This window comes from Culex pipiens, chromosome 2 (assembly GCF_016801865.2).
Source record: "Culex pipiens pallens isolate TS chromosome 2, TS_CPP_V2, whole genome shotgun sequence".
NCBI lineage: Eukaryota > Metazoa > Arthropoda > Insecta > Diptera > Culicidae > Culex > Culex pipiens.
In genome coordinates, this window is record NC_068938.1 from 21,895,988 (window position 1) to 21,958,404 (window position 62,417).

General features: G+C 37.6%; 21 protein-coding genes across 21 annotated transcripts in view; 12 read left to right on the forward strand and 9 right to left on the reverse strand.

The window, feature by feature from the left end:
• LOC120421140 (uncharacterized) overlaps positions 1–1,131 on the reverse strand; it is a 2,033-nt gene extending 902 nt beyond the window's left edge. The window contains exons 1-3 of the mRNA XM_039584321.2: positions 997–1,131; positions 695–930; positions 1–638 (exon numbers count right to left, since the gene is read on the reverse strand). The exon at positions 1–638 is cut by the window's left edge and continues 902 nt beyond it. Of these exons, the coding sequence (XP_039440255.1) occupies positions 571–638; positions 695–930; positions 997–1,034 (342 nt within the window). The 5' untranslated portion in view covers positions 1,035–1,131 and the 3' untranslated portion in view covers positions 1–570. The remainder of the gene's footprint in view (positions 639–694; positions 931–996) is intronic.
• Positions 1,132–3,900: 2,769 nt separating this feature from the next.
• Positions 3,901–5,988, reverse strand: LOC120421137 (putative neutral sphingomyelinase). Its single transcript, XM_039584318.2, has 4 exons — positions 5,792–5,988; positions 5,558–5,731; positions 5,301–5,484; positions 3,901–5,017 (listed from the first exon to the last, which is right to left on the reverse strand). Exons 1-4 carry the CDS (start codon positions 5,827–5,829, stop codon positions 4,142–4,144), a joined length of 1,272 nt encoding a protein of 423 aa, XP_039440252.1. The 5' UTR covers positions 5,830–5,988; the 3' UTR covers positions 3,901–4,141.
• Positions 5,989–6,455: 467 nt separating this feature from the next.
• Positions 6,456–7,131, reverse strand: LOC120421138 (ejaculatory bulb-specific protein 3-like). The gene is made up of 2 exons (XM_039584319.2): positions 6,988–7,131; positions 6,456–6,929 (listed from the first exon to the last, which is right to left on the reverse strand). Exon 2 carries the CDS (start codon positions 6,908–6,910, stop codon positions 6,521–6,523), a length of 390 nt encoding a protein of 129 aa, XP_039440253.1. The 5' UTR covers positions 6,911–6,929; positions 6,988–7,131; the 3' UTR covers positions 6,456–6,520.
• A 662-nt stretch (positions 7,132–7,793) lies between these two features.
• On the forward strand, positions 7,794–8,327 carry LOC120421139 (ejaculatory bulb-specific protein 3-like). Its single transcript, XM_039584320.2, has one exon. The coding sequence runs from the start codon at positions 7,864–7,866 to the stop codon at positions 8,251–8,253; it is 390 nt and encodes a 129-aa protein (XP_039440254.1). The 5' UTR covers positions 7,794–7,863; the 3' UTR covers positions 8,254–8,327.
• A 3,551-nt stretch (positions 8,328–11,878) lies between these two features.
• Positions 11,879–12,855, reverse strand: LOC120421124 (ejaculatory bulb-specific protein 3-like). Its single transcript, XM_039584280.2, has 2 exons — positions 12,428–12,855; positions 11,879–12,363 (listed from the first exon to the last, which is right to left on the reverse strand). The coding sequence occupies exon 2, from the start codon at positions 12,337–12,339 to the stop codon at positions 11,950–11,952; it is 390 nt and encodes a 129-aa protein (XP_039440214.1). The 5' UTR covers positions 12,340–12,363; positions 12,428–12,855; the 3' UTR covers positions 11,879–11,949.
• A 259-nt stretch (positions 12,856–13,114) lies between these two features.
• On the forward strand, positions 13,115–13,871 carry LOC120421125 (ejaculatory bulb-specific protein 3-like). Its single transcript, XM_039584281.2, has one exon. It carries the CDS (start codon positions 13,397–13,399, stop codon positions 13,784–13,786), a length of 390 nt encoding a protein of 129 aa, XP_039440215.1. The 5' UTR covers positions 13,115–13,396; the 3' UTR covers positions 13,787–13,871.
• Positions 13,872–18,009: 4,138 nt separating this feature from the next.
• Positions 18,010–18,421, forward strand: LOC120421160 (ejaculatory bulb-specific protein 3-like). The gene has a single exon (XM_039584352.2). It carries the CDS (start codon positions 18,016–18,018, stop codon positions 18,403–18,405), a length of 390 nt encoding a protein of 129 aa, XP_039440286.1. The 5' UTR covers positions 18,010–18,015; the 3' UTR covers positions 18,406–18,421.
• Positions 18,422–19,786: 1,365 nt separating this feature from the next.
• On the forward strand, positions 19,787–20,508 carry LOC120421157 (ejaculatory bulb-specific protein 3-like). Its single transcript, XM_039584349.2, has 2 exons — positions 19,787–19,848; positions 19,928–20,508. Exon 2 carries the CDS (start codon positions 19,950–19,952, stop codon positions 20,358–20,360), a length of 411 nt encoding a protein of 136 aa, XP_039440283.1. The 5' UTR covers positions 19,787–19,848; positions 19,928–19,949; the 3' UTR covers positions 20,361–20,508.
• A 34-nt stretch (positions 20,509–20,542) lies between these two features.
• Positions 20,543–21,201, reverse strand: LOC120421168 (ejaculatory bulb-specific protein 3-like). The gene is made up of 2 exons (XM_039584362.2): positions 21,098–21,201; positions 20,543–21,042 (listed from the first exon to the last, which is right to left on the reverse strand). Exon 2 carries the CDS (start codon positions 21,027–21,029, stop codon positions 20,655–20,657), a length of 375 nt encoding a protein of 124 aa, XP_039440296.1. The 5' UTR covers positions 21,030–21,042; positions 21,098–21,201; the 3' UTR covers positions 20,543–20,654.
• Positions 21,202–21,476: 275 nt separating this feature from the next.
• Positions 21,477–21,975, forward strand: LOC120421164 (ejaculatory bulb-specific protein 3-like). Its single transcript, XM_039584357.2, has one exon. It carries the CDS (start codon positions 21,520–21,522, stop codon positions 21,895–21,897), a length of 378 nt encoding a protein of 125 aa, XP_039440291.1. The 5' UTR covers positions 21,477–21,519; the 3' UTR covers positions 21,898–21,975.
• A 1,298-nt stretch (positions 21,976–23,273) lies between these two features.
• Positions 23,274–23,716, reverse strand: LOC120421165 (ejaculatory bulb-specific protein 3-like). Its single transcript, XM_039584358.2, has one exon. It carries the CDS (start codon positions 23,704–23,706, stop codon positions 23,329–23,331), a length of 378 nt encoding a protein of 125 aa, XP_039440292.1. The 5' UTR covers positions 23,707–23,716; the 3' UTR covers positions 23,274–23,328.
• A 402-nt stretch (positions 23,717–24,118) lies between these two features.
• Positions 24,119–24,632, forward strand: LOC120421167 (ejaculatory bulb-specific protein 3-like). The gene has a single exon (XM_039584361.2). The coding sequence runs from the start codon at positions 24,185–24,187 to the stop codon at positions 24,560–24,562; it is 378 nt and encodes a 125-aa protein (XP_039440295.1). The 5' UTR covers positions 24,119–24,184; the 3' UTR covers positions 24,563–24,632.
• Positions 24,633–25,972: 1,340 nt separating this feature from the next.
• LOC120421166 (ejaculatory bulb-specific protein 3-like) lies at positions 25,973–26,457 on the reverse strand. The gene has a single exon (XM_039584360.2). The coding sequence runs from the start codon at positions 26,412–26,414 to the stop codon at positions 26,037–26,039; it is 378 nt and encodes a 125-aa protein (XP_039440294.1). The 5' UTR covers positions 26,415–26,457; the 3' UTR covers positions 25,973–26,036.
• Positions 26,458–26,789: 332 nt separating this feature from the next.
• On the forward strand, positions 26,790–27,344 carry LOC120421163 (ejaculatory bulb-specific protein 3-like). Its single transcript, XM_039584355.2, has 2 exons — positions 26,790–26,823; positions 26,884–27,344. Exon 2 carries the CDS (start codon positions 26,893–26,895, stop codon positions 27,268–27,270), a length of 378 nt encoding a protein of 125 aa, XP_039440289.1. The 5' UTR covers positions 26,790–26,823; positions 26,884–26,892; the 3' UTR covers positions 27,271–27,344.
• A 1,066-nt stretch (positions 27,345–28,410) lies between these two features.
• On the reverse strand, positions 28,411–28,788 carry LOC120421151 (ejaculatory bulb-specific protein 3-like). Its single transcript, XM_039584341.1, has one exon. It carries the CDS (start codon positions 28,786–28,788, stop codon positions 28,411–28,413), a length of 378 nt encoding a protein of 125 aa, XP_039440275.1.
• Positions 28,789–29,203: 415 nt separating this feature from the next.
• Positions 29,204–29,795, forward strand: LOC120421147 (ejaculatory bulb-specific protein 3-like). The gene has a single exon (XM_039584337.2). It carries the CDS (start codon positions 29,273–29,275, stop codon positions 29,648–29,650), a length of 378 nt encoding a protein of 125 aa, XP_039440271.1. The 5' UTR covers positions 29,204–29,272; the 3' UTR covers positions 29,651–29,795.
• A 388-nt stretch (positions 29,796–30,183) lies between these two features.
• On the forward strand, positions 30,184–30,744 carry LOC120421148 (ejaculatory bulb-specific protein 3-like). Its single transcript, XM_039584338.2, has one exon. It carries the CDS (start codon positions 30,215–30,217, stop codon positions 30,569–30,571), a length of 357 nt encoding a protein of 118 aa, XP_039440272.1. The 5' UTR covers positions 30,184–30,214; the 3' UTR covers positions 30,572–30,744.
• A 4,816-nt stretch (positions 30,745–35,560) lies between these two features.
• LOC120421146 (ejaculatory bulb-specific protein 3-like) lies at positions 35,561–36,171 on the forward strand. Its single transcript, XM_039584335.2, has one exon. It carries the CDS (start codon positions 35,583–35,585, stop codon positions 35,961–35,963), a length of 381 nt encoding a protein of 126 aa, XP_039440269.1. The 5' UTR covers positions 35,561–35,582; the 3' UTR covers positions 35,964–36,171.
• Positions 36,172–44,355: 8,184 nt separating this feature from the next.
• On the reverse strand, positions 44,356–44,914 carry LOC120421144 (ejaculatory bulb-specific protein 3-like). The gene has a single exon (XM_039584333.2). It carries the CDS (start codon positions 44,912–44,914, stop codon positions 44,528–44,530), a length of 387 nt encoding a protein of 128 aa, XP_039440267.1. The 3' UTR covers positions 44,356–44,527.
• Positions 44,915–46,056: 1,142 nt separating this feature from the next.
• On the forward strand, positions 46,057–46,845 carry LOC120421145 (ejaculatory bulb-specific protein 3-like). Its single transcript, XM_039584334.2, has 2 exons — positions 46,057–46,178; positions 46,258–46,845. Exon 2 carries the CDS (start codon positions 46,265–46,267, stop codon positions 46,646–46,648), a length of 384 nt encoding a protein of 127 aa, XP_039440268.1. The 5' UTR covers positions 46,057–46,178; positions 46,258–46,264; the 3' UTR covers positions 46,649–46,845.
• Positions 46,846–51,589: 4,744 nt separating this feature from the next.
• Positions 51,590–55,988, forward strand: LOC120421155 (ejaculatory bulb-specific protein 3-like). The gene is made up of 2 exons (XM_039584345.2): positions 51,590–51,729; positions 55,362–55,988. The coding sequence occupies exon 2, from the start codon at positions 55,371–55,373 to the stop codon at positions 55,746–55,748; it is 378 nt and encodes a 125-aa protein (XP_039440279.1). The 5' UTR covers positions 51,590–51,729; positions 55,362–55,370; the 3' UTR covers positions 55,749–55,988.
• Positions 55,989–62,417: the final 6,429 nt, after the last annotated feature.

The window sequence follows — 62,417 nt, forward strand, 5'->3', positions numbered from 1 at the left end:
CTTTGGTCCGCTCGGGACGCCTACGCACAAAAAAAAAACACCGATGCCAAGTTCAGCCACGTCCTGCTCGTTCGTAATCAGCGGTTCCAGCTTGACATCATCAAACGAGTTGTCCAAGTTGCTCCCGGCTACGGTTGATTCGATTGCGGCCAGAATTCCGTCGTCCTTGTCCAATGCCGGGGGAGGTTGCAGCTGTAGCTTTGGTTTCCGCTTGCCAACTCGGCCTGCAGCGATTTGATTTGGTGCAGATTGTGCTCGCTAAGGCAAACTCCGTCCACGTAGTGATCTTTTCCTTCGGTTTTGGAGTGGACTTTGGCGTGGATATTGGTGTCTGGGTCAGTTTTTTCGGCAACAAATGGGGTGGCACTTGGACGATACTTGTTACACCAAGTGCACTTAACCAACCCGGTGGGCCGCCACCCAGTAAGCTCAATGACAAATTGGACACGAAAAGCCCTTGTCCCGCTGCTGGTAACCATCGCGACGAAGCACCCCCTCCCGGCGTCCGCGAATCCCAATCAAAACAAACCCGATAGCACCGGCACTTCCAGCTGTACTTCGGAATCGACGTCACGTTCCGTGGTAGTGCCACCGGCCGCGGCGATGCACGGGTAGCAGAACAATTTTAGACAGAACATCTGGGGAAAAATAAGCGTTTTGAATCTCTGGACCGCGATGTATCTTGCGTATCTACCTTGCACACTAGGCTCGCCCCTAGGCGCAAGCAAAAGTAGCTCATTTTGCTTAAGGCCTGCGCCACGACCACCTCCAGGTTGCTGAGCGTCCCCATGGCCCACGCCAAACGACCGGCTGGCACACGACCGGTGAGTGTAAAAGTATCCGCCGTTCTTGATCGAAGCGAACTCCACCGGCTCGGTGTGGCCGATCTTCTCCAGCTCAATCACGTACTCGGCGTTGATAATTGGGTTTCTGCGGAAGAGAGATAGAGTGTTGAGTTAGATCGCCGGTCAAAAGGTCACAACCATACGCACTTACGTTACGTTCAATCCTTTCCGTCGTTTGTTGCTGCTCATCAGCGGCGATATTCCGAGCGTGAGGACACCACCACCGCTGCCCGTTTGTCCCCCTGACTGGGACTGCTCCCGGAGAATCCCTCGTCGTCTTCCAGGACTACAGCGCGGCCGCCACCGTCGCTTCGACACTTTTCTTGACCTCGACCCGTAGCATTTCGCCCTGGCCCAGCTGGATGCGTTCGCCGAGCGCGGATTGGGTGCACACTTTGCCGGGGTACTTTTCCGGAAAGTAGGGAGATTCTTCCGGCACGGGAATTAACAGGTCCGCGTCGGTTTCCATCATTTCGGCCGTCGCGACGGAACTGCTGGCCGTACTCGGGCTGCCGCGGATTGATTCATCCGGTGAGGGAAGTACCAGGGCCACCAGGAATCACGAACACGAACAATTTTGGACACTCGCGATGCGGTGAGCACAGAATTACCGGCGGAAACATTCCCGGACCGCTGGCCGAAAAAAAAACTTCCAGAGCGAGCACCGCGACAAAAAAACAAAACGTCAAACTGACCACAGAGAAGAACGGGCTATTTTAAAGAGGGCGAAGAAGAAATTCTTTGGTTGACAGTGCGGTTTGCACAAATATCACGCATACTAGAGCATGAATAAAATCGTATGATTCAGAATGCGGTGGTGTTGGTGTTTTTTTTAAATGCTTTGAACATCCGATGGGAATAAATTTGAACATCGGATGGGTTAGGGCGATTGAGCATCCAACGTTCACCGGAATTTCTTTGCGTGTATACAGTGAATTTGTGTGCTAGCCCAATGGATAGCCCAAGAATGGAATTCCCGCAGAGCTAGCAGGAAATTGCAATTGATCTTGTAAGTAACACTTAAGAAAAAGTGTACGATACATTATCGTGTTAAAAATTATGAATTAACATGAATAAAACTCTCAATCAAACCATCCACATTAACGACCCCCGGGTCTTTTGTGGTCTCTATTGCAAGTTTCTGCTCGAACCTAGGAGTCCGAAGGCTTGAATGGGGAGAGCATCCAAACCTCTTTCTACTCCAAGGAACCTTCCCTCCCAGTGTTTGAACTGACGACCTTTGGATTGCGAGTCCAACCGCCGCCAGCGATTCCACCGGAGTAGGCTTGGTTTGGTGTGTTGTTTGTACTTATGGCATGGAGACGACTCCTACACCTGGAATGACTTAACGGCCTAACAACAACCAAGGCCGGGACCGACATTTTACTTCCTCATCCGATGGAAGGTTGGAGCAGATGGGAATCGAACCCAGAATCATCCGCTTACAAAGCGGACAGCGTAACCATTCGGCCACGCACTGCCACTCTAAAACTCTCGTAAAGCATGATTAAGGAGGAGGATTTCTGGAAAGAATAAAACTGAAAAATGTAAGTAAATCACAAAGATTTAACTGATTTATTATCTGATTAAGATCCAATTCAGTTGTGTTGATTTCGACACCGTCCGAACAATAATCTTTTTTTTTGTTTGTCAATCATTTAGAAATCTTGAAAGACGATAAAGCTGCTGTCCACATGTAACAGAATTGAAAAAAAATCATCAATTATTTAGATGAAACTGACTCACAATATAAAAATCTGTTTAATATGATCAACCTTTCAAACCGTAAGGCAGATATTTTGGGTTTTTTGCTGAATGGCACTATTTCGCTACCGCACATGGCAATAGCTCTAGACCCCATGAGAGTTATTTCATCTACCACAGCCAGCTCTACATTTGATCTCACTTCAAATAAAAGAAAAAAAATGATAAAGTGGGGAGAAATGAGGAATTAGGAATAATATAAAAATAATAGAAAAATTATTTTTTTTTTAAATTGTATTGTAAAAACTCTGTAGCATTTGCAAATAAATATTCAAAGTTCAAATTTTACTTAATATGGTTCAATGACACTGAGATCATGAATAACAGTGCATTGAAAATTACCCAATAAATATTCCTTAAACAAAAAATAGATTGTTCAAGGTATTGATTATCTCAAAATCATATAAAATTAAAAAAATGATTCATCTTACAGAACAACAGGTAGTAATTATTCATCAGCACGACTTAGTGCTTCTAGCAGAGGCGGCGAGTGTAGCTAATTTAGGTAATCTCAAATACTCAAAACTTTAAAATTCGATATCTCTGGAACGAAACATATTCCTTTCTGTCGATAAGTGATTCTAATGTAAAATCGGACGGGGAATACGATGGTGAGGTCAAATTCAAAAAATAAATAGGGCTGTTTTGAGATACGGCCATTTAAAGTTTTCAATTGCGCAATGCAGGTAGAAAACATATTTTAATCCAAATTTTGATCACGGAAATGGATTCTACGTCCAATTTCCTTCAAAATTGAGACTAAGACCGACTCTCTAAGATTTGTGGTTCCTGAGTTATCGTCGTTCGAAGATAGGGGTTTCGCTCAAAAATCGCCAAAAAGTCGATTTTTTGGGAGGGTACAAAAATGGAGGGGGTGGTCCGATCTGGATGAAATTCGGGATTTTTGCATGTTTTGATAGTCTCAATAGCTCTGCCAAATTTGGTAATTTTCAAGTGCTGTTCCGCTTCAGATGGAATGACCCCTATGCAAAGTGGCTTCTTTTGACGAATGGAATGTATGGACCAAATTTCATTTCAATAAAAAAAAATACAGAGTTAAATATCTCGAAAAAAAACTCAGAATACACAGGGTTCCTATCGAGCTAGATTAACTTGCAAAATGAAAGTTTGAATCACTTCAAAACATTTACGATAGAAAAATGATTAATTATGGTTGTATTAATTATTTGCTTGTATAGCAAAGTGTTCCATCGATTGCTCAATGTCCCATGAATTCCTCCTGTGACAAGATTGGTGCATTCTTCAACATTCTCAATAAATCAAAGTCGTGTTATTTTGATTGTTGGATTGTGACGCTTAATTTATTTCTTAGGATCTTTTATAAAGACTGGAGCAGGAAATACGTATCAGTTGGACCTCTCAAAATACAGGAATGAGTAATATTGATATCAACGTTTTGTTTTCGTTTTAGAATAAAACCTTTACAGTAGATATAAACTTTAGGTCAATGTCTCTCTACTAAAAGTGCATAAAAACTAACTTTTCTTTTCCTACCAATAACCCAGTGCGCGCTAAATTTTGTGAGCAAATTTCTCTCCCCCGTCACCGCCTCCGATCCCGCCCAGATCTTTGTACCCCTTCAGTGCGATCTCCATCGACAGCTTGCCGGCCAGTATGCCGTGCCTCTCCATAACGTTCCAAATGGTGGCCATAAAGACGAAAAAGATGATGAAGCCACAGAGCAGAAATTTCAACAGCAAATAGGCAGTTTTAAGCCCGTACGGCGCTTCCAGTTCAATCATATTGAGCAAAACGACGATCACGGCGATCGCCATCAGGGTGTAGCTGCGCCTGTGCGATTCCAGCTGTTTCAGGCTTTCGTTGCAGATCACGATGCTTTCACGAAGGGCTAGAATCGATTCCTGGTCGCTGTTTTCACAGCTATCACCTTGGTCCGACTTGCCGCTGCACGACATCAGATGGTGAATCGCCGACGTCGAGCTGGTCTTTTTCATGATGATCTTGGCGTAGACGGCCTCGTGATCGGAGTAGCTGATGTCCTTTCCGGGGATACGATCGGGCAGTGGGAGGCGATGTTCGAGAAGTTTACCCTCGTAATGACTTCCGAATCGGTACATTATGTAGTCGATTCGCTTTCCTTTGGGGCTCTTTTTGGCCGCTTCTGGATCGGTGTAACTGTTACGGGCGATTTCGTTCGTGTTGAGATCGCCGGAGGCATACATCTTCTTGTCAGCTGAATCGGTCAGCCGAGAACAGGTCTGCAACACTCGGTAGGCCAGATCACCCGGTTCGGTGTTCAGATCACCGGCCAGAACCTGCAGGACACCGTTTCCTTGCGTGCTTTCAATAAATTGAGCCGTGTCGTACGCCTGAATCACCCGGTGAGCCATGTAGTCATCGCAGCTGCGATCGTACTCGGCGTGGAGCTACGGAAGAAGGGGAGGTCATTAGCTGATGTAGTTTGATTTCCATTCAATTTCAGACGCAGTACAAATTGATCAACACTTCACAGTGGCTTATTCAAAAGCTGAGGCAAATGAAACTCGAAACAGACAGAAATAATAACATAATTGCAATTCTTGCTGAACACTTCCCTTGCTTCTTTCGCCATTACATCATACATTCTCTAACAAACAGGCTATGCAGTTTCCTTCAATGCTTTACATCTTTGTTTCTGGGGTAAAGACAAAAAATAATGTCGATACTCACATGAGCCGCATACACGTGCACCAGCTGCTCGTTGACGGATATCTTGACGAACCCGACGCCCTTCCCGCCGAACCAGTCGCCATGCTGAATCCGGTGCACGTACCCGTTGACCGACCACGCGTGAAAGAAGGCCGACACGATCGGATACTTAGACAGCACGGCCAACCCGGACCCGACGACGCCACTGCGGAAGAATTCAGGTCAAAAAAATCTCCCCATCGCAACGCAGCGCAACGGAACGCGCGCGATCCTCTCACCTGTAGAAGTAATGAGCAAATGGCAGCGCGGCTGCAGCGCGCTCTTTCAGGTACCGATAGTCCGACTCGGACCAGACCTCCTGCAGCGAAACGATGTCATAGTTTCCACTGGCCAGCACCTCACCGATCGCTTCAACGCGCACCGCTCGGTCTTTGGAAACGTACGGAATTCCCCTGCGAAGAAACAAAGAACATTACTCACTGCGTTGCTGCTGTTTTGGAGGCCGTACTCACCAAATGTTGAGGGTCAGAATACTCAGCTCGAGAGCCATCACATACCGGGTGAAGCTGGTTCAGGTCCAGGTTGGCCAACCGATCGATAGTCGCTACGTGGGCGGACTCCCAAAAAAAGTTGGGATGAAAAATCAATGTTCACTGGGAATCGTGCCAAGTGGTCTGTTTTTGTTTTTGGACCTGGCGCTGACGTGATACCGTCTGACAGTTCACTTTGTTTACCGTATTCGTCGGAATGAACGAACCGTGCGGTTGTAGTTGTGAGCTCGTTCCTCCGATGAAGGTACGTTCATAATAAATTTGTTTCGCCTTTGTTCGACGCTTCGATGTTTGGACTTAGAAGACGTCTGGTTTGGTTGAACGGTTAGTTGTTTATGATAACAAACTGCGTAACTGAGCCCATGGTTCAGTTGCTGGAATCTCACGCAGAATTCAACAAAGCTACAGTATTTGCCTTCAAAATGGTTGTGATTGTGATGTGCCAAGCGCTTTTCGCTGGTTGTTAATTTTGACCGACTTATCGCATGGGTTAATGTTTACGTTTTGAAATGGAGTGCGCTCAGCTGTCACTGATAACCCCGCCCCTGAAAATGTCAGGATGCTTTGTGTGCTACCCGTTACCAAAACTATTTCAAGTTGTTACGAATAAAATGAAACTCAAATGTTTTAAATGCTAAAGATTCAGGTTTATTTCACGATGCGGTATCTTCAATTTGCCAAAACACTCATTTACAGCTTGATTCCCTCCTTTTCGGCCTTGTCCACGTACTTCTCGACGTACTTGTTCTCCGGGTCAAATTTGGCCTTCAGTACCTTCCACTCGGCCGGTCGGTTCTCGGACAGATACTTGATGGTCTTGGTGCTGTCAGCATCCTGCTTCTCGGTACACTTGGCGCAGTTCGTCTCCAGGGCTTCCGGCAGGACACGCTTCAGGTAGTTACCCTCCGGGGTGCACGGTCCCTGGTCCAGCAGGCATTTGTAGTAGTTGTTGAACAGCCGATCCGATCCCAGGATGTCGTCCAGGTCGATTTTGTCGTACTTGGAGGTGTACTTGTCACCATCGTCCTCCTGGGCAACAGCCAGGGCAAACAGGGCCAGAGCAACAATGAAGAACTTCATGATGAGTTTAGAGGTAGATCTGAAAAGTTTAATAAAATGTTATAAAAATTCAACTGTATTTGTTGATTGAATCCTACCTTGCTGAACAGTTGCTCAAATCGAACTATGTCTAAACCCAGAACTCCCTTGAATTTATATACCCATCGCTTCCAGAAATCTTCTTACTCGTGACAATATGTTCACATTTTTTACCCCAATCAACCTTCTTCCATCAATCTTAAGAACGAATTCTTCTAACCAGAAGCCACTTATGACAATCAAAAGGATCCGCGCCACCACACACTCCCTCCAAGTACGCTGCATCGCCATGTGCAAGTGATTGGTCCTAAATTCAGGAAGAAAAACGGTTACCAATTCGGAACAAAAACAGCGCATCGAATTAGTTGTGATTTTTTCCCCGTTTGCCAAAACTTTTTGCCAACCCTAACGATGCTGCGTTGGTAGACGACCTTGTGCGGTGATCTTCAGATTGTCAAATCAAAATCTTTGAAATAACTTATTGATATAATGTTAAACTTCTTTTCCACACAAAACTGCTAGTTGCCCGCAACTCTTTCTCAGTGAAAGCACACGTGAAATGATAAACGTGATCAACCCGTTTTTTGCCAGTTGCTTCGCCCTGGCCAAATTCATCTACGTCATTGTATGTGCTTGGCCATGTCTTGAGCTGAAGACCAAAAGCTGGACGCAATTATCAATGCCTACGTCAAGAATGATTGACTCGATGATGCAAACACCTCTTCGGTGAAGAATAGTTTCAGGAAAAAGAGCACAACCGACGATACTGCCTGTGGATTCTGGAAGATTAATGAACTCGAGTAAAAACTCGTCTTAGACGCGGACCTCAAGAGGGCTCGTTTTTCGGTATATAAGTTGGGCGAAATTCTAATCCAGGACAACTTGCACACCAGCTTCCTTCGTAGCAGTATCTACCATTCCGTTCCATCATCAAAATGAAGTTCTTCATCGTCGCTCTGGCCCTGTTCGCCCTGGCTGTTGCCCAGGAGGATGATGGTGACAAGTACACCTCCAAGTACGACAAGATCGATCTGGACGACATCCTGGGATCGGATCGGCTGTTCAACAACTACTACAAGTGCCTGCTGGACCAGGGACCGTGCACCCCGGAGGGTAACTACCTGAAGCGTGTCCTGCCGGAAGCCCTGGAGACGAACTGCGTCAAGTGTACCGAGAAGCAGGACGCCGACAGCACCAAGACCATCAAGTATCTGTCCGAGAACCGACCGGCCGAGTGGAAGGTCCTGAAGGCCAAGTTCGACCCGGAGAACAAGTACGTCGAGAAGTACGAGGATAAGGCTGAGAAGGAGGGAATCAAGCTGTAAAGGGTTGCTGAAGAGTGTCAATGACTTCCGAAATCTAAGTGAATAATGAAAAATAAAATTGATGAATAACTTTGGCTGAACTAAAATTGTTTAATTTAAAAAATATTCCTAAATTAAAAAAGCATGGACGAAAAGCCAAAAATTCTTCTAAAATCAAAACAAATAGATAAGCAGGGGAACACTCCCCTACCTTCTTATTTGCCCAGAGTTGAAGGACATAAACTTAACCCTCTCCCGCCCATGGTTACTCCAGAGCACCAAAACTTTGAACTCAAATATCTCTGAACTGACAAAACTTTTCATGGTGCTTTAAGTTGCAGGTGTTCATGTAGAATGTATACTAACATCTCCCCAAATTCATCAAATTTGGTTAAGCACAAGCAAAGTTACAGTACGAAATGTAAACAAAAATGGGCCAATTTTAGGGAAATAAATAAGACCTGTTTGCGAAAGCCCGTAAAAATTACCAAACACAAAATATTATGAAACAAAAAATGTTTTGCTATCATTTGAACCTTGGACTAGAATCCCTGTGAATAACATTGTGAGTTTGGACCGGTTTTGAGTGGTTTTTAACCTTTTTTATTTGGTGCACCAGAGCACCACCCAGGCATATGAGCAACTAAATATTCAGGAGCACTTTTTTCTAAATTACAGAAAAAACTTTTTTTATCAAAACAAAAGTTTATAAACGTTTCGACTATTCATAAACAAGACAATACATTGTTATTAGACCGATGGTTTTATTATTTTCCTTAATTTTCATGAAAATTGTTGTTTGTGAGTTTTTAATGAGCCAATCAAAGAAATCTGAAAATGCAGAAATTTTAGAATTTGTAATTCAAACTTCAGAAATATGGTCTTACAGCAAAGCATAAGTAGTTTTTAACACATTTCGAAGCATTTTCAAGCAACTGAACCAATAGATTTGAAGAAAACGAGATTTAGTGATTTAAAAAAAAGTTGCTCATCTTCCTGATGGTGCTCTGGTGCACCACTTCAAATTCAACTTTTTTGCGCCAATTCGATGTTTGTGGGTCAAAGTAAAGTATTTCCTGCATTATTGTACCAAAATTTAGCCTTTTACTATTTTTACGATAAGCAAACAGCTCTGGGCGTTAGAGGGTTAAAAAAATGTTTGCAGCTGCCTAAGTTAAAAGTTCAACTCAAGTACTCAAAAGCATTAACATAACACCTTTTTTGAAAAAATGCACTAATTTTCATTATTTGGAATATAAGTTCCGAACAACCCAAAATTGTGTATACATTTTTGACTCGGTAAGTTTTTTTCTGGCATAAAATTCCCAAATTTATTACAAGCGCATTTTTTTTAAATTCTCACATTTTAATAATTTCATAATGTTTTCAAAGGTAGAGAGATTTTACCTACTATCAATATTTTATATAAAATACTCCAATTTTCACATAAAACCGTATTTTTTGGACAATTTCTAATACACATTTTCATCATTTGAAAATATGTATCAATCGACGAATGTAAATATAAGATAAATTTTTAGGTGGAATAGAATTTTATGTGTGCAATTCTCAAATTTTGACAAAATAGTGTATTTTATTCATTCCTAATTTTAGCGAATTGGGACAGCAGTTTTAACCATGTTACAATATTCTGGATTTGTTTCGGTTCAGACAGATATGGACCAACAAAATGTGTACAACCATTTCCCAATTTAAAACCTTTAAGTGTTCTGAACACTACTATTCCTATTCAGACCATAGTCCCGATTCACCCCTGTTGACGATACTCCGTTATTGATTTCTAAAATTTGAATATTTTTCAAAAAATACGATATTTTGTGAAAACTATAGAATTGGACTGAAAAAAACTCTAATGTAGTAAAAACCTATACAAAATTATGCGTCGTTTGTTACCCAGACTGCAAATTTTTAAAATTTTAGTATTTATAACAATACGGTATTTTTTTAAGTTAAATTCAACCCAAAATGTTGCGTCGTTTTATAACCATATTGAAAACTATTAAAATTTGAGTTCTATTTTAAAATTCTACTCATATTAAAATTTAAATACGGTAATTTGAGATTTATTTACAATTTTTTTTTAACGTATTGCTCAAATTTGGGTTTAAAAAGTTTGGTTATTGTAAAAAAAAAACGTATTCACATTCTTAACTTATTTAATTTTAAAAAAAATCCATGTGAAGTTATTCGATTTTATCGCTTAAAGAATTATCATGTTTCGATAACGATAACTTTATTGTTTGACAACGTAATTAAATATATATTTTTGACAATTCATCACTATCAGGGATGGAATAATCGCAACAAAATCAATTTCGCTTGCGAACATTCTTCACCCGCGAAAGAGAGAGGAGGCAAATCATGGAAAAGAAAATCGCTCTCGAACTTTTCCAAGAAAATCAATCTGCTGATTATTTTTTGTGAATTTCCTTGTCAGCACCACTTAAAAATATTTATTTCACTTTGTTTACACACATTGTCCATCTACAAAATGTGACAGGCCATATTCCGACGTGTGACGTTACACTTGCTAGTGTAGTAGTGAAAAAGGTATTCCGCCGAATAATTAAAATGATGATTTTTTTTAGATTCCTTTTACCGATCTTTCGTGCGCGAGAGAGGAGAGCCATGCTCCTTTTGGATTTTTTTCTCTTGATGAACATCCAAAGATTTTCTTTTGATGATGATTATTCTATCGCTGATCACTATCTTGTAACACGTCTACTGTGTCACATGATAGCACTCAAGCGACAATTTGTGCAGAGTCAGTTGAAGATTTTTCTATCCACCTCAAACGTATCAGTACTCGAAATTACCGTCAATAATCCCCTTTTGATGAAATTGTGATAAATGATATTTTTTAAATTGCTAAATATCGAAAAGCAGAAGTCGTAGAAGGTCGAACCAATTCAAAAATGGGCGTAGAATCGATTGACACAACATATTTCTTCATTGTTATTTATTTCCAATGTGTATTGTGCAAATGAAAACTTTGTAACTAATTCTTTCTTACATCATATTTTTATTATAGATATGACATCACTATCGCGTTTTGCATATTTTTTTCAAATTATAGTTAGGGTTATCTTACAAGTTCACTAAATATTAAAATAAGAAGTAATAAGTTAAATATTTGTGCTTAATGACAAAGTGTGGATTTCAATTTTGCACTTGGGGACCATCTACAAACAACGTGGACATTATTTTTGGAAATCTCATCATATTTTGATTTAATAAAGTTAAAAATGAAAATTTGTAAAATGTGTGATCTGAAATGATTTCGCTAACTTATTCACAATCGAACAACAGCTTCTCATTAATTGGTTTATAAACATTTTTTAACAAATTGTTCGACAAGTATGTGTTAAATATATATCAACCAAATGATGAAATTGTTTTTGTTCACTTTTTGGAAAGAACATTGAGATTTTTTCCAAAATAAATTACGTTTCACGAAGAGATGCTCAACTTACACAAAGTTTCTGAAAGTAATATCTGTAAGGATTTAAAGAAGAAAGAAAAAATATAAGTCTTCAAGAGACTTTCATCAGAAAAAAAAGCTTTTGAAGGAGAAACAATGCAGTCATCATAAACATTTTCAGATACAAACTCAATTTTAGTTCAATTCATTTTTTTATCGTCACACTAAAACAGTCAAACAAAAAACACTCTAAAAACAAATTCAAAACAAGCCGTTTACAGCTTGATTCCCTCCTTCTCGGCATCGGCCAGGTACTTCTCGACGTACTTGTTCTCCGGATCGAAACGAGCCTTCAGGACCTTCCACTCCTCGGCGCGGTTCTCGGCCATGTACTTGATGGCACGGACTCCGTCATCGCGCTGCTTGTCGCTGCACTTGGCGCAGTTCGTCTCCAGGGCTTCCGGCAGGATTCGCTTCAGGTAGCTTCCCTCAGCTGTGCAACGGCCTTCTTCGACCAGACAAGCGTAATAGTTCTTGAAGAGCCGATCCGACTTCAAGATCTCATCCAGGTCGATGTTATCGTACCGGGTCGTGTATTTGTCACCATCTTCCTCCTGGGCAGCGACCAGGGCGACCAGGGCCAGCGCAACGATGAAGAACTTCATGTTGGTTGATTTGGGGGTTGATACCTGATAAAGAGTTTGGATTGATTAATTTTATTGATCTATGACTTTCTGAAGATGTGGATCTTACTTTGCTTGGATTGCAGTACAAAAGCGAACTATGCCTATGTCGAAATTCTCGTGGTCCTTTTATATGACGAAACTTCTTCCTTCTGACACTTTGGCCAACTTCGGCCCGGCCTTTCTCCCATTGATCATGTGCGTAGAAAAAGGTTCGTCACATTCCGTCGGAACCGAACTCGGCTCGGCAGATCAGCCGGTTTTTGTCTAGCCTAATTCATCAGACGCGTGAGCGCGCGCGCGCTCAAATTACTCGTGACGAAAGCATCGACATTGACCGGCCAATTTCCATCAACACGGTTTGTCTGGCCGGCTTGATGCGTTGATGATGGAAGTGTACTCTCGGTGAGTACCTATAGTAATTGGTCAACGTGTGAAAAATGACCCACTGTGATGCGCTACGCAAGCGCTGTCATTGAACCGCCAGGGAGCACATGGTTCACTTCACGCATTTTTGGAAATGAAACGAAATTCTCAAAAGTTCTGGAACATCGCCTATCCAAATTAAAATATGTTCTAGAGCTTTTCCATCTTTGCTCCAATTATTCAATTAGCTCTTCACGTGCCTCAAATTGCTGCGTACATTGGCCGGATCTAGTTTACGTCATAATGTATTTACTAGAAAATTTGAGAAATAGGCTATCCTTGCTCCTTATAACAAGCTTATTGAGATAAACGTGCCAAAAACGTGATTCGGAGTTCTTCACCACATACCGTATTGCCTACATCTTCGCTTGATTCAAGAGGAAAATGAAGACTTGACGTCAGATATAATTGGCTAGGCCGCTGCTAGACACAAAAACGAGGCTTGGCCATACTGGGCACGGTTTGTCTAGCTCTATCCCAGAGAGAAAATCTGAAGGAAGAAGATAGACCACTCTGATTGGTATATAAAGTTTCGGAGGATACCCCAAACATCATCAGTTCAATTTCGTCTACCGATCAAGGAAGATAAACAACCATCCCAACAACAATCAACATGAAGTTCTTCATCGTTGCCCTGGCCCTTGTTGCCCTGGTTGCCGCTCAGGAGGAGGAAGGTGATAAGTACACCACCAAGTATGACAAAATCGACCTGGACGACATCCTGAAGTCGGACCGTCTGTTCAAGAACTACTACGCCTGCCTTTTGGACGATGGACCGTGCACCCCCGAGGGAAGCTACCTGAAGCGTATCCTGCCGGAAGCCCTGGAGACGAACTGCGCCAAGTGCAGCGACAAGCAGCGTGACGATGGAGTCCGTGCCATCAAGTACATGGCCGAGAACCGCGCCGAGGAGTGGAAGGTCCTGAAGGCCAAGTTTGACCCGGAGAACGTGTACGTCGAGAAGTACCTGGCCGATGCCGAGAAGGAGGGAATCAAGCTGTAAACGATGCTGTTTGGGGATGTAGTTGCATAATGTGATAACAAAAATCTAGTGATTTGAATTGAAAGATCCACGCTGTTGAAGGATTTTACGATTCAAATAAAAAACGTGTTTGAATGAATGTTTCTATCGTTTTATTATTGTTACAAAGAAAGCTTCGAAAAATATTTCTTTCTTCAATTTGATAAAAATGTATGTCCCTATCTTTAATCAAGCAACAAAGCTTTAATACACATCAACAGACAAAAAATTATTGCCTTTGTCAACCTCTTCAAATTTTGCAGTCTTGATTTTTTTTCGTTGTTGTATTTTTTATTGTTGAGCTTAAGTATGACCCCTAAACTACTCTAAAGTGATTTAGAATTTTTAGTTGGTGGCCGATATGGCGGGGACGAAACATTGAAAAAATGCATTTTGTTGTATAAAAGGCATCCAACTATTCAATTTTGACTAAAAATGGGTCTCAAAACACGAATTTGATGTTTAAAGTCAGAAAAAAAGTCCTATACAAACCTTCAGATAATCGAACTTAGGAGAATCGAGGTTTCGGATAATCGAGTTTGGACTGTATCGCTACAAATGACTCGCATCGATTATAAAGTACCGTAAAACGGGGTGACTTTGATAGCTGGGGTGCCTTTGATAGGTTTGCGATTTTTCCGCAAAATGAAGAGTACAATTAAAATACGTAAGGAATGGTTTAGAAACATACTGACCGTGGTAGAGAAGTGTTCAAAGTACCTCAAGAAGAACTTTTCATAAAATTTTGACAAGTTTAAAAAGTTAGTTAACTATAGTTAAGAAAATGTTGATGAAAGTCATTATTTTAAACTTCTCAAAGTGTCATGATTTTCTCAATGAACATGATTTTTAATCGGAAAACGGAATGACTCTCCAAATTTATAGGCAATTTCAGTTGAACAAATTTCATGTAAAATGTGAAAACTTGTGATTCGTGCAATATAAATCGATAATTTTATAAACAAAACTAGTTTTAACAAATTTCAGGCAAAATTCCGACTTTTTAACAATTTTACCTAAAATTTATATGTATTTTGCTTAAAAGCTTATACACTTAGTTAACTAAATATAAACATTGATTTTTTTCTTAAATACTATATCAGCTACTTTAGTGATGGTACATTTAACGTACAAATGAAGTTTGAACATCTTAAATATGATTTTAACAAGAAAAACTATGACTATCAAAGTCACCCGGAATTCAAACTAAGAATTTTTAACGTAACTATTTTTCTAAACATTATTGAAAAACCTTTTTTTTCCGAAATAGTGCATGGATTTTGTGTGGCCTACCCCAGTACATGTTTTAAAAATAATAATCTTAAGAAAAACCTTACCTGTTGGAAAATATTCTAAAAACAAATTGAAATTCTATCAAAGTCACCCCGGTATCTATGTTTTATTATTTGACAATTTTCATTAACAGCTTTAAACACCCTTGCTGTTCCTATTGCCCCACCTAACTGTAAAACGTACTGAAAAACAATAATTTCAAAATTTTTTTTCATGACATACAATCCGATTTTTTAAAATTCGAGTTGAATAGTCAGGACCTCAAATATTATCATAAAATTAAACTATGTTTTTCATGCCCCACCTTCCTCTCGAAACTCGAACTATTGTCATATTTATTATTATTATTTTTCCTTTAAAGGCTGTTGCAAATATTTTTAAAGTTTATGTCCCTCAATTCTGACCAAAATTGAGGGGGAGGGTAAAAAAATATAGAAATGAAATAAACATTTGAATGTAAAAAAAAATCAAGATGCATTTTACAGCACTTCAGTTGTTTTGCTATTATCGTCTTTTTAAAATATCAAAGAAGAAAAAAATAAAATATCAGACCATAACAATTTAACGAAAAAAAAACATTTTGAAGTATTGTGCATTGGGATTTCACAAAAATTCTTAACCTGCAAAAAAAAGAAAAATGCATTTCAAATTGTTTATTGCTGATTGGGCTTCAATTTCCATTTTAATTTAGAAGTTCCTTCTGGTTTTTGGAGCCGATTAAACGAAATAAAATAAAAGCAACGGCTTAAGAGCGAGTCCACGAGCAAAGCATACCCATCTCGCATCGACCTCATCAATCTGCCTGAAATTTTCAGGGGTTGTTTGTACATATAAAACTAGCATCTGGCCAAAATATGAGCACTCTAGGTCAACAGGAAGTGGGGCAAATCGGGACACAAAGTTTGAAGGTTCAAAAACGTCAAAAATCTTAAAAAGGCTATAACTTAGGCAAAATTCAATTTAATTTCAAAATTCAAAATGCATCTGAAAGGGCTTAGAAAATGCAACAAAATGCAGGAAAAAGCATCCCAATTGTTTGAATCTGAAGGGAGTTATTGGCATTTTAGTGGAAAAAAAAGCATAATTTTCAAACTCAAATAAAAAAATGTTCCATCCAGATATCAACTCGCTTCGACCTGCAGCTTGTAGGGGACATCTGGGACTACCATCTGAGACTGAGAACGCTTTGGGTAAGGCAGTTTAACATATTAAATAAACACTTTTACTTTTAGTGAATTTTTGGGTTGTAAATTTTTGCTCGGAGGACCCCTTAGATCCCATTTTCTGGTGATTATTTTATCATATTCGTGTTCCTGAGACAATTTCACATACGAAACATGCATAAAAATTGTTATTTTCATCAATTTTAACCATTTAACCAAATCACTTTAAGAAAAAGTGTTTATTTAATACGTTAAACTGCCTTACCCAAAGCGTTCTCAGTCTCAGATGGTAGTCTCAGATGTCCCCTACAAGCTGCAGGTTGAAGCGAGTTGATATCTGGATGGAACATTTGAAAATTATGCTATTTTTCCACTAAAATGCCAATAACTCCCTTCAGATTCAACCAATTGGGATGCTTTTTCCTGCATTTTGTTGCATTTTCTAAGCCCTTTCAGATGCATTTTGAATTTTGAAATTAAATTGAATTTTGCCTAAGTTATAGCCTTTTTAAGATTTTTGACGTTTTTGAACCACCAAACTTTGTGTCCCGATTTGCCCCACTTCCCGTTGACCTAGAGTGCTCATATTTTGGCCAGATGCTAGTTTTATATGTACAAACAACCCTTGAAAATTTCAGGCAGATTGGTGAGGTCCAAACGACGTCCCATACAAAGGGGTATGCCTTGTTCGTGGACTCGCTCTTAAATTGTATGGTTCAAAACTATCAGATTCAGAAAAAAATTTAAATAGCAAGCAATTTTCAAATATTTTCTTTTGAAAAAAATAAACTCAACCAAAAGTTTCCGAGATATCGGTCAGTTGATAGATAGTAGCTAATTAAGTGACACCAAAAAAATGAAAAAATACGTTTTTCGAAAATTAAAAACAATAAACAAATATCTATTACTTCATCAAACAAAAGTAAAGTTTTTCTGGATTGCAAAATTTTGCATCTAAAAATTATTTTCAATTTATTATGAGTATTAGGACACATTGTCGACATTTTCCAAACCAATCATTTTTTTAGTCTTGATTTTTTTTTTCAGAAAATTCCTTATGTAAATATGTTGTTGTTGTTGTTGATTTTATTCGGGGAACATTAACCCTATGGGTCATTTGCTCCCGTATATGTAAATTTAGGTTGTCGAATATTCACAACAACAAAAAACATAACAATTAACAAAGTTATTTTTTTCGAAAACGTAGTGAATTACAAAAAAAACTAATTTGAAGGTGTTGTCGAAAAAACGAATTAATCTTCATTTCAGCAACTCAACTAACGTATTGCTGTACCATACTTTTTACAGTGTAGCTTAAAGATCATAGAACCGTTTATAAAACTAATAAAGAAATTAAACGTTCAATACCTGCATAACACTACCAGAACAAAAAACCAAGACCCCAATTACGACCCATCTCAGCACGAGGCATTGAGACTAATTGTGTCAAACTTTTCTTTGTGGCACATCTCTTGAGCCTCGTAGCTCTTGAGCAGAGAAGTAAAAAAACGTTTCCTACTGTTTCTTGCTGCAAGGCGAAAAGCCTATGGAGCCAAAATTGTTGCCGCACGGAAGAGCCGGCAGAACAATTGGTTATGAAATATATATAAAGCTCGCCAAAGTCTCGACATAGGCATAGTTCACTTTTGTACTGCAATCCAAGCAAAGTAAGATCCACGTCTTTAGAAGATCATTGATTGAATGAATTAATCTTTTTTTATTCTTTATCAGGTATCAACCCCCAATTCAATCAACATGAAGTTCTTCATCGTTGCGCTGGCCCTGGTTGCCCTGGTCGCTGCCCAGGAGGAAGATGGTGACAAATACACGACCCGGTACGATAACATCGACCTGGACGAGATCTTGAAGTCGGATCGGCTGTTCAAGAATTACTACAACTGTCTGGTGGATGAAGGTCGCTGTACGGCTGAGGGAAGCTACCTGAAGCGTATCCTGCCTGATGCCCTGGAGACGAACTGCGCCAAGTGCAGCGACAAGCAGCGCGATGACGGAGTCCGTGCCATCAAGTACATGGCCGACAACCGGGCCGAGGAGTGGAAGGTCCTGAAGGCTCGTTTCGATCCGGAGAACAAGTACGTCGAGAAGTACCTGGCCGATGCCGAGAAGGAGGGTATCAAGCTGTAAGCGGTTTGTTGTGAGTTTGTTTGAAGACTTGACTGATTGTTACACTTTTGTGTTGTAATAAACGTAATTTTTCCGTTGTTCGAATCAAATGTCTAAATTATTTAGGTTTTCTAAAGAAACAAGTTCGGCAAAAAAGTCACAAAAGGTAGTTCCATAGAACAAGACAAGGCTGCGCTAGGACGTTCCGTTAGAACCGGTCGTGAGCTGTCAATCAAACAATCCACGAAATATCGCAGTCGAGCTCACAAATCAAGTGTCATTGGCACCGACCAGCTGACAAAAGGTACCTCTATCTGAAAGGAGGGATTATTGAAAAAAAGCTGTGTCGGCAGGAACAAGACAAATTTCGTTAAATTTGATCAACAAAAAAAATATTGCTGGGAGTATTGATCACCTAACTCAATGGAGACGCATAGTACGTTTAAAAGAACTTACTATAAAAATGTTGTGTCAAATCAGTCTCATCCTTAGGGGACCAAACGATTTGTATGTATAATTACATAATAGCCAAAACAATCTCTCAAAAATATCGATTTTTGACTGAAACAACTAACCCATTAATAGCAACCCTCAGTCCAAACGTCCTGATAGATGAACTGCCAAAATTGCTTCCATTAGATCCCGGGAATCCCCAAAACTAGTTTCGAAACCCGGCGCTGAACCCGGGTCAAACACGCGCGGATCTTAATTTGCATGACTGCACTCAACGATCCATTGCCCCTCCAAGTCCCCTGATCTGCCGTACTCCAAGTGGATCACTCCAAGTTCTCCAAAAACCAGATCCCCGCAGATTATAACAACTTCTCAAACTTTGGAGAAAGAAGCCGAACAACTTCTTCACCCTTTCCACCCCCCTTGAAATTCATCTATCCCTCTAAAAAGTTCTCAAAGTCTGCGGGTGCAGGTTCATAGATGCCGTTCTAAGCTTGCTCTACACTGCGGACGGATTTTTGGCGATACATCATTCGCGAAAAGCCCCTCGCCGCCCCTCTTTCGCGCGAGCTTTGTGCGATTCTTGTTTACTCCATCGCGTCTAGCCAAATTAAAAAGCATGAGCTTGATGATTCGTATTGCTCTGGCCCTGCTGATGCTCTATACGTTACCTACGATTGGCTGGACGTCTAGGATTACGGTTGGAATCGCTACAATATGCTGGGATGATTGATTCTTCTCACCCGCAGAAATCTACTAGTTGGATTACTCGATCCGATTATTCCTCCCTCTTTGCCTAATATTGAATTGCTAAATTAAGCTAGCCAATAATTTCAATTTTTGATAGACACATAGTGCAGAGCGAAATGGAAAATCTAGACAAGATGGAAAACGCACCGGGAAGAAGTATTCACTGGGAAGAGGCCACATCGATGCTAGCACCCTATAAAAAGCTCGAGAACATCCAGGAACAATCATAGTTCGAATCTGTATCTCCAACCAAGCACCAAGGTGAGTAATCTCGATCTATCCCAAACTACCTTCCAAAGGATTCAGCATTGCATTAACAGGAGTGCATTTCTTCTTACAGTTCAAAACTCAAACCCCCCAAAATGAAACTGTTCATTGTTGGTCTGGCTCTGTTTGCCGTGGCGTTCGCCCAGGATGCCGAGGTGGAAACCTTGGAGGAAATCGGAGAGAAGTACACCACCAAGTTCGACAAGATCGACCTGGATGACATCCTGAAGTCGGATCGCCTGTTCAAGAACTACTACAACTGCCTGATGGATGAGGGACCATGCACCCCGGAGGGTAACTACCTGAAGCGTGTCCTGCCGGAAGCCTTGGAGAACAGCTGCAACAAGTGTAGCGAGAAGCAGCAGAAGGACAGCGTTAAGACCATCAAGTACCTGACCGAGAACCGCTCCGAAGCCTGGAAGGTGCTGAAGGCCAAGTACGACCCGGAGAACAAGTACGTCGAGAAGTACCTGACCGACGCCGATGCCGAGGGAATCAAGCTGTAAACATCTGACCTTATGTACGTCCCGGAATACTCACGATATGGAACTCTCCTCTACACAACGCTTTCGATACTCAATGTAGTTGACGGCTCTGCAGTGCCGAGCAGCAGTGATTACGAATAAACCGATTGAACATTTGAATGGAAAACTTTGTGTCCTATCTCCCATATGACAAGAGAAAATGCTCCAAATTTGGTCTACAAAGACCTTCACAATGCAGTTGTTGAAATCTTTATTCAGGTGCTTCTTTCGGTCATATAAAAAGGGTCAAACAATAGTTGTCACAAAATCGAATCCTTACAGCTTGATACCGGCCGCCTCGGCTTCTTCACGGTAACGGTCGACGAATTTGTTGTTCGGGTCGAACTTGGTCTTCAGCACACCCCACTCCACCGGACGCTTATCAATGAGATACCGGATAACCTTGACTGAGGTATCTTTCTGCTTCTCCGTGCACAGCTCACAGTTGTTCTCCAAAGCTTCCGGCAGTTTTTCCTTCAGCTCGGAAGCTTCCGGCGTGCATGCACCCTCGTCGATCAGGCAGTTGAAGTAGTTCTTGAAGAGACGGTCCGACATCAGAATCTCCTCCACGTTGATGTGGTCGTACTTGTTGGTAAATGGAACCTGAGCCGCGGCCAGCGCCACCAGGACCAACACGATAATCAACTTCATTTTGGAAGGAATGCTGCAAACAATAATTCAAACGTTTATTTTAGGAATCCTAAACAACTAGAAACTACCTCTGGTCGAATGAAGATCTACTTCAAGACTATGCAAATACTGCCAAAATTTTCTCAATTTATATGCAAAAAATATGCAAGTTGTGCATCCCATTTACCACCGGCAATGCATCTCAATTCAAAAATCATCCCAATCAAAAACAGTTACGACTGCATGATCTGCACCAGCTAATGATATCGAAATAGAATCAAAGTGGGTTTAAATGCAGAAGTGCATGAGCGATATATCAGAATAAACGCAGCAACTTGCAGTAATTACATCTAATAGCTCCTCCTTAGTCGTCATGCAACTCACTGCAACTCAACCCCAAATAGGTTCAAAGCGGTTAGAAATCAATTTTTACGCCTGATATAAATATGGTCCAGAAAAATGCATCAACCACAGTTCAATTCGGTTCACCAGCCAGAACTCAACCTTAATCATGAAGCTGCTCATCGTATTCGCCCTGGTTGCCCTGGTCGCTGCCCAGGACAGCACCTACACCAACAAATACGACCACGTCGACGTCGATGAGATCCTGAAGTCGGACCGTCTCTTCAAGAACTACTTCAACTGCCTGATCGATCAGGGACCATGCACTCCGGATGCTTCCGAGCTGAAGCAGAGCCTTCCCGATGCACTGGAGAACAACTGTTCCAAGTGTACGCCTAAGCAGAAGGAAGTCGGTTACAAGGTCGTTGGCTGGCTCATCGACAACCGTCCCGAGGAGTGGAACGTCCTAAGGGCCAAGTACGATCCCGAAAACAAGTTTGTCGAAAAATACCGCGACGAAGCTAAAGCTGCCGGAATCAACCTGTAAGATGGGAATGAATCATGTGACAACAATGTGGACAACGTTACTTTGAAGTATTCTTAATAAAGATTTGCAATTTTTAAATACGATGCTTTTTGATTATTTATAAAACGAATTCGACTTAACAGCTCAAATTGTGATTTCCTTAATTTCGCAGTCAGTCCAGCGAACACCTTTCCAATTCCAGGAGCGTGTTTACTTTTTTTTACAGATATGGAAATGTATAAAATGATAGAAGTCCTTAGAAAATATTATTTCATGTATTTGTCCCCCCGCCCCCTCTCCCCTACAAAAAGGCCCCAAAATCATGAAACAAACAAAAATATTGCTGTGAATTAAAATTTAAAAAAAAAACTTGTACAATTCATTGTAAACTATTTAACATACATTGTAAAACATTGTATGTTTATTCAAAGAGGACTTTTTAGACCACACATCGGAAAAAAAAACATAGCAAAAAAATCATAAATTCATACATTATTTGCAAATTTTCAATAGTACATATAGTAGTTGATACTTTTAGTTTAAAAATTTGTTATTTTTTTTAAACTGACTTTAAGACTGATTTCCCATCTGTGCTACTATAAACAAAATTTGACAAATCCAAATTTTTTCGCAATATTCTTACCCGAGCAGACGGAAATAACTTGGGAATAACATTTTTTGATATTTGAAAATACTAGGCCAATAACATTTTACGTTATTTTTAACAACATTTGTTATTCGCCGCTATGATTTTTTTTTGTTATTTTTTGGTATTGTAATAAAAGACTAATAACATTTTCAGTTATTTTTCGAACAAATCTTTGTTATTATTTTTTGTTATTTTAACAACTAATCCAATCATCCCAATAACAGTTGGAGGTATTCTTCCATAACAAAAAATGTTATTCCAAAGTTGTTTTGGCATTCAACCAATATCAGACCAATAATAAATTTTGTTAAGATAACATAAACTGTTATTAAACCCTTATGCACAAATGGATTTTTCAAGAAGATTCCATAACACTTTCTGTTATTTTAACAGTATTTGTTATTGAAATGGCATGAATTTTGTTATTACTGTCTGCCCGGGTACACGTAACCTTTGGTGGGACAAATTTGTTTTTCGTTTTCCTGAACATTCTGTTTTCACATGTGGTCAATTATGCAAATGAGAGCAAAAGAAGAAAAAAAACATTAAACACAATTCAGCCACCTTCTTAGCCATGAGTATTGAAATCTTTTAAAAATTTGATTCCAGATCTAAATAAATTTCAAATTATGAATAATATATATCAACATCAAAATTATCAGTATATATAATTGCATAAAATAGTATGAAGTAAATGAAGGAGTTGGAGTATTTTCATTATAACATTCATGAAACAAAAACCCAAAACTTCATTTGCAAACATTTATTCAAAACCATTTAATGTGATTTGATCTTTCAACTGATTACAACTTGATACCAGCAGCGGCAGCTTCTTCGCGGTATTTTTCGACAAACTTGCGCTCGGGATCGTACTTGTTCTGCAGGACAGCCCATTCCGCTGGACGATTCTCGATGAGCAAGCTGATGACCTTGTAGCCAGTTTCCTTCTGCTTCGGAGTACACTTTGAGCAGTTGTTCTCCAGGGCATCCGGCAGACTCTGCTTCAGCTCGGCAGCATCCGGAGTGCATGGTCCCTGGTCGATCAGACAGTTGTAGTAGTTCTTGAATAGACGGTCCGACTTCAGGATTTCCTCCACGTCGATGTGGTCATACTTGTTGGTGTAGGTGCTGTCCTGGGCAGCGACCAGGGCAACCAGGGCGAATACGATGAGCAGTTTCATTTTGGGATTCTAGAATATTGGAATAAATTTTTGTTTTATTTGTTCTAATTGATTTTATAAGTCAAGTACCTTGGAGTGGTTCCAGATCTGTTTTGAGACTATGCATTTTGGTTCAAGTTCTGCACTATTTATACAAACCGAATCCAATGCAGTGCATCCACGTCTAAGATGCAGTCAGAAATTTGGATACTCATTGCAATTAAAATCAATTATTGCTTCGCTGCCTCATGAGCACTGAGCAGTGATATCATGCAAGATCTTAAACCCGTCATCATTAGTCCAAAATTGGACTTAACTTGCTGCAGTTCAATTAAATCTTAGACATGCAACTCACCCAGTTTCTGTCTATCAGGTTCAAAGTGCATTTTGACTGTATTCAATTCTTGGTATAAATAGTAAGCAGGATAATGCATTGATCATAGTCCAGTTTGCACCTTCAGGATAACAACATCTGTGATTTCAACTCATCCGCTCAAACATGAAACTGCTCATCGCATTCGCCCTGGTTGCCCTGGTCGCTGCCCAGGACTCAACCTACACCAACAAATACGATAACATCGATGTGGATGAGATCCTGAAGTCGGATCGCCTCTTCAAGAACTACTACAACTGTCTGATCGATCAAGGACCTTGCACTCCGGATGCAACCGAGCTGAAGCAGAGTCTTCCCGATGCCCTGGAGAACAATTGCTCAAAGTGTACTCCCAAACAGAAGGAAACTGGCTACAAGGTCATCAGCTCGCTCATTGAGAATCGTCCTGCGGAATGGGCTGTCCTGCAGGCCAAGTACGATCCCGAGCGCAAGTTTGTCGAAAAATACCGCGAAGAAGCTGCCGCTGCTGGTATCAAGCTGTAAACGGTTGAAGGATCAATTTAGAAATTCAAAATGAATGATTTTAAATAAACATTTGCAATGAAATATTTTACTTTTAACTTTTTTGGTTTTTTTTTTTTGTGGGGTTGTCCAACCAATAATTGTTGATGTCGAAATTTCTAAACTGGGCCCTCGTCCTGTCAAGTCCGTCAGTATTTCAGAATTTCAGTAAAAAAAAAATCATGCTCCTAGAAAAACAAGCATTTAATCTATAATACTCATTATGCCAAGAACCGTGGAATATTATACTTTTCTTGTGATTTAAATTAAAAATTAACTGGGGTGTGATAATCAGGTGATTTTGATAAAAACTTCATGGGTTACGTCTCTTAGATTTCTACAGTTTTTAACTGACAATTTAAAAAGAATTGCAGACGAAAAGAAAATCTTTCAAAAATAAATTCACGGCCTTTTCCGTTTGTCACCACTTTTCTAATTGAACGGAATAAAGAAACCAAAATTGCATAAAAATAAGTTATATTATTTATTTAATGAATAAAAGATCAATGGATCGTCATTGAACACAAGTTTGAGTGAAATTAAATCTAAATCTTTATTAAAACAGACCATTCAGGTAAATTTTAGATCGTAAAATTTGAGGACCATCCACAAACCACGTGGACACCTAGGGGGTAGGTTTTAGCGATTGTCCACGCTCCATACAAAAAAGATTTGTTTTGTATGGAAATTGTCCACGGGGGAAGGAGGGGGGTCAGAGATTTCAAAAAGTGTCCACGTGGTTTATGGCTGGTCCCTTGATAAAATCAAAAGAGTCTCACGGGTTGGCGGAAGCAAACAAAAATAAATTGAGATGACCAATGGGAGGTTTATGCGGAGAAAGTTTTGTTTCACCTACCACATCGATTCTCAACGGGGGTACCAGGCCTACTTGATTTACATGGCAGGGGGTACCGGCCTAGAAGAAGGTTGAGAATCGCTGACCTACCAGATTGAAAATATGTATGATTCAAAATACTCTATCGGTGAAAATTACGCTCATCAGCAAAAAAAGTTATTTTATACGAGACGCCTGGTACTAACAACAAATTAAGGTAAAAGAAACACAATTCATTTTGAAATACGACTGATAATAAGGTTTATTTACAAACAATTAAAATTGGTGTGATAAACCATGCGCCTCCTCGCAAAGCGCATGGGAAAACACGTTTTTAAACGATTTTTTTACCGTTATAACATTTTGAGTCGTCAAAATTCTTAATCAGGAAGGTAAAAGTCAACTTTCTTAGTATAAATCTCCAATTGGTCATCTCGATTTATTTTTGTTTGCTTACACCATACCGCGAGTCTATCGGTCAGTCGTTTCATCACAATTACCTGACTATCCAATATAAAATATTTTAACCTTAAAAATAAAACAAGGAACGCAAAATATTCAATTGATTTTTTTTTATTAAAGACCATTCATTTTAAATTTTTTCACTGATCCTTCAACTGTTTACAACTTGATACCAGCGGCGGCAGCTTCTTCGCGGTATTTTTCGACAAACTTGCGCTCGGGATCGTACTTGTCCTGCAGGACAGCCCATTCCGCAGGACGATTCTCAATGAGCGAGCTGATGACCTTGTAGCCAGTTTCCTTCTGCTTCGGAGTACACTTTGAGCAATTGTTCTCCAGGGCATCGGGAAGACTCTGCTTCAGCTCGGTTGCATCCGGAGTGCAAGGTCCTTGATCGATCAGACAGTTGTAGTAGTTCTTGAAGAGGCGATCCGACTTCAGGATCTCATCAACATCGATGTTATCGTATTTGTTGGTGTAGGTTGAGTCCTGGGCAGCGACCAGGGCAACCAGGGCGAATGCGATGAGCAGTTTCATGTTTGAGCAGTTGAGTTGAAATCACAGATGTTGTTATCCTGAAGGTGCAAACTGGACTATGATCAATGCATTATCCTGCTTACTATTTATACCAAGAATTGAATACAGTCAAAATGCACTTTGAACCTAATAAATTGAAACTGGGTGAGTTGCATGTCTAAGAATGATTTGAGGTGCAGTGAGTTCAGTCCAATTTTGGACTAATGATGACGGCCGTAAGAACTCACGTGATATCACTGCTCAGTGCTCATAAGGCAGCGAAGCAATAATTGATTTTAATTGCAATGAGTATCCAAATTTCTGAATGCATCTTAGACGTGGATGCACTGCATTGGATTCAGGTGGTATAAATAGTGCAGAACATGAACTAAAATGCATAGTCTCAGAACAGATCTGGAACCAATCCAAGGTACTTGACTTATAAAATCAATTAGAACAAATAAAACTATATTTTATTCCCATATTCTAGAATCCCAAAATGAAACTGCTCATCGTATTCGCCCTGGTTGCCCTGGTCGCTGCCCAGGACAGCACCTACACCAACAAGTATGACCACATCGACGTGGAGGAGATCTTGAAGTCGGATCGTCTCTTCAAGAACTATTACAACTGCCTGATCGACCAGGGACCATGCACTCCGGATGCTGCCGAGCTGAAGCAGAGTCTGCCGGATGCCCTGGAGAACAACTGCTCCAAGTGTACTCCCAAACAGAAGGAAACTGGCTACAAGGTCATCAGCTTGCTCATCGAGAATCGTCCTGCGGAATGGGCTGTCCTGCAGAACAAGTACGATCCCGAGCGCAAGTTTGTCGAAAAATACCGTGAAGAAGCGGCCGCCGCTGGCATCAAGTTGTAAAAAGTTTCGTATCCGATATTTCTGAGAAAATTACAATGAATTCTTTCAATAAACAATTGCAATAATAAACATTAGTTCATCTATTTATTAGTTTAAGAGAATAGGATTCGAAAAATTGTCTCATTTTTTTATCTTTTTTTTCATACCCTGTTTCTTGAAAAAGCTTTTTTTTCTTTTAATTTTCAATTAATGGCACACGTCTATCGGGAAAATTATTATCTTCATTTTCAAAAAATGTAGCATTAACGGACACAAGCCTGAAATAAGTTGACTGAAAAAATATCGTCATATTTTGTTTTCAGTTAATGGCTATGTTTATTTTTAAGTCGATTTGTTGGCTACTTCAACTTTCAACAAAAACCGGGGGCAAGGGAAATAGTCCAATTCCATTGATTGTCTGCAACGCTTTCCTCTGTTAAAAAATCACGTGGGTTGTGAAAGACTAAGGTCAATACAAAAAAAAATGAAGGGGGTAAAAATTCTAAAAATCTGAAAAGCACTATAATACACTATTTTGCATACTTATGATACTTAAAATACACATATTTAAGTACCGATTCGTCAAGTGAGTACCATGTGGATGACGAAGGCCTATTTAAAAAATGGTTATGTTCTATGTACTTTTAAATACCTTGTAAAGTACATAAAATACTTTAATAAATAAACACGTTAAAGTACTAAAAAACATAACTTGTTTAAATAATATTTTTTTAAAAACTTTTTCTCAAATACAAAAAAAAAATCAATATTTAAAATTCTATAAATACCTAAGATAATGAAATTACTTAAATTACATATAATGCTAAAAACTGAAATAATTTAAATGTTTCAAATATGTTAATCAGTTGAGTTGAATTACTATTATAATCCAACAGAAAAATTCTAAATATTCTACTAACGCCATATCTGCCGCCATTTTGTATTAACATGATCAAACCACTTAGGAACAATTTATAGTATCATGATGGATTTCAGTGACTCAAAAGTATATATGTTCTGATTATCTGAGGTTGAATTTGAACGAGGAATTTGAACAATCGAGATAAATAGAAAATTCTGCGCTCTTTTAATTTTTTATTTACACAATTTCTAAACATGAATAAAAATTAATCAACATTCAATCGCTTACGATATCACAGTTTAAAGCTTGACCCCCGCGGCTTCAGCATCTCCTCGGTATTTTTCAACAAACTTGTTTTCGGGATCGTACTTGGCCCGTACGACAGCCCACTCTTCGGGACGGTTGTCAATAAGAAAGCCAACGACCTTGTATCCAGCATCCTTCTGCTTCGGCGTACACTTGGAGCAGTTGTTCTCCAGGGCATCCGGTAGAACCTGCTTCAGCTCGGTAGCATCCGGAGTGCAGGGACCCTGGTCGATCAGGCAGTTGTAGTAATTCTTGAAGAGACGATCCGTCTTCAGGATTTCATCGATATCGACGTTGTCATATTTGCTGGAATAAGTGTTGTCCTGAGCAGCAGCCAGGGCAACCAGGGCAAATACGATGAACAGCTTCATTTTGGGGTTCTGGAAAATGGGAAATTTAAATTGAGGTCTGGATGTCTGCATAACGACGTGTATCAAGTACCTTTGGTTGATTCCAAATCTGCTTTGCAACTATGCTGATTCATCCAAGTTTTGCACATTTTATACAAACCAAATCCAATGCCATGCTTCCTTTCTAAGATGCAGTCAAAGATTTGAAAACTCATCGACACATCGCAATTAAAATCAATTATTGCTTTGCTTCCATTTTTGTACTCGTTGAAGATATCGAGCAAATGCTCACCCATCATCGTTAGTCAAAAATGGGTTCACCCTGGTTGCAATTTTAACAATTCTTAGACATGCAACTCACCCAGGTTTAACTTAAAAGGTTCGAAGTGCATTCAGACTGTATTCAACTCTTGGTATAAATAGTGAACAGGATAATGCATTGATCACAGTCCAGTTTGCACCTTCAGGATAACAACATCTGTGAAATCAACTCAACGGTTTAAACATGAAAACCTTCATCGTTTTTGGCCTTCTTGCCCTTGTTGCCGCCCAGGATTCCACCTACACCAACAAATACGATCACATCGATGTGGATGAGATTCTGAAGTCGGACCGTCTCTTCAAGAACTACTACAACTGTCTGATCGATCAAGGACCTTGCACGCCGGATGCAACCGAGCTGAAGCAGAGTCTTCCCGATGCCCTGGAGAACAACTGCTCCAAGTGTACTCCGAAGCAGAAGGAAACTGGTTACAAGGTCATCAGCTCGCTCATTGAGAATCGTCCTGCAGAATGGGCTGTCCTGCAGGCCAAGTACGATCCCGAGCGCAAGTTTGTCGAAAAATACCGGGAAGAAGCTGCCGCCGCTGGTATTAAGCTGTAAAAATCTTGAGTTTCACTAGAATGTTTAATAACTTTGTTCTTGACCCCAAAAGAAACCATCAAAGGGACGCATTGAACCTTCGTGATTTAGTGTAATTAATAACTCTTGAGAGAAACGACACAATAAATTCTACATTTCAAACCTATCATCAGCTCTCTTCCATTATTTCCCCTCCATTATTGCTTAAATCCTTCCAATGTTTCCGCCGGTCGTCGTTGACTTCTGCACGGTAGCACTTGACCAATTTACCTCTCTTCTCGCAAAAGCAGATAATTGCTTCCGTACCAACAAAAACAATTCAAGAAACGATCGATCGGTCGACCGAGCTGTCGGTCCGATGCAAATCTCTTTCGACCCCGCGAGTTCGTGTGAATCCGCCGAAATTTGATTCTTGCTTTATATAAACCTAGTACTGAGTCACAGTCATACGTAGTTTGATTGCGCAACTGCATCCAACTGGTAAGTCACGCACAGTGAGTCAGTTTGAACCGCAATCGACTTATCAACTATCTCCCTCTTCTCCTTAAGGTCTCACCCGTAAAACCTCCAACAACCCCAATCAACATGAAGTTCTTCGTTGCCTTCTTCGCCCTGGTTGCCCTGGTCGCTGCCCAGGAGCTCTACACCAACAAGTTCGACACCGTGGACCTGGACGAGATCCTCAAGTCCGACCGGCTCTTCAAGAACTACTACCAGTGCCTGCTGGACGAGGGCCGTTGCACTCCGGACGGAAACGAGCTGAAGCGGGTGCTGCCGGAAGCCCTGGAGACGAACTGTGCCAAGTGCAGCGAGAAGCAGAAAACCGCCGGAAATAAGGCCTTCAAGTACCTGGCGGCGAACCGACCGACCGAGTGGAAGGCGCTGCTGGCCAAGTTCGACCCGGAGAGCAAGTACACCGCCAAGTACTCCGACGCTGCTTAAAGTTCCCGGCAAAAATCTGGATTTCTGTGTGTGGTTGCAAGTGGAATGAGTGGATGAGAGTGTGAACTTCCTTTCTAACCCTATAACTTTGAGCTTTTCTTTTTTATTTGTCTTTTGTTAGTTCTTTTATGTTGTTTTTTTTTCATGTTTAGTTTGTTTGAAAATAAAAAAAGTTTTTTTAGATCAACCTATGATCTTTTATGTTTTGAAGAAATCCTTGTTCAAATTTTAAATAAGTACCTTAAGTTGGCATGACGTTTTTCTCTTCGTTTTATGATGCCTTAATTTTCACTTCAAGTTCATAATTAGTAACACAGTCCAGACTCGATTATCCGAAGGCCTTGGCAAAATTTTACTTCGGATAATCGATACTTCGCATAATCGAATCACGAAAAAAAAAATTTTCGTTGCCTTATTTTTAATTGTTGAGCTTTAGTATGACCCTTAAACTACGTTAAAGTGATTTGAAATTTTTTTAATCCAAGATGGCGATCAAAATGGCGGTGATGAAATGTTGAAAAATGCATTTTTTTAATTTAATAGGCAATCAACCATTCAAAATTGACTAAAATGGGGTCGCAGAACTCGAATTTGATGTTAAAAGGAAGAAAGTAAAAAAATATTAAGGAATTATTTTTTTGTGCGTGAATCGATTATCCGAAGTCCCATACCAACCTTCGGATAATCGAGGCTTCGGATAATCGAGTCTGGACTGTAAATCAATTAAACCTTGTCATTTTTTTCTCAGTAAAAAAGAAGCTTCAGAATATCTAGAGTTTTTTTTTAAAAGGTCCCATAAACATATGAAACACAATAGCTGATAGGACCTTTTCAAAACAATCTCTAGATATGTTAACTAAAAATAATCAAATCATGATTCCAAAATGAGCTCAATAAATTAAATATTTCCAGATTTTTTTATGAAAAGGACCAATAAACTATTGTCTTTCATATGTTTATAGGACCTAATAAAAAAAAAACTCTAGATTTTTTCGAGATTTAAAATTTTGTATTTTTTATCTAGATGAATCTTTTTTCATGCATTCCCAGTATCAAATAAAGCCATTTTGCATTATTAGTTTTTTTTTAATTGGGCATGTGAATATATGAAAATCTGTATCTTGAGAAGAGATTTTCTAATCGATTTGGTTTCTTGAGCAATGTTCTAGATTATGAAAAAAATGTACACGGAAAAACCGATAATTTTATTTAACTTTTTATCGCTAATTCAAAAACACGTGTTTTCTTTAGATTTTTGAGATTTTTTATATGTTAAAAAGGGTCTTAAAAAGCATCTTTTGCGCTACAGATAAAGATGGTATAAAATCTGGTACCTAAGAAAGACATGACATGACGAAAAGCACCCCTGCAAAAATATTTTCAAGAACTGGAAAAATTTTCCTGGACAATTTTCTTTGATTATGAATATAAAAAAGTTATACATTTTTCGATAAACATAATTTAAAATTAAAAATCAAGCCTAAAATTTGTAATTGTTCGTGTTTTAAATCCCTTTCAAAAGTTTTTTCTTGATTCTTAAATTTTGAAAAAAAAAATTCACAAAACATTAAGTTTTTATTTTTTAAATTCAAACAAATAATTTCCGAGATATGTCCAGTTGAAAAGTAAGGAGTAAATTTAGATTTATGCTGGCATATAAACATTTTTCCAAAAGTTCATATGAATGCTTTTTATGTCAATATCATTACTACTTTTGGAAATGAGGAGCGCTCTTTTTACAAAAAAAAAGAAAACAATTCAGTAATACCTCTGAGCAATTCTCAAGATTTCCACATTTTTATTTTCACGATTTTTGATTTTTTATGAAACTTTGACAATTAGTTCTAATGTTTAAAATAACCCATTTTGCATCAATGATTTCTCCGTACAAGTCTCCCTATAAATTAGGAGGGGAAAATTGGTACATGGAAAGAAAGTACTGATTTAAAAATTCATTTTTTATTGCAGAGTGCTGAATATGAAAAACTTTGCCTCTTTCGATTATTTGTATTTTTTAATATGTTTTCATGATTTTGTGTTTAAATGAGTTTTTTTTTAAATTAATAAAACCGTTGCAAATATTTTTTAAAGGTAATGTCGTTTGAACACCTTCAAATAATATTGTGATTTTTTATGAAACACTAATGTACAGTCAACCAAATATTTTTTTTATCTAAATAAAAAATTTCCGTCAATACATTGATATTTTGAAAACTAATGATTGTAAAACAGCTGGACTGGTGTAAAATGCATTTTAAAGCAGTTTTTTCATCCAAATGTTGAAACCTTGGCTTGTAATTTCAATTTTTAAATGATTTTGCTGAACATACAAAATTTACGGCATACTTATTATTACATAAAAAGAATGAGATATTAGTTTAAAATATGGCCAAACTTGACACCAGATTTTTTTAAAGCGTTGGTAAAATAACACGAAACATGTAAAATTAGTGCGTCCATCCCGGGAATTCCCGGGACAAAAATCCCGGGATTTTTCCAAAACCGTGAATTCCCGAATCCCGGGATTTTTCTATAATTTGTCCCGGGAATTCCCGAAATTGAAAAAAGTATCATATTTTGGTCTGGAAATTCAGATTTGGTTGTGAAAATAGTAAAACAATAAAATGAATTAAAATTTGTATTCAGCAAATCTCAGCATTAAATTGGCTTTTTAGGAAAAAATATTTTAATTTTAATGAACAGGTCCGCAAAATGCCTAGCGCTTTAATTTTTTTCTCATTCATTTAATTTTTTTTTTAAGACTGGATATATTTACGTTTATTTTCGATTTTAAACTAAAAAAAAACAATCTCATATCAAATTATTTATAATTAAACACCGGCATCTAGGGCAAATATGTACAAATGTAACGAATAAAGACAGCTATTAAAGCAAAAAATAATTGCATGACGTTTTGGATGACTTCGGTTAAAACAGGAACAGAACAAAACAATTTGTACTTCCAAATGTATTGCTCTAAAATCTCCTGTACCTATTTAGACTGTAATTCTGATTTTCCCTCGGTTGGTGGTAGTAACTTGAAGATAATTTGTAAAATATGTTTTATATAAAACAATGAATTTAAAACTTATCTAAAATTTTACATTGACTGGTATCATTTTATTTATTGTCGTTTTTTGTTTTTTAGATATAAAATAATTTTTTTAAGCTGTTTTAGTCATGTCATATAAAAATATATATAAAAGAAAAAAAAATATAAAAGAAATCCAGAGTTTTTTTTTTGAATAGGTCCTACAAACATTAGGAAGACAAAAGCTTATTGGACATTTTCAAAAAAAAAAAAACTCTAGAATTATGTAATTTGATTCCCAAATCAAAAAAAAAGTCATACTGGAATTAAAAATAGTAGGTAGTTGATATAAAATCCTAAACACCACAAAGACAAAAAAAAATTCTTTTCGGCTATTTTAAAACTGTCGTCTTTGTTTAGATAGAAGTGAGGATTATCACCATTTGATATTGTTAAGCTAATTCTATGATTTTAAGCTTGAAAACATAACAAAAATATAATGAAACAAAGATTTTATTACTGATTCCAAAATTTCCCGGGATCCCGGGAATTCCCGGGATTCCAAAAATATTTTTCCCGTTTCCCGGGAAATTCAAAACCCGGGAAAATTGGACGCCCTATGTAAAATAATCAATAATCAAAAATTACGTTCTGATTTCCAAAGTTTTAAAAAATTAAAAATTGGTTTAAAAACATGATTTTTGACGAATTTTTAGATCAAAGCTTCAATACAACTACCATTAAATAATTTTAAAAAGATTAAAAAAAATTTAAATGTTTGGACAATGTTCAAAAATTAGTTGAACTTATTTTAAATAGAACATTAAAAAAAAATAAAGACCTGACTACCCCATTCATCAATGTATAGAATCACCCCATCTTTCCGAGCTACTAACACAACTGGCAATCCCCAGATCAAAATTACTAAGTTCGTCACCTTTTTTTGTTATTCGCACCATTAAATCAACTGGTGGCCCAAATTATCCATTACGCGTGTTACGCGCGTCCTCCACCTCCAGACACCTCACAGCTGACTAATCTGCAATTTGCAAAAACCAGCTGTTTTGCGCGCGAAAATGCTTCTGGCACCTTCTGGTAGAGTGGTCTGCTGCAGCGCCTTAGGACCCCCGAACTTTTGCACTCACACCACCGTGACCCATGGTGCGTATTAGGCCGGTAATTGTCCACATTTGATCACTTCTGCGCCGGCAAGTCAGCAAGAAGTGATCAATAAATTGCAATAAACTGCATCTGTTGTTCGATGTCTGGCGGTTTGGTCGACTCGTTGAACTCTGAACCAGCTCGGCTCAGCTGATGACGACGATGATGGATGGATGCTGGCGAGCCGGCCGGCTCGTGGACATTCAAGGCATCGCGGCTTCTGCTTCTTAGCTTAGGTTTGCTTCCTTCTTCGCTCTCTTTATTTCTTCGGCACATATTCAAATTATCGAATTAAGCGAACCAATAATTATTTTCTGTGAGAGAGAAAGGAAACGAGATTTTTGACGAAGCTTTGGAGACCCCCAAGAAAAACGTCGAACACGCGCGAGGAATCGACCCCACACAAAAAAGTGCTTCTTCGGCGGTGCATTGGAAATCCTTGGCGATCGGACGACGACGACGGCGGCGGCACGGATGGCACAAATTTTTGGCACTACTTAGAGACCACCATTGCCAGTATATATAGCGATTGTGGACCCTACCATAGGCATAGTTCACTACTTCAGCTCGATCAACGCGCACACTTCGCGAACGCAATCCGGTAGGTGAAAAGTTCCAACGAGTTGCAGTGATTGAGGACATTCAGAACATTCTAGTGATCCAATTAGCCACGAAGCTATAACAGTGCCGATATAAAGCTTTTTGTTCAACCCTTTAGTGCTTGTGCCCGTAAAACCTTGTGAAGACACATATCTAACCCAAATCTCGTGTGAATTCGTGTGTTTCTTGCAGTTCAAACCCCCCAAAACTTAGAACAAAATGAAGTTCTTCGTCGCCATCTTTGCCGCCCTGCTGGCCGTGGCCGCTGCCCAGGAGCTGTACACCTCCAAGTACGACAGCGTGGACGTGGACGAGATCCTCAAGTCCGACCGGCTGTTCAAGAACTACTACCAGTGCCTGCTGGAGGATGGCCGCTGCACCCCCGAGGGTAACGAGCTGAAGCGCATCCTGCCCGAGGCCCTCGAGACGAACTGTGCCAAGTGCAGCGAGAAGCAGCGTTCCGGTGCCATCAAGGCCTTTGGATACCTGAGCGAGAACCGCCCGGAGGAGTGGAAGGCTCTGCGAGCCCGCTTCGACCCGGAGAACAAGTACCTCGAGCTGTACCGCGAGGAAGGCGAGAAGAACGGAATCAAGTTTTAAGCGGTGTTCTGTGACTCCCTTTAAATCCCAAAACCAATGTCCCAAACCACCACTCCCCTAAACCAATTCTTGCCCCACGTTGCTCTTAAGTAGTCTTTATATCGAAATTCAAAACACTATTGTACTATTGCTTTGTTTGCTCCCGGTGAGTTCGCCATCAACCGAGTTGGAGAAATAAGCCGCGCTGTAACTCAGTTAGTACCTTCGGAAAAAATGATCCCTATTTCGAAATAAAGTTTGTTGATTAGTTTTATGAAAAAAGTATGTTTTTCTTTTGCTTGAGGACTCTGACTCCAAGACGGTTTTATTTTACAAATTTTGAATTTTGGAACGACAGATCGGCAATAGAAGTAAAACTTCAGGAAAATTATAGTTTATGCATTGTAGCATAAGAATCACGAGTCATACATAATGTATGATACATTTATCCAATGAGATTTTTCGAATTGGAACATTTCAGCTCTTGTATCAAAAGTATTACTTTCTGATTCGGTTATTTTTGGTGAAGAAAAGAAGGTCGCTTCGTCATTCGAGAATGATCGGGAAAGTAAGTAGATTCACGCCAACCTCCTGTGGCCGAATGGTTACGGGTTTCGCCTCATAAGCGGAAAGTCATGGGTTCTTCTCAGGGTGGCAGCCTTAGGTTTAAGTTCAGAGGTAGCAGCAACCGCATGAGTATAAAACGGTTGCTTCACGTGCTCTTCAAGCATGTGATCGATCTTGGGATATTCCTTTGCGCCTCTTTCCCAAAAATACATTCCTCGTGCCTTCGCATGTAAATAATGCCCAGCCGATCGGTATTGCACTGCAGTCCAGTCGCATTGTCCAGATCAGAGCAAAGGGAACACCGTAAAAGTAGCGCTGCAAAAAGACAATTGTCTTTACAAGACCCCGCGCGGCAAATAATAGCTGCTGGGAAGAGCTTGAAAAATGACACGAAAAAATTGTCACCGCGGTTCTAGCGATACATAGCGCACAAGGCACAAGGAATGGAGTTTACAGCATCTGGATGGAACAGCACTTTCCCTCTCAATAGGTACTGTGTTATAGATCTGGAAATGCTTAATAACAGTAAAAATGGGTAACACGATACAATAGTCCTTGTAATCAGGATTCAGTGTCTAAATACTCAAACAGAAAAAAAAAAAAGTAGATTCACAATAGAGTTGCAAAAAAAAATATTTTCATTAAGGGGTTACATACATGTAAATTGGCAAAAATGTCAAGGGTTGGTATAAGTACACACTGATTTTTTTTTAATTTGTTTTCAGGGCATTAAAATATACATTTTCATCTATTAACGAAATAAATATGAAGACATTTGGATGTACCATTGCCGAGATATAGCTATTTTAAGTTAGCAGTTTCAAAAACGGGTGCCACGATATCTCAACACTGCGTTGACCAAATCGGCTCAAAATTTTGGTGAAGACTCACTAAACGGGTCCCGTGTGCATGACGAAGGCCGATTCTAAAAAAGTTTATTTTAAAAAAAGATAAAAATACTCTGTTTTTCATATAAAAAATCAACAGTTTTTGATTTTTGTAGTTTTTAAAAAACCTAAATTTCAAAATCGGGCTTCGTCATGCACACGGGATATGTCTTGAGAGTCCTCACTCCAAATTTCAGCCAATTTGGTCCATCCCATCTCGAGATATCGTGGCACCCGCAAACCAACTCGGCGTTTTGAGAAAAACGCTCACAAAGTTTGACGGTTCGCTTTGCGCATGGCAAAACTTTAAACTTAAAACGTCTTCGACTCACTTAAAACATTAAATATCTTGATGAAACTTTCAGGAGTGGTTGAAAATCATTTTTTGAAAGGATTTAATAAATAATTGGAAATATGATTTTTTGCGATTTTTTACTTGTATGTAACCCCATTCATAGATATTTTGGCAGTTTTACAACCATTTTGTGATACTTTTGGCACAGACAAAAAGACGAAATCTTTATTGAAATACGTCAATCACCAATTTAACGGTACATTCGATCAGTTGAAATCTTACCACCGCAATTTAAATTCAACACAGCTTATTTGCGCATTTAAATTAAAAAAAAAAACCCTATGAAAATTTAAATAACTGGACCAGGTTTAAGCATCGCAACTGCAAAAAGAGTTTTGGAACTCATTATACACCAGTACAGTTTAAAAAAAATCAAATTTTACTACAGATAATGTTTTCAAAATATTTATAAATCACCTTATTCGCTTATTTGTCAACATCTAGGCATCGATTTCATCGATTTTCAATGTCAAATATCGCATGATTTTTTCGGAATTCTTACATTTCAAAGTTCAATTGAGACCAATACGCCTTAAATTCAAATGTATTGAAATATTCGCACTTAATCTAAATGACGTAGTTTATTTATCAATCATTTTTAATAGTAAATATTTTAAAACGACAAAGCACACAATTTACCCTAAATTGAACAAGAAACTGAAACAACATAACAATGTGCTACTGAATTAAAACAAAGTGTCAAAATGCCGTTTTTGATAAATCAGCAAAGTTCTGGACGATAAGTGTACGACTCGTGCTGAAAAAATCATCATTTTGCAACTTGTTGCATAAACTACTATTACAATTAAATTTTGAATGTGCGACAAAAGGTCCAAAGACATAAGGTCGAATGGACAAAAAGTCGAATGCCAAAAGGTCGCAAGACATAAGGTCGAATGGACAAGAAGTCGAATGCCAAAAGGTCGCAAGACATAAGATCGAATGGACAAAAGGTCGAATGTGAAAAAATGAAACTAAATATTATAATTTTTTTTTTCAAAAACAACCTATTCTTGATTGTCGTAATATTTTTGTGAGTTTTTCCATTCTTTCAAACATGAGCAGTTCTTTGAAAAAAAAAACTTCTAAAATATTTTGGAAGCTTATTTTTATTTAAAAAAAAACAACCATTTTTTGTTTGTCATAATATTATTGTGAGTTTTTTTCATTCTTTCAAACATGAGTAGTTCTTTGAAAGAAAAAGTTCGATTTCTTAAATATTTTGGAAGTTTATTTTTATTTAAAAAAATCAACCTATTCTTGTTTTGTAAATATAATTGTGAGTTTTTCCATTCTTTCAAACATGAATAGTTCTTTGAAAGAAAAAGTTCGATTTCTAAATTATTTTGGAAGTTTATTTTTATTTTAAAAAATAACATATTCTTGATTGACATAATATTTTTGTGAGTTTTTCCATTCTTTCAAACATGTTCTCTTAAAACTAGGTCGACCTCTTTGAAATTATTTTTACTAAGCAACCTTTTCATAACAGTCGTAATGTTTTTGTGAGTTTTTCCATTCTTTCAAATATGAACAGTTCTTCAAAAAAAGTTCAACTTCTAAAATATTTTTTAAGTTTTTATTTTCTTTTTTAAAAACAACTCATTCTTGTTTGTCGTAATGTTTTTATGAATTTTGATTTTTTAGCTGTTTTTTTTTAAATACTATTTTTAAAATATTTTATAAGTTTTTTTATATTATCCATAAAATAATAGTAGAAATATTTTAGAACTTTTTCTATTCTTTCAAATGTAAACAGTTCCGAAACATGAAAAAGTCTTGCTTATTAAATATTGTTGTAGGTCTTCTATCCTTATTCAATCTATCCTTCATGGTCAAAGTAGATCCTTAGAAAAATACTGATTTCAAAAATATAGCTGACACATTTCGCCGTGACGTTGCAACGCTTTGACTTTTCTTTTTTCAGTATTTCGGCTGTAACTAAAAAAAATACATTGAAAAGGTACATATGTTATTACAGATTCGGAAAGTACATTAAATTTCCTATAAGAAACAATGTTGAAACATTATTTTAAGCGAATATTCTTTTTTTGAGAGGGGAATATGTAGCGTGACGTTGCAACGCGTGACTTTTTCTCAATCCTGACCCAATTCATGTTTCGCCATTAACTCTGCTCTGTTAAACGGCAAATTTTGAGTTCTTCTTCCATTATTAATGTAAAATTGGCCAACAAATCGAATGCAATCATTAGTTTTTCGAAAAAATCAAACCCCGATTTTTAAAGACCACTTACATTTCGTGACGTTGCAACGCTCTGTTTTTGAAAACAGGGTTTTTCGTTGCGTTGCAACGTCACGAAATGTTAGTTTCAAAATAAATCATAGTTTTTGTTAGTTTGAGCAACTGTAGGTTATGATTTTATTATTAGACATTAATAGACAGTACAAGGACATGTGAATTGATTGGCCCGCCCATGTTAGACCGCCCCCCCCCCCCCCTCCCCCTATACCGCTTTCACAATATCAGTACGATATACGCAGTTTTCCAAGCATTTTCAAAGTAAAAAAATATATTTGTATTATTCCATTATCACGAAGGACAGCTCCCCCCCCCCCACTCCCACCTCCTCTATCCATGTTATGGGGCGTCCATGCATTACGTAACGCCGTAATATCAAGGGGGAGGGGGGCGCGGTTCGAGGATTTATACAAAAAAATGTATCGGAAATGTATTACCAGGGGGTGGCCGGGTTCTAAAAATATAAATTTTTTGTTACGTAATGCAAGAACGCTCCCTTAATATTTTAATCGTTTCGGGAAATTTTCAAAACACGTGGAAGTTTTAGAAGGGAGGTATGGAGCTTCAAGTTTTCAGGAGGGCAGAAATTTATAACTAAAGTGCCCATATCGTTTGTTGATGGCCCCTAAGGGGTGATCTGCAAACAACGTACCTTATTTTGTTGACTTTTGTGCTTTTTAAATTAAATTTGAGGAAATAATAAAACTGTTTACCTGCGCAACATAACATTTTTAATTACGAACAACTAAACGTTGCATACAACTTATTTAGGTAAGGGTTCGTCCAACAACAAAGTGACAAAAGTTTGTAAAAAAAACAATCGAATCACGTGATTATTATTGTTTGGTGAATTTCACCGTAATTTGGCCTACATAAGGGTGTGCGATAAAAAAAATCGTTGCGTTGTATTAGAATGAACCCTCACATAAATCAGTTTATCATAAAGGGGCCATCCAGTAACCACGTGATTATTTTTTTGAAAGTTTTAGAATTTTTCCCCATTGTGAACATCGGTCTATTTTGATTTACTCAACAAATTTTATAAAATACATACTTTTTTCGAGTTGCTACAAACCTAAGTGACGGAATTTTTGAATGACCCATGTACAATTTTTCTGTAAATAGACTCGGAAACATTATATAAAACATATATAATATTTATTATCCTTTGATCTCCAACAATCAACTAAACATACACCTTTTTTGCCATGTGACCAATATGATTTAAAATTTCGTGACGTTGCAACGCAAACTTAAACCTGTTGTAACTTTGGATCTAGACAACCAATTTAGTCGCTCTAGGTTGCATTTGAAAGCTCTTTCCAAGTACAAAGAGCATCCGAAATATCAAAATGATTGAATGTTTAGTTTTCTGTTGACATAAACAACTGTCCCTTTTTCGTGACGTTGCAACGCAATAAAATGGTAAACTTACACTAGTTTGAAAAAATACTTAACTTAAGATAAACTGTAAATCCATGACATTTCCGTTTAGTACATCTAAAAACCTACAAAATGCAATCAAAAGAATAATTTTTGGATTTTATTTCGCTGAAAACCAGGAGTTTTTAGAAAAATGTTTTAAAACGCTGATTTTATCACGAATTGTTGCATAACTTAACCAACTTGTACATAATGATATTCAAAAGTTCAATTAATGAAAACCATGATTTTTGAAGCTTCAAGTAGTCTAGAATCGAGGAAAAATATCCAAAAAGCTCATACACGCTTTTCAAAATTTCATCCTAAGGTGTACATTGCCGGAGAATGTGTCAGCTGTATTTAAACGATCGTATTTATTTATATTTAAAAAGATAACCCCCCTCCCACTCCTTTTTCAAAAAGTTTCCAACAATCCGGGAGCAAGTTTTTATTCAGAAGATATCTGATTTTCCAAGAATATAGGAGTGGAATGAATGAAAACCGTTCAAAATACCATTCTATAGCTGTTTTTTCAATATTTATGCATTTAGACTCACATCAAAAGTTATTTTTTAATTCGACCTTTTGTTCATTCAACGTTTTGTCCATTCGACCTTTTTGTCAATTCGACGTTTTGTCCATTCGAACTTTTTGTCCACTTTCGACCATTTGTCCATTCGACCTTTTGTCCATTCGACCTTTTATCTTTCAACCTTTTGTCATATATTCTTAAATTTTAAGTAATAAAAGACAAATAAAACAATTGGATTTCCATTTTTGTGTGTATTTTTTCTGAATAGCTGTAAAACTATCTTTCTTTGATAAAAAAAAAGTTTTCTATCAAGTCGCAAGCTATTGAACATCAGGTCTTACAGCAACCGCTGTTTCGAGAGAGTATCAAACGTGAGGTCAATTCAAATCATGATCTTCGTTTTTCTTTTTTATCACTGCATGTTAAGTTGCGCTATCTGTTCATTACCGTTTATATTCCCATCACACCACACAAAACCATATTAATTCAATTAAATATTTACATACAATTACACATACTTTGAAGCATCCCAAACCCACAAGGTCATCGTAGATATCAACAGAGTTGTTTACCAAGCGTTCAACTTCCAGCTCAACCAAGACCACGACCAGCAGCAAAAATCCCATTTCACATCACGAAGCTGATCCTTCCTTCCTTCCCCTAACCCAGAGTCGTTTAGCTCTATAATCAACACCGTACTACACGTGTGACTCCCGCCTCAATTCCCGCTCTATCATTGCAAGCAATTAATCCCTGAACCATTTACGTCGGTTGGTCGATTGGACGAAGCAAAAAAAACGCCAACAACTTCATCGTCGTACCAGCTAATGATGAGTTGCTTGCTGGCCCAGACCTGGTCGGTGTTCCAGATCACCGGATGGCTCGACATTGAACTTGAATTTCAATGAGTTTTCGTGCACGAGCGACCTGAGGAGGCTCACGTCACCAAACTCGCATTAACATTTTGTTTTTGTTTATGGGTTGGAGATGATAGCGCGAAATTCACCCACACCTCAAGATAAATAATGAGCAGATTCAGCTGAGCAGCTTTTTTTTCTTTTTTGGAAGTTGTCGAATACAACTTGTGACATAACTCATCAGCATTTTTAAGCAAACGGGTCATGGTTGGTTTTTGCCTTCCTCACCTTACTGAGGAAAGGCTATAAAATCACTCAGAAAACGAACTTCTTAGTTTTACCTCCTAGACCCACCTTCATGTATACATATCGACTCAGAATCAAATTCTGAGCAAATGTCTGTGTGTGTGTGTGTGTGTGTGTAGGGATGTGGGTCTGTGCACCAAAAAATATGCACTCGATTATCTCAGCACTGGCTTAACCGATTTGGACCGTTTTGGTCTCATTCGATTCGTCTTGGGGTCCCATAAGTTCCTATTGAAAATGATGAAGTTTAGTAAAGTACTTCAAAAGTTATGCTAAAAAAACGATTTTAACAAAAGTCCGGAAGATTGTAAAAAGGGTGGTTTTTGTAAGAAAACCGCTCATGCTATACATTTTTAGAAAGGTAATAAAAAGACCTTTCCAATGCGTCAAAAACATTTAAGATCTGACAACCCTATCAAAAGTTATAAGCACTTAAGTGTTATTTATGCACTTTTTGGAGGCCGGATCTCGAATATTTCGATGAAAACGTTGTCTGGATCTCTCATGCGACCTATCGTTGGATAGGTAATCAAAAGAACTTTCCAACGCGACCAAGACATTGAAGATCTGACAACCCTATCAAAAGTTATAAGCATTTAAGTGTTATTTATGAACCTTTTAGAGGCCGGATCTGATATATTTCGATGAAAACGTTGTCCGGATTTATCATGCGACCTGTCGTTGGATAGGTAATTAAAAGCCCTTTGCAACGAGTTCAAAAGATTGCAGATCTGACAACCCTATCAAAAGTTATACGCACTTAAGTGTTATTTATGAACTTTTTTCAGGCCGGATCTCATATATATTGTTGAAAACGTTGTCCGGATCTATCATGCGACAGGTCGTTGGATAGGTAATCAAAAGACCTTTCCAACGAGTTTTATAGATTGCAGATCTGACAACCCTATCAAAAGTTATAAGCACATAAGAGCCCTGAATTATGAAGATCTGACTATACCAAGTTGATAGAACACTGAAAGGTCCGCCCTTTTGTATCTATTTTGGATAGCATTACCCTCTAAATGTGAGGAAGGCACCAACCACCTAAGGGTGGATTAAGTAACGTGTTTGTGCTTCTATTTGGGATACCAGGATTGCACTTCTTGACACTGTACAAGCTCAATACCACATTAAAGATCTGGGATTATCCCAATTCTGAATGAGGCAAAAAGTGATGAGTTAATCCACTGAACTTGTTCCACGAAAAGACTTGCCAAAACGCTTAGGTCAGATTTCAACGATTATCGATTTTTTATTGAACGCATTACCATACATGTTTCGAAATTCAGGAATCACAGGCACTTGCCGAAAATTTTGCAAACTAAACAAAGCGCGATCATTACACACAATTACTCATCACAAATCCTTTGGATGCACTAGCTATAAGAGCGACTCTTCCTCACAGCGCTATTCCGGCTTCGGCCGCCTCGGTGCGGTACTTCTCGACGTAGATGTTCTCCGGGTCGTACTTGGCCTGCAGAGCCTTCCACTGTTCGGGACGGTTGTCGATCACGTGGTTGATCACCTTGATCGCCCCGGCCCGCTGAGCCTCGCTACACTTGGCACAGTTGGTCTGCAGAGCTTCCGGCAGGATGCGCTTCAGCTCGTTACCGTCCGGGGTGCACGGACCCTCGTCCATCAGGCACTTGTAGTAGTTGTTGAACAGACGATCCGACTTCAGGATCTCGTCCAGATCGATGTTGTCGTACTTGGTGGTGTACTGTTCCGCTTCCTGAGCCGAAACCAGAGCGATCAGAGCCAACACAGCAACAATAACGCACTTCATCTTGAGTTCTATCAAAACAAAATAAAATATCCCATAAATCCCTAAAAAGACCTCAACGCTCCCAAGCGACGAACTCACCACTCGCTAAAGTCTTCCACACTTCAAACTGGTGCAATCTTTCAATTGAACTGTACTCCAATCCCAACCCAGACCAACACTTTATATACTAAAAAACAACAACCCAGTACACCAGTCCAAGTCTTCGGACCAAGGATTCGCCAAAGAGGTCAACCCTTGGCGCAACTCTCGAGCACGCGCCAGCTGCTGCGTGCGGCGCACATACCAGGTCAAAGCCAATCATTAGACGGTGGTGCACACATACGATGCAGGCTTCTTCGCTAGGAGTTCTTCTCCAGTGTGGTGCAATTCTTCGGGTCAGTCGAAGGGTTGACCAAGTCCACGGTAGACGCGATGATTGTTGCGCTGGCGTTAGCGTTGCTGCGGAGGTACCCGAAATCGGTTTTGTGGGTGCTGTGCTGGCTGCTGTGGTAGGATTGTGCAAAAGTATATTTGAGGTGTGATGTTCTTAATGTTAGTAAGAAGTTCTTAAAGATCGCGTTGACTGCTGTCCAAATTTGACTTGGAGAATATCGGTAAGCCAACGATGACATTGATACAAAAATTCTTTCTCATACATTTTTGACTGAAATTCGCAAAAAAAATAATGTGTGAGCATTGCTCACTACATGAAATATTAGGGAAACTTTAAGTGCCTTTTATTCAAACTAAATCTTTTCAATAAGCTTCAAACCAAATTCGTGAATTCATTGAACTAAAGAAGCGATTCTAGTTAACTTAGTTTCGCCGTGTCTCGCTTTCGTATACGAAAAAAATAAACTAGGAAGAGCAACTACAGACATATTGAGGTCATCGATAAACAACGTAGACTCTTCTAGGAGGCGAAGGAATTCAGCGATCCTAAAATCTATACTAAAACGAATAAAAAGAAGTCTGGAGAGGAATTCAAACCCGTCCTAAACCAAAACCACGTGCTTTACGGACGACCCCCCAATTCTATCCCTGCACTTGAAATTCGCTGACGTCACTACGCGTAAGAACGCCAAATTTGAGTCGTCATGGTTAGTCCTTCTCACGACTGATCGAGGCGTCGGCGGCGCTCGAGCTTGAACTCACATCTCGCGGTTGCATGAACTACCTGTTTGAAGCAGTCAGTATCATATAAAAGCCGGGAAGCTCGCCGACAACAGGCACAGTACAAGTTCTAATTCGATAAGAGAAGTTTAACACTCCCTAACAAGAACAGGTGAGTTTGGGCTTTGTTGTAGATTTGCATAATTAATTAACTTAATCTTTATAATAGCTTAAATTTATCTTCGTTCCAGCTGAAACATGAAATATTTAATCGCACTTGCCCTGCTGATCGTGGCCGTGGCCGCCCAGAACAAGTACACCACCAAGTACGACGGCATCGATCTGGATGAGATCCTCAAGTCCGATCGGCTGTTCAACAACTACTACAAGTGCCTGCTGGAGCAACCCGGTGGCCGTTGCACCCCGGACGCCAACGAGCTGAAGCGAATCCTGCCGGAAGCCCTGCAGACCAACTGTGCCAAGTGTAGCAAGAAGCAAAAGGACGGTGCCGTCAAGGTCATCAACTACCTGATCGACAACCGGTCCGCGCAGTGGCAGGTGCTGCAGAAGAAGTACGATCCGGAGAACATCTACATCACCCAGTACCGCACCGAGGCCCGTGCCGCCGGAGTCAAGGTCTAAGGCGACCCGAGAGTGACTTCCGCCCAAATTACCTCTTCGGTGGACACTCCATCGGGTTCAATGTTCCATTTGTTGGTGACAACTTCCATGTTGTAGCAGAGTTCAGTGATTTTCTTTTTTAATCTTGTTTTTTTTAAAGACTCCTATGACGTGATAAAATAAACAAAAAAAATATAAGTTTTGTTTATGAAATTCAACCAGTGTTTTTCAATCACTAAACTATGTTTGCATTCTCAACCAGAGAATATAAATATAATCTTAAGTACAATATAATTGAAATCATCACACGGCTCTCTAAAAGACTAGATAAATGATAAGACGCGTTTAGGATCTACATATAGCAAAATTTGTTGTGCCTTTTTGAAATTAATAGGGGAAAAGCATTTAAGTTTATCGGGCACCTAATGTTGCCTAAACAGCAGCATCGATAGTAAAGTAAATTTTTCCCATGAACCATGAAGAGTATCGGGGCCGCATTTACAAAGCGGATTCAGTGGCTGTTTCTAAGGCTGGTACAACTTTTATTTAAAGTTTTTGGTCCCCCCCCCTTCAAAGTTGGGCCGAAAAATCAGGGGACAAAATAATATTTTTTCAAAAAATATCAAAATTTCAATGGAAATTTAAGAGCAATCAGCTGAAATCAATTTAAAATGCATTCCTTTGCGTTTGGAATCATTTTTAGCATTTTTGGGTTAATTTAAAAATCTTTTGAACTTTTGAAAATTTTCGATCTTTAGTAACTTGGATAGTAAATTAGCTTAAATCATCAAAAAAACGAGTTATTTCGAAAAGTGGCCAAGACAATGGGGGAAAATATGGGAAACGAGCTTTCCGGTAAAATAAAAATAAATTCAAAAACCATAAAAAAAATTTCCGTATTCGGTTTTTAAAATTTTTGACGTTTAGAGCACTTTAAAAAAACAGTTTCAGTTTCATTTTGCATTATTTTATGAAATTCTATGTAAAATTACACCCTAAAATATGTAGTCCATCAGTATGGGAAACCTACTTGACCGAAATGTCAAGCTCATATATGCGTTTATCTTTACCATTCTTCATCGGGCTGATGGCCGAGCGCTAAGGCGCCAGTCCTCACTGTTGGTGCTGGGTTTGAATCCCGTCGGTTGCAACTTTTTTTTGTGTTTACATAAATTGTACATGCAGTGTGTTATATTAAGTGAGCAATTCTCTGAGATTTCGGTCATTCGATTTTTTTTTGTATTTTTTAATCCGGCTGAAACTTATTAGGTGCCTTTGGTATGCCCAAAGAAGCAATTTTGCATCATTAGTTCGTTCATATTATTATCCATACAAATTTGGCAGCTGTCCATACAAAAATGATATGTGAAAATTCAAAAATCTGTAAATATTTTCAAAAAATTAAAATCAAGACTAACATTTCAAAAGAGGGTAATATTGCATGTTTGGCCCGTTTGAAATGTTAGTCTTGATTTTAAATTTTTGAAAATATTTTTTTCGAAAAGATCGGAAAATTTTACGATAGTTTCTTCATATTTTAACAGTGTAAATCGGACCATTAGTTGCTGAGATATCGACATTAGAAAATGGTGGGTTGTTTGGGTGAGATTTAGAAAACATCAATTTTCCTGTTTTTTAATCTTTGCATGGGAATATCTCAGCAACTAGGGTCGTATCAACAAAGTTCATAAAACCAAATATAGAGAATTTTCTCAGCTCTTTAAAAATATTTTTTTCAAAGGTGGGCAAACATGGGCACTCATTTAAAAAAACGTTACTTAATCCACCCTTAGGTGGTTGGTGCCTTCCTCACATTTAGAGGGTAATGCTATCCAAAATAGATACAAAAGGGCGGACCTTTCAGTGTTCTATCAACTTGATTCATTATTCATATAGTCAGATTGGGTATAGTCAGATCTTCATAATTCAGGGCTCTTATGTGCTTATAACTTTTGATAGGGTTGTCAGATCTGCAATCTATAAAACTCGTTGGAAAGGTCTTTTGATTACCTATCCAACGACCTGTCGCATGATAGATCCGGACAACGTTTTCAACAATATATATGAGATCCGGCCTGAAAAAAGTTCATAAATAACACTTAAGTGCGTATAACTTTTGATAGGGTTGTCAGATCTGCAATCTTTTGAACTCGTTGCAAAGGGCTTTTAATTACCTATCCAACGACAGGTCGCATGATAAATCCGGACAACGTTTTCATCGAAATATATCAGATCCGGCCTCTAAAAGGTTCATAAATAACACTTAAATGCTTATAACTTTTGATAGGGTTGTCAGATCTTCAATGTCTTGGTCGCGTTGGAAAGTTCTTTTGATTACCTATCCAACGATAGGTCGCATGAGAGATCCAGACAACGTTTTCATCGAAATATTCGAGATCCGGCCTCCAAAAAGTGCATAAATAACACTTAAGTGCTTATAACTTTTGATAGGGTTGTCAGATCTTAAATGTTTTTGACGCATTGGAAAGGTCTTTTTATTACCTTTCTAAAAATGTATAGCATGAGCGGTTTTCTTACAAAAACCACCCTTTTTACAATCTTCCGGACTTTTGTTAAAATCGTTTTTTTAGCATAACTTTTGAAGTACTTTACTAAACTTCATCATTTTCAATAGGGACTTATGGGACCCCAAGACGAATCGAATGAGACCAAAACGGTCCAAATCGGTTAAGCCAGTGCTGAGATAATCGAGTGCATATTTTTTGGTGCACAGACCCACATCCCTACACACACACACACACACACAGACATTTGCTCAGAATTTGATTCTGAGTCGATATGTATACATGAAGGTGGGTCTAGGAGGTAAAACTAAGAAGTTCGTTTTCTGAGTGATTTTATAGCCTTTCCTCAGTAAGGTGAGGAAGGCAAAAATTAAAAACTGCGACTATTTTCAAAAAAGTTACCTAAAAATGACTAAAACTTGAAAACGGTGCACTTTATCAAAATTTCTCTAAAGTACTTTTTGATTGCAAATTCGATTTTACATCGAAAAATGAAGTTGAAAATTTTTGCGACCAATATTTCGATTTTTTTTAAAAATCTGTATTGTTTCAAAAAATCATAACTCGGTCAAAGATTTTTTGCCCATTCTGGAAATTTCTGAAAAGTTGGCATTTGATGTCCTCTAAAACATATAAAAAAATTAAAAATAGTGTTTTTTTGCAAATCAAGTTTTAGTGACAAAAAGTGAAATGAAAAGTCACAAAAAAAAATTTACCGTGTTTCATTTTTTTCAGTGTAGTCCATATCCGTGCCTACAACTCTGCCGAAGACACCAAATCGTTCAAAAAATTCCTTCAAAAGATACAGATTTTTGAATTTTCACATATCATTTTTGTATGGACAGCTGCCAAATTAAAATTAAAGAAAAAATACCGATTCCATAGAGAACTGCTCAAGTGTCTTTTTTGACGAAGGTGATGTGCATGCTTTTGCATGCGACTACACCATCGTATTTTTTGCTGTGAAGGATAACATATCTACAAAGTTTCATTGAAATCTGAGAGGGTCGAGAAAAAAGTACCTAACAAAATCCTGTTTTAGGCTGGAATTGCTCAAAACATGTAGAACACGCAATTAGAACCAAATTGGATCATGGTTACCGAGATTTTACGAAAAAGAAGAGTTAAGAATATGTTTTTTTTGTGGTGAATCATGGTCGTTTATGGTAACCCGTGAAACCTGTGACAGATAACGTACAACAAAACAAAGAGAAACGCAAAAAGAAACTTGTGGGAAACTTTTATGTCTTAAACTCGCGATAATTCGTGATGGTTACAAGAAAACCCAACAATCTCTACAACTTTGTAGAGCTAAATTTAACTCTTAAAAAAACAGAAAATACGTAATTTTGAAATGAAAAAAGATTTTTTTCTACCTCCTTGATAAATCATACGTTTTTCGGTAATTTTAACATCAATAAAAAAAAACATTGTCAATCTCTCATTTTCAAAAAAGAAGATATCATACTGACCCTTTTGCACGAAATTTAAAATGTGGACCCAGGATTCGTGATCGGGAACCAAAAGCTGGATCGAGTATACCACATCAGGCCAAAATTCATTCAGCCAAAGCCGAGAAAATCAAGTGCATATTTTTGATCAACATCAGATTATCCGGAGTTTCAATGGAGAGCTACGGATAATTGAAGCTTCGGATAATCGAGTTTGAACTGTAGTTCTAATTATAACCTTCAATTTTGTCGAAGACACAAAATTGATCAGAAAGTCCTTTCTTTGGTCATAAGGAATGAATGAAAAAGGAACAAAAAATATGAAAAAAATCTTCAAAAGTAAGCGTTACAAAAGTCAACCTATATTTATGATTTATTATATGATGTTATCTCAAATAAACAAATTCTAGTTAGCAAACTAATTTAAAAGCTTAGATTTTTTATTCATCCAGCCTAACGGCAACGATAGCTACTGTTTACAAACTAATTCTTCCATTCCGTCAATGGACTTCCCCAGCTAAAGAAGCCGGTTCGTTACAATTCTTCGAAACGATAACTTTTCCGCATTGATTGTTGTCGCGCTCACCGATGCATGAACACCCCGTACGAGTAACATCCTGTCTCCTCCGTCCTCTAACAGGCTCTCATTGTATCAAGTGGAAAAATTGAGCAATCTTAACGGAAAGTGACAACCGACCGATTAAATTACTGAGCGCAAAAAACGAACCGCCAACAACAACACCAAGAGAGGATGACGCATCCACCCCACGAACCTGAAACTGATTGCACTTCTAATCGATCGCGATCGTCCAAGCGATCGTCGCGAGCGTGACATCTCCCCTGCAACACTGCAACAGTTGCGCGACACCATCAATCAACCGACCGTCTCCACCGAACTCTCTCTCTCCCGCTCGCGCTGAATGCAACAGCCTCTGACGTCACGTCGCGGTACGAACTGCTACTAAGTCGCCGATTAAGGCGGCGTCGGCGATGAGCTTGAACTCACACCTCGCCGAGTCGGGTGTCAGTATCATATAAAAGCTGGGAGTCTCTCCGACATCGGACACAGTGCAAGTTCTAATTGCGATAAGAGAAGTTTTACCCCTCCCAAACAAGCCAAAACCAGGTGAGTTTAGTAGCACCGTTTAGTGCAAGCTTTGTAACGGGATTAGCCAGGCACCGATCGGATCGACATAACCTAGAACTCCGTCGTCGTGCCGGAAGAAACCAATTTGACCTTAGCCAGTGACCAGTGTGTTTGTGTGCTGTTCTAAGATTTTGTTTTTGCACGAGCGGATCAATTAGTATACCCGTCTACTAGTCAAGTCGAGCGTGTTATTATGGAAATATTTGCGATCAAGATCGCCGATCAAGAAGCTTATCAAGTTTTTGCCGTTGAACGGTTGATTTAAACCAGTTATCGCGGCAAAGTGATCGATGACCGCGCCAATGACTAGACATTCGGTGCAGTGTTATGAATGAGTTGAAAGCAGCGCATGCGAAAGTATCAATGATTCAATGATTTTGGAGAATTAGAACACGCAAGGAAGTGAAACTTAGTCTGCGGGGGGAAACAATAGAAATACACGTTTAGGGCGGCGCTAATTGGAAGGTATTTTGACGTGCGTACAAAATTTGCGGGAAACACTTTGACGTGCGTCAATAGAAGTGACACAACCGTAGTTAACGGGTTCGAACTATCTCAGGAAGTTATTTTTGCACAAATCCGCTTCTACACTACATTCAAGATTTGTTTTTTTTTTATTTTGAAAACATTTGGATTCTGTTGATTCAGCTCCACTTCAATTTGTTTAATTTTCTAAAGTTGTTTACCCTGTTTTGTTGTATTATTTCTCTTACCTTGTCAACAAGTCAAGCATCACTTATTAAACATTTTAGTGTTCAAAGTACAGTTGAAGTCGATTGGATGAATTTGAGGATTGGACAAACAGCTGATAACAAGCAAGGTGAAAGTTGTTGTGTTCCTAATAGGCAATTGCTAGAACTTATTCTCCTAAAACACTGTCCTTTATTATGTTTTCGATTATTGAACTGGACTTCTGAAAATTAGTTGAATGCAACATGATCTTTAACACAATCAACTAAATCATCATACTAGTTATTTCCACATAAGTCATCTTTCAAAAGTCTTGTTGTAAAGAGAATTGCTTGTTATACTTTTTAAATACTATATTCGTTTATTTATAACTAGGCCGTTGCAAAATGTCAAATCGTACCAAAAAATCAGGGGATTTTTTTTATAGAAAGCTTCAAAAATTTCAAATGTAAATAAAAGGCTAATCAACAGAAAACAAATTAATTTAATTAAGGAAATTATTTATATTTTCCTTCATTGATTATCATAGTAAGCATGTTTGCACTCGTTTAAAATAATTTTAAATTTCTGTGATATTCCGTCGTACTGTAAAAAGCAAAAAAAAGTTTTTTTAACGCATTTTAAAACACTTTTTTTATTTTAATGTTGAAACCATGCAGTGTAATTTGTTTTGTTTTTTTTTTTTGCAGAGTCGAGAAACAAACACTTCAAAATATATTTGCAATGGCCTTAAACTAATTGTTTAAGAAAACTAATTATTTAACAAAAAAAAACAAATATTTAATAATCGAATATAAGTAAAAAATCAACGAAATAATTTAAAAAAAAATGATTTATTTGAATTATGTTTACACTTTTGACCACCCTAGTCTATCAGTCAATTTATTACATTTTTTCTGTCAAAAATTATTAATTTTAAAGGAAAATAAGAACTCAAAGTCGACTTTTCATATCTCTTGGTGGAACAAGATATCAACTAGCTTTGAATTATTCTATGTTCTGTATTTCAAAGATTTATATAGATTCATAGATTATTATAATTATTTTTGTATCAATACTGAATAACTAAAAAAAAAGTTATGTTTGAAACCTAAGAAACTTCAAACACAACACCATGTTTTTTTTCTAAATTTTTAAGAGCTTTGATTCGTAATAGTTTTCTCTGAAACTTATTTGTAAAATAAACCCTCAAATATAAATAAATAAAAAGGAGTATATCAATCCAACTGTATAATTACCAATTACAAACAGTTTTTAGGCCAAAGCTGTGATATGGATTTGTTTATTTATAAATACATTTTATTAAATTTTAACCGTTTAGCTTAAAGTTTATCAAAAAAGTTACTATACAAATAACAGTAGGATGTAACGTAAAAGAGCAAAATCATAGCCAATAATTATTTGAAGAATGAAAAAAAAATTTCATCCTCTAATTTAGCAAAGCAGTCATTTGTCAGTTTTTCTCCAAATGCAAAGGACTGTTCCGCAGCAATAATTTCTAAACAGATATTTTTTAAAGATTCGTTTTTTTAAACTATGGCATGACATTTGAAATGTTGTTTAACTTTAGTTAGTCCTATCGACACAAACTTTTCAAATAACGCAATGTAAATTTTACTGAGCAAATTTACACAGCAAAAAAAGTTGATTTTCTGAAGGTTTAAAATTTGGTTGTATCTTTTTGAGTCATTTTACCTAAAAAAATTGTAAAAATGTTAACTGACACTCAATCTGATGAATAATTACCATCATTTTTTTTCTTTGTAGTTAAATTTATGTTAAATTTCACTTGATGTTTTGCTGAAAATGTGGGTTAGGAAAGTAAAATTTGAATACAACTCAGACTTAATTACCTGAAGTACTCGAAAAAAATCACTTCGGATAATCGAATCATGAATAACATGAATAACATTTTGTTTCATTAATTCGTTCTGAGATAGTGGCCAAATGAGACAAAAAATGTAAAACATGTTTTTGTTGTGAGTTTTGAGCAGACTACAACTGGTTGAACAAGTTTTTTTTACATAAAAATATCCTCTAATCTTTTTAAAACGAAATGAAGGAAGACAACAGCAATTATATTTGTAAAAGCCAGAATTGAAAAGAATATACAAGTTTCCATTGATAGTTCACATAACGTCGTCAGCAAAAACTAAAAAAGGAATAAAAGTGAACAAGTAAAGATAAAAGACTAAATTTAGCTTGACAAAAATAAAGTATAATTTTCACCTTCAGTTTTTTTTTATATTATTTATTTAGAAATATTTCCTCTAACTATGATTCAACACTACTGTAATTGTATTGAACTGAATTGTAATTTAAAAAAAGCTGAATTCTAGCTTACTTTTTAAAGGAAACCCAATGCGCTGCGAATTTCCTATGTACATAGAACCTTTTGAAATAATAAGTGAGAATTTATGATTTCGCAATTGAATGATTAGTACACTATTCCAGGAACCGCATCAAAATGCTGCACTACTTCATTCCTGAACGTAATCAAATTAGCCCCTGCGAAACGAATCAATCTACCATATGATGGCGACAATCAGCTGAGTGTGACTGGAATGAATAAATTTTATCGTTAGGGGAGAGCAAATGTATGTGATTGACGTGATTATAAACTTCTGAAGAAACAGTAAAGGTTCCCCGCTAGCACTTGCATTGAAGTCTCCCGTTTGCTTTGCTATGAGAATATTTACTACGAGATCAATATTTTTTCCAAAACAAGAAAATTTGCTGAAATGTTGCAAGTCAGCAATAGTAAGAAGAAAAGAACATGCACAATAATAATCAATTTAGACGAAGACGCTAGAAGCTCTAATTAATTAATTTTGATAATTTAATATCGAACTAGTTTAAACAAAAATCGTCAAATAAACTAATCCAACAACATATTCTTTCACTTCCAACCCTTTCTCCAGCAAAAAAACATGAAGTGCTTCATCGCCTTTGCCCTGCTCGTCGTGGCCGTCGCCGCCCAGAACAAGTACACCACCAAGTACGACGGCATCGACATCGACGAGATCCTCAAGTCCGATCGGCTGTTCAACAACTACTACAAGTGCCTGCTGGACCAGGGCCGTTGCACCCCGGACGCCAACGAGCTGAAGCGAATCCTGCCGGAGGCCCTGCAGACCAACTGCGAAAAGTGTACCGAGAAGCAAAAGGACGGTGCCGTCCGCGTGATCAACTACCTGATCGACAACCGGTCGGCGCAGTGGCAGGTTCTGCAGAAGAAGTTCGACCCGGAGAACGTGTACATCAACCAGTACCGCAACGAGGCCCGCGCCGCCGGAATCAAGGTTTAAGCGATGCGACGACCGGACCGGAATACCTCTCTCACTCTCTCTGTAACGCTTCAAAAACGGACATCCCTAGCAGACCAAAGTTCCAGATTTTTTATGTTGCAACGTTCATGCGATTCGCAGAAGCCTCAAGGATGAGGGATTTTCTCGTTTTTAATTTTTTGTTTTGTTCAGCCTTTTCTAGGAAGTGAATCGGAAAGCGTTTAATAAATGCAAAACGTTTAAGTTTTTTATATAATTCAACCGCTCTGTGTATCGATTACTTAATTAATTCTACTCGCCGTCCGTCATGCTCCACTGGAAGGGTGTTTGTCTAAGTAGTTTTCCGCGTGTTGGTGTTCGTGCCAGTGACTAACTGATACTGGAACTAACACTCTCTAGTACTCGATGATTCTTCGTGTTGAGCTGCTGTAGACGGTCATCTTGATCGTATGATTTTATTACAATGGATGTTCCGAGCGGTGTTCAGCTTTGTCCGACAAGGCTTTCATGTAAAAAAGGGAAATCCCAAGCTATTCGGGGTTGATATGATAGAGTAATGGGAAAAGATTAAATAATAAGTGCAGTAAACGAACTCGGAGTTTAAACTGTGGGTAGGATAACATATTAAATTTCCGTTGGAAAAAAAATTTCATTTCAATATTTAATTTCATAACAAAAATAATTGGCTTGTCATAATAGAAAATAGAAAATTTTACTTTTCGATTTCAATCTTCAAAAAAACGGTATAAAAACAATGTTTTATAATGCTTTGAATATTTTTCTACCGCGATTGAACCTTTATTTTGAAAAGATCCGAAAATTTACACTAAAAATGCATCATTAACCCTCTACTGCCCAAATTTTGTTTTCGTAAATTTTATTTTTCCCGTGTTCAGGAGGTCATTTTGAGCAACTTTTGTTCTACGAAAAACTTGACTTCTCTTGTTTTATATTTTTCTTGTTTTATTTTAAGTATTTTAATATGTCTTTATCTTGTTTAGTTTATATTTGTTTTAAGTAGTATTTGGCCTATTCTACCATCTCCTATCATTACATTTTGCCTATCTAATTTCTTCATGTTTTTACAGTCACTGTTTGAAATTTTTGCCTGTTATTCAGATTTTCTGCTATAAAATGGCACCATTATCATTTAACTTGTAACAAAACGCGTAGAGGCATAGTCTGGGACACTAGAAAAATTACTGCATATTCTTTTTATTAAAATATAGCAAATGATAGTTAAAAAACACAGCCAAAGTTGACCCCTAAAAAAATTACATTTTAAAAACATTGGCAAAATCACATAAAACAAGTAAAACTTCCAACCCATAAATTTTCTAAAATTTCAAAAGTTCTTCTTTCCAATGCTTTTTAAAAGTCAAACATTGGTTGAAAAATGGATTTTTGGCGATTTTTTAAATCGAAGCCCGTCTAAAGGCGGGGTTGGGTTGTAGAGGGTTAATGGAATATGGTCAATATTGATAAAAAATGTAAATATGACGATCACCTCAAGAACTGGGTGCTGAATAGTGGTTCGTAAAACGGCCTCAATTTAGAACTGTCAAAGGGGAACCAATTTACTGTTCGCCAAATGTAGAGAGTATTGTTTTCGATCATCAAAAAAATATTTTGTTTTGCAAGAATAAAAATGTGTGGCTTTCGAGGAACTGGAGTTGAAGTCAAGGAATCTTATTAAGTTGCAGGCAAGATCGACATTTTTTATGATTATACATAAATGTAAGTTGTTTATGGAGTCGATGCGGTTGTATCCATCCAGAAGCTATCTTAATTGTTTGATTCCGTTTGAGCAGTAGGTTTGGTTTAGTGAAAATCTTCTCTTTTTGTTGGATCAGCTTTGCTAAAATTAGTTATGTTTTTTCGCTGGACCAGAAAGAGCTGCAGGATTCCAAAATCAGCCAGGGAATTTATCAGCGATATCGCAGGATGACACTCTCGTAGCAGTTCTTCGTCAAACGTGAAAAGGAAAAATCTCTTCTAACCGATCGAAACATGAAAATACACACAATTTTCCAGCAAAAAATGTCAAAAACTAGACAAAGTAAAACACACCAGTAAGAAAAAAGTCATGCTTGTGCTTGAACAGCCTCATACTTTGTAAAAAAAAAAAACCATAGAAAAAAGCTTTGAGTATAAAGTATTCCTATGTTTTCAAAATATAATAGGTTTGGTATTTGACTTTTTAACAATTTTCATTTAAATTGGCAATAAGGCTTTCTAGTCAGAAATTTACCAACACATTCAAAGTATGTTTACATTACAGCTGGACGTTTGTTTGCATCAGGTTTCCTATCTCTTTCTAGCAATAGTTTTTTGTCAGGCGACTTCTAGCTGGTTTTTTTAATGATCGCCCGATATGTCAGCCAACATACTTCGCAGGGCTGTGACAACTCGAGCTCGATCATTGTTTGCATCAGGACACTGTGACGAGAAGTTCGTCATTTTTGGGTTAAATTATATTTTTTTCACTGGGCCTAGAAAGCCTTATGATTCAGAAATTTAATTTTTAGGTCTATCTTTTGATCAATAAAATATAATCAATAAATTTTCAAAAACAAAAAAAAATCATAAGGGCATTATAACTTATAGGGGAATTATACCCATTTTAATCACTCTAAGCCATTCGACCAATTTTCATCACTTTTGCCGTTTTCCGCTATTAATCAATATTTTCAGATGTATCAACAATGGAGAGGTGCTTGCTCACTTTTATTTGAGCTATTTACTACATTGGAACAGTCAAAAATACTTTATGAAAGCTGTAATTCATGATTAAAATGCTGATAGGCCGATAATAGAAATAAGCTGAAAAAGGGTATAGTTCCCCTACAAACCATATGAAATGACAAAAAATAAGCGAGTGTAAACAGTACAATAATTTACAATGAAAAATCTATGAAAAATTGAGTACCGTAAACTGGGGTCAATCGGGACACATGGGGCGAATTGGGACAGCATTTTTAACCATGTTGGAGCACAATATTTTGATTTTTCTGGTTGGTTTCGGTTAGAACAGACTCAGGCCAACATAATGTGTACGTCCATTTCCAAATTTAAAAGCTTTAAGTGCTCTAAAAACTGTTGTCCCTATTGAGACTGTAGTCCCGATTCACCCCAGATTACGGTATGCGAACCTTTTTAAAGTTTCCCATAAGAGTTTTTATTTTTAATTAAAATAGTGGAGGCATTTTTTTTTCTAATTATGACACATCATCATATTTTGATACCTACATTTTAGTATCATCGAAACTACGGGAACTATCGGTATAGTTTTCAATTCATCCCCGAAAGTACTGTCTACAGAATGATTTACAACAAAGTTGTAATATTAATATCATCAGATTGTTGCTGGATTAGATCCGTAAATTTGCCAATTTTGGCATAAGAAGACAACATTTTTGTTTGCTGTGCACTCTTTTAAAAAAGTGATCAGAACCTGTTATGCAGCGTAGGACCTTGTTAGAAAACATCGTGATCCATTTATGTGACGATTTTCAGATTTCTTATCATGATATGAAAACCATCAATTATTGTTTTCAGGATGTCAATGATTGCATCATAAAATTATATAAATTTTTAGACATATTTGTTTTAAAACCGAAGCCGATTCATTTCATGACCAATTTTCCTTGAAAATGATGGACGTAGCTTAACTTTTGAAATTTGGCAAAAAGAGGACTATTTCTTAATGTTTTCAGGCTTCATGCTCTCAGCTTTCAAAACAAAAAACGGATTTGATCATCACAAATCCATTATCATCGAACGCCAACTAGAGTGCAACTGGAGCGCATCGGGGTGGGGTCCTTTCCGTGGCACTGACCGTGTACCATCGCGACCTTCACCGTTCGCATGTACCTATAGCTACAAACGTACTAGCAAACTTCACACCTGGTGCCGCTACCTTAGAACGCACCTTCTTTTTCGAGTCGATTTCAAATTTGCTCGTGAACTCGAGCATTGTTGCGTAACAGCAGCAAAGCATTTTCCTTCACCTCGGCGTGCTTCTGATGCCGTTGGCCGTTAACTAATCGAATTACTATGGCGAACATCAGTTAGTCAGAGAACATACCGCAGATCACCTCGCCCGCTACTTAACAAGACTTTGCGTATTATAATATTATTTAACACCTCTCGACTCGACTCGTCTACTGTTAATATTTGAACAAGGTTTAAGTCAACCCCCAGCAATCTCAGTACCGGCAGGTGAGACCAGTTTGCGCGAGAAGAATGTTTTGCGTGAGCAAATCTACTCACCTTTGCGGTCAGCTGTGACGAAAATGTACTCAGAGGTGTTGAACACGATGTTACTTCAATGTTATTTAAGTAGTTTATAAGAAATAATTTGTTATCCCCATACAATTAAAATTTTATTTGAATTTTCATTTTAATTAGTTATCTAAAATATTTTGCAAACAATTTATTTAAGGCAAACTAAGGTCAATGTAAATTTTAAATAAAGTTTTTGCTATACCTCTTCTTTGAAATTTTCTAAAAACGAACAAACGAAAACAAGAACAGTAATCGAAATAAAATACTTACAATGCAGGAAAATTCAATTTAATTGTTTCCTGTTTTAACTGAATTACTACTAACTTTTGATATACTCAAATTGAGGGATTTTTAAGATTTTTTTATTTTTTAAGTACATGTTTTTTTATAATTTAAGAATTTTAATAATTTGGTGAGTTTAAATTTCTGGAATTTTGGATTTTGTATAATTTCTTTTTTTATGACAAGCACAAATTTAATTGTTTTGGTCCCTCGACTCTGGTTGAGGTTGGAACTTAACCCTCTACAACCCAACCCCGCCTCTAGACGAGCTTCGATTTAAAAAATCGCCAAAAATCCATTTTTCAACCAATTTTTGATCTTCAAAAAGCATTGGAAAGAAGAACTTTTAAAATTTTGGAAAATTTTAGGGTTTGAAGTTTGACTTGTTTTATGTGACTTTGCCAATGTTTTTAAAAATGTAATTTTTTTAGGGGTCAACTTTGGCTGTGTTTTTTACTAACATTTCCTATATTTTAAGTAAAAAGAAGTATGCAGTAATTTTTCTAGTGCCCCAGACTATGCCTCTACGCATTTATTTACAATTTAAATGATAATGGTTCCATTTTATAGCAGAAAATGTGAAAAACATGCAAAAAATTGAAAAAGTTGCTGTAAAAACATGAAAAAATTAGATAGGCAAAATGTAATGATAGGAGGTGGTAGAGTAGGCCAAATACTACCAAAAACAAACATAAACTAAACAAGATAAATACAAATTAAAATACTAAAAATGAAACAAGAAAAACATAAAACAAGAGAAGTAAAGTTTTTCGTAGAACAAAAGTTGCTCAAAATGACCTCCTGAACAAGGGAAAAATAAAAAATTTCGAAAAAAAATTTGGACAGTAGAGGGTTAATTTTTTACTAGAACGCTAAATTGGAAATAAAAAGGTGAAAAAGATTATTTATGATGATCTTGTCTTTCTCATCTTAAAATATGTCTTGTCTTTATGAAAATATGGTTTCCTAAAGTATTTTTTTTCCGGTCTGTGGTCCCAAATAATTGTTCAGAACCTGAAAATGCCCTATTTGATTAATTTTCAATTTCAATTCAATTGGTGTTTATTAGAATTTAACAGTTCTGCTCCAGGATGTTACATTTGCAATTCAGAGATTTGGAGAACCTTTCAACTGAGATCAATTCATAAGCCTTTACAGGGATGGTACATGTTTCTATGTTTAGATGTTGCTAGCTGCGTGCTCTTTTAGGGAAAATAAATTTTGAGAAAAAACCCTAGATCTATGAACCTATTTGATTAAATAAATGTATTTTAAAAGAAAAATAACTTGTATAACAATAAACGTTATACATTGTATTATTAATAGACTAAAATCGATTGTTCAATGTTATATAGTCTGTCTGTGTGGATCAATCGGACCGCGCGCTGGACTCACAATCCAGAGGTCGCCGGTTCGAATCCCGAGGCAGACGCAAAAATTCTAAGTTTTAATATAGGTATTCGGTGCCCTCTCCCCGTGCCATACCTTCACACTTAGGAGACCCGGGAGGCGGAGTCTTGTCGCAAAAAGAACGATACACGCCTGTGGATCCGTTGACGAAACCGCAAGGTTTAAGAGGCCACATTATAAGGTGTTACGTCGATTCCGTTCCGTTCCATGTTATTCAATTAAATTAAAATTAAAAAAAATCCTTAATTTTTGAAAAAAAAAGAAAAAAAGAATTGATAGCCTAATTTTATAATTTAAAAAATCTTAGTTTCTTACATTTTTTAAAATTATTTTTAATATCCTTCCCATTTTTTTCAATATAATGATACTGAAAATCCGGAGTGCCTCATCCGACCGAATATCAAAAACCAGAATCTTGGAAAGGACGAAAATCAAAAGACTGGATTTTGGTTTTTTGCTCAAAATAAAGTTCACCAGAAGGAAAAAAACATTTGAAAAATCATTTAAATGATAGAAAAAATATCAAAAATACAAAAATTCATATGACTCAAAATATGATTCCAAGTGATCTGATTTGTATTCTATAAAATGGTGGTCAAAATGGCGGTTTTTGGATACTGTGACATTTTATTTTGTAATGTATTAAGCAACCTACCTGTTGGATAAACTTGTTTGGGTCGTTGAACTCAAATTTTACTTCAAAAATAATAA

Excerpts from the sequence above, each read along its gene's own strand:
- LOC120421157 (XM_039584349.2), top strand. The coding sequence starts at position 19,950 with ATGAAACTGTTCATTGTTGGTCTGGCTCTGTTTGCCGTGGCGTTCGCC.
- LOC120421148 (XM_039584338.2), top strand. The coding sequence starts at position 30,215 with ATGAAGTTCTTCGTTGCCTTCTTCGCCCTGGTTGCCCTGGTCGCTGCC.
- LOC120421139 (XM_039584320.2), top strand. The coding sequence starts at position 7,864 with ATGAAGTTCTTCATCGTCGCTCTGGCCCTGTTCGCCCTGGCTGTTGCC.
- LOC120421145 (XM_039584334.2), top strand. The coding sequence starts at position 46,265 with ATGAAATATTTAATCGCACTTGCCCTGCTGATCGTGGCCGTGGCCGCC.
- LOC120421163 (XM_039584355.2), top strand. The coding sequence starts at position 26,893 with ATGAAACTGCTCATCGTATTCGCCCTGGTTGCCCTGGTCGCTGCCCAG.
- LOC120421146 (XM_039584335.2), top strand. The coding sequence starts at position 35,583 with ATGAAGTTCTTCGTCGCCATCTTTGCCGCCCTGCTGGCCGTGGCCGCT.
- LOC120421124 (XM_039584280.2), bottom strand. The coding sequence starts at position 12,339 with ATGAAGTTCTTCATCGTTGCGCTGGCCCTGGTCGCCCTGGTCGCTGCC.
- LOC120421151 (XM_039584341.1), bottom strand. The coding sequence starts at position 28,788 with ATGAAGCTGTTCATCGTATTTGCCCTGGTTGCCCTGGCTGCTGCTCAG.
- LOC120421166 (XM_039584360.2), bottom strand. The coding sequence starts at position 26,414 with ATGAAACTGCTCATCGCATTCGCCCTGGTTGCCCTGGTCGCTGCCCAG.
- LOC120421168 (XM_039584362.2), bottom strand. The coding sequence starts at position 21,029 with ATGAAGTTGATTATCGTGTTGGTCCTGGTGGCGCTGGCCGCGGCTCAG.
- LOC120421138 (XM_039584319.2), bottom strand. The coding sequence starts at position 6,910 with ATGAAGTTCTTCATTGTTGCTCTGGCCCTGTTTGCCCTGGCTGTTGCC.
- LOC120421165 (XM_039584358.2), bottom strand. The coding sequence starts at position 23,706 with ATGAAACTGCTCATCGTATTCGCCCTGGTTGCCCTGGTCGCTGCCCAG.
- LOC120421144 (XM_039584333.2), bottom strand. The coding sequence starts at position 44,914 with ATGAAGTGCGTTATTGTTGCTGTGTTGGCTCTGATCGCTCTGGTTTCG.
- LOC120421147 (XM_039584337.2), top strand. The coding sequence starts at position 29,273 with ATGAAAACCTTCATCGTTTTTGGCCTTCTTGCCCTTGTTGCCGCCCAG.
- LOC120421160 (XM_039584352.2), top strand. The coding sequence starts at position 18,016 with ATGAAGTTCTTCATCGTTGCGCTGGCCCTGGTTGCCCTGGTCGCTGCC.
- LOC120421155 (XM_039584345.2), top strand. The coding sequence starts at position 55,371 with ATGAAGTGCTTCATCGCCTTTGCCCTGCTCGTCGTGGCCGTCGCCGCC.
- LOC120421137 (XM_039584318.2), bottom strand. The coding sequence starts at position 5,829 with ATGGCTCTCGAGCTGAGTATTCTGACCCTCAACATTTG. Across the intron at positions 5,732-5,791 it reads ATTCTGACCCTCAACATTTG|GGGAATTCCGTACGTTTCCA; the intron begins GTGAGTACGGCC and ends GTTTCTTCGCAG. Across the intron at positions 5,485-5,557 it reads TTTGCTCATTACTTCTACAG|TGGCGTCGTCGGGTCCGGGT; the intron begins GTGAGAGGATCG and ends ATTCTTCCGCAG.
- LOC120421164 (XM_039584357.2), top strand. The coding sequence starts at position 21,520 with ATGAAGCTGCTCATCGTATTCGCCCTGGTTGCCCTGGTCGCTGCCCAG.
- LOC120421125 (XM_039584281.2), top strand. The coding sequence starts at position 13,397 with ATGAAGTTCTTCATCGTTGCCCTGGCCCTTGTTGCCCTGGTTGCCGCT.
- LOC120421167 (XM_039584361.2), top strand. The coding sequence starts at position 24,185 with ATGAAACTGCTCATCGCATTCGCCCTGGTTGCCCTGGTCGCTGCCCAG.